The 72,089-nt window shown below is 46.4% G+C and overlaps 2 long non-coding RNA genes across 5 annotated transcripts; both read right to left on the bottom strand.

Moving 5' to 3' along the window:
- Positions 1 to 17,662: 17,662 nt before the first annotated feature.
- LOC108175657 (uncharacterized) lies at positions 17,663 to 45,512 on the bottom strand. Its single transcript, XR_011387510.2, has 4 exons — positions 45,389 to 45,512; positions 42,055 to 45,241; positions 26,695 to 26,770; positions 17,663 to 20,694 (listed from the first exon to the last, which is right to left on the bottom strand). It is a non-coding gene; the product is annotated as an uncharacterized LOC108175657 (long non-coding RNA).
- A 6,380-nt stretch (positions 45,513 to 51,892) lies between these two features.
- Positions 51,893 to 66,786, bottom strand: LOC149127631 (uncharacterized). 4 transcript variants are annotated; one of them, XR_016231823.1, is made up of 4 exons: positions 66,659 to 66,786; positions 54,793 to 54,998; positions 53,070 to 53,264; positions 51,893 to 52,576 (listed from the first exon to the last, which is right to left on the bottom strand). It is a non-coding gene; the product is annotated as an uncharacterized LOC149127631 (long non-coding RNA). The 4 variants fall into 4 exon arrangements; XR_016231824.1 differs by lacking the exon at positions 66,659 to 66,786 and adding an exon at positions 63,544 to 63,665; XR_016231821.1 differs by lacking the exon at positions 51,893 to 52,576 and having other exon boundaries at positions 52,772 to 53,264.
- Positions 66,787 to 72,089: the final 5,303 nt, after the last annotated feature.

Here is a 72,089-nt window from a genome sequence, read left to right as displayed (position 1 = left end):
ATAGGAAATGAATTTGCCTTGTCAGCTATTTTAAGACCCTCAAGGTCTTTTCTCAAACTCCAGAAAAACATAATTTTAATCCAAACTAGTGCATGAATATGAAAGTAAGCCCACTCGGGAACTGATATTTTGCCATATACTGGATTACTGCAGATCTGCAAGAAAGCTGTGTTTCAGAAAGAACCAAGAAGAAAACCTACAGTGTATAGGGAATCTGTGCCACAGGAACTGGATAGAAAATTGCCACTCCTGAAGATCTGGGGTTATTTAGGTGACACTATAGTCTGTTTCCTCAAACATTTGAATGGACACTGGGCATGGAGACAGACAAGTCAGATGTAAAGGAACAACAGAAGGAGCTTGAAGCTTTAACCATTTTGTCCCACTGGTACTGTGATGGTGTTAAGGATACAGGTCTGGTAGGATCAGAATAAGAATGAAATAGTTTCTAAGCCATGTTGTGCCTCATCCGATGGCACAATTTGCCCAGAATATAGTCTCCTTCTATGTGATTTTCTGCTGACCACAAAGAGGCATTGAGTTATCATGATAGGCTTGAGTTGTGGAGAATTTTTTTTGATACTCTGAAAAGTGGATATAAAGGAATTTCTGGGTTTGCTTTCTGTATTAAGGTAGGAATAAGCTGCCGAACTAGCTCACCCATCTGTGATGTGAGCAGCAAAATACAAACTGGAAGTGAGATTTTACCATAAGCTATGCATGTGTGCAGGAACCTCTGAGCTGACCAGGAGTGAAGCAGAACACGGAGCAGAGACAGGGACAGCAACAGATACTCAAAGTAGCAGCAAATGACGCAGATGTCTGCTTCCTAGCTGACCCAGCCATGCTCATACCCTCTTGCTAAGTGGAAAGCTGTGTGTCACATGGGAAGGAGGAGTGACCCTTGCCTGGTGAAGGCAAACAGGAAGGTAAAGCAGTAGGGATCTGGTGTTCTGCAAAGCCCCAGCTCTCGATCCAGAGGTCAACGTCTGGGACAGACAGATGCCCCGTTTGTGTTCCGGCCATGCATGGGTCCTGGGCTTCTTCACCATGTGCCCCTCTTTCTCCTCAGAGCAGGTGAGGCCTGGGCAGAAAGGAAATGTTGGACTTAGACTGTCTGGTCCTTAATTCTGTGTCTTTCATTCCATGGCAACGACATTTGTCTCTTTCTTAACTCTGCCTCTAAGTTCTTCCTTCTCTACAGGGAACAGAGGCCATCCAGAAGCCAAGATACAAGTTGACCAGATTGCTGTAAAATCGGTGACCCTGAGTTGTCCTCAGAATCTCAATCTGAATGCCATGTACTGCTATCAACAGAAGCTGAGCAGGGCTCCAAAGCTGCTGCTCTACTACCGCGATAAAGAATTTAAGCAATGAAACACATGCTTCTGAAACGTCCCAGCAGCCTAATCAGCACCCACTCCCCAGGTGTGGGAGACAGCTGTGCACCTGTGTGCAGCGGCAGTCACAGAGCTGGAGCGTGACTTCCCTTCTGTTTATAAACCTCTGTTTCCAGATCTAAGGGCTTTCTGGAGGACCCCTCAGTCCCTTCTTAGAACAATAGGCTGTCTGCCTCATTTATAGACAAGAGTTGGTCATAAATCTACAACACCCCTGAGAGTTATGCCACGAGTGAAGAAGTGGTTACATTTGCCTGATACTCCGTTTGTGGGATTTTCCCAGGATCACCTTAAAAACTCACTCTGTCCTTTTCAGTAGGACGCTTCTTTCTCTTTCTCTCTCTCTTTCCCTTCCATCTTCTCTTCCTCCCTCTCTCTTTCCCTACCCCTCCAACCTTTCTCTCTCTCTCTCTCTCTCTCTCTCTCATTATTTTCATTTAATTTAGAGGCTTAAAAACCACAGGGGATGTTATCCTAGGAAATGTGGAGACCCAACACACTCAAGACTAGCATTCAACAAACACACAGAATGAAATATCCCGGGAGAATTCACATGTTTCTGCCCAGACTTACCTCCCTTATGGAAGGATGGAAGTGCCCATGCCCCAAGATGAGTATCTCTCAAAAGAAAACCACTGGAGGGGAATCATTGTGGAGAGGTTTAAGTCAGGGCTTGCAACACCAATACCCCATATCAGAGCACCAGTTCAAATCCCAACTGCTCTACTTCTGATCCAGCTAACATACCTGGAAGGGAGCAGAGGATGACCCAAGTGCTTGAGTCCCATCACCTGTGCCAGATATCAGGATGGAGTTCCAGGCTCCTGGCCTTGGACCAACCGTGGCTTTTGTGGTCATTTGGGGAGTGAACCAGCAGGTGGAAGATATCTTTCTCTATCCCTCTCACTGTCACTCTGCCTTTCAAATAAATAAATCCTTTTAAAAAGAAGCATCATGGAAATATATATTAATCTGTGCATGTCTGGATTGGAGGTGTAAATGGCATAGAAAAACTAGATTAAAAATATTGATAAGAGTATATTTGAAGATGAACATCACGAAGTCATCACATAGAAGAAGGTAATGATGCCAGTAAGATACAAAAAGAAAAACTACAGCAATGAGGAAGATGAGAGGCTCAGCTTTCTATGAACAAAGTAAGTAAAAGTGCTAGCAAAAATATATTGCAATCCATTAAAAAAAGGAGGGGTAAGGGGAGCTGGCACTTTGGCTAAATGGGTTAAGCCAAGACCTCCAAGACTAGCTTTCCATATGAGTGCTGGTTTGAGTCCCAGCTGCTCCACTTCAAATCCAGCTCCCTGCTAATGAGCCTGGGAAAGCAGAGGAAGATGGTCCAGGTTCTGGGGCTCCTGCACCCATGTGGGAGACCCAGATGAAGCTCCTGTCTCCTGGCTTTTGGCTGGCCCAGCCCTGGTTGCTGTGACCATTTGTAGAGTGAATGGGCAGATGAAAGATCTCTCTCTTTATCCATGTCTCTCTCTGTAACTCTGCCTTTCAAATAAATAAATCATTAAAATGTTACAGGCTGTCCTAAATGGTCACATGGGAGTATAGAATTTTATACAATTTCATATCATGATGAGTACACCTGGATGAGATCGGTGCTCTGGAGGCAGAAATGTAGGAGTGAGCACGCTGTCTTAAAATGCACAATTCTGCACATTTGAGAAGGAAAAGCTAAGAAAACTAAGACAGTCCATCACAGAAGATATTGATGATAATTACTAACATTTACTAGAAACGTTTTATACACCAGACTAAGTTTTTTCTTTGACTTCTTTTATTCTATTTACACATCATAGTACCTGAGAAACAATGAAACTTTGTAATATCTCTTGTGCAACTCCTTATTTTTATTTTTTAAGATTTACTTATTTGTATATGTATTTATTTGAAAGGGAGAGAAAAAGAGAGATCTTCCAACCACTGATTCACTTCCCAAATGCCTGCAGTGGTCAGGGCTGGGCCAGACCAAGATCAGGAGTCAGGATCTCCAATGGGGTCTCCTCCTTGGCCTGCCCAAGTGCTTGGACCATCTTCCACTGCCTTCTCAGGTGCTTCTGCATTTGCTGTATGTCCTTAGGATAAATTTCAGAGACCTCAACGGGCTTTGAAAATTTTCCTGCGGTCATGGCTTTTCTCTGGGCAGAGCGTGTTCAGAGCTCCCCACACTGTCCTAGAAATGCTCTTCCTCCAATAAAACTGGTGACAGAAGCAGGTGGTCAGTCTGTGCACTGCCAATGCCAGCCCTTGCTGCTGCTGAACTTCACCCCACTGCTATAGCATGCCTGTTCTGTGGGCACCAGCGAGCCCTTTCTAGGATTTCTCTCTTATTATCATGAGAGAGAGAGAGAGAGAGAGAGAGAGAGAGAGTGCTACTGTCTACTGGTTCACTCCCCAAATGTCCATAAGGCTCAGGGCTGGCTCAAGGCTGGAGCCAGCATCTAGGACCACAACCCAGGTCTTCCATGTAGGTGGAAGGAACTCAGCCAAGGGTCTGAATTAGCAGGAAGACGGAGTCAGGAGCCGGAGACATGGATACAAACTGTGACAACATCTGGAATTCTTTGTGAGCTCTTTCCTCCCTGGTAGCTCCCTATGCAAATTCTAGCTGCCTCAGCTTCCTCTAGGCTTATTTATTTATTTATTTATTTGACAGGTAGAGTTATAGACAGTGAGAGAGAGAGAGACAGAGAGAAAGGTCTTCCTTCCGTTGGTTCAGCACCCAAATGGCCGCTATGGCCGGCGCACTGCGCCGATCCAAAGCCAGGAGCCAGGTGCTTCCTCCTGGTCTCCCATGTGGGTGCAGGGCCCAAGCACTTGGGCCATCTTCCACTGCCTTCCCGGGCCACATCAGAGAGCTGGACTGGAAGAGGAGCAACTGGGACAGAATCCAGTGCCCATGTGGGATCCCAGCACCGCAAGGTGGAGGATTAACCTAGTGAGCCAGGGCACTGGCCAGCCTCCTCTAGGCTTCAAGCCTCTGTCTCCTAACTCAGAATTTCCCATGCCTGCGTCTCCCCTTCACTGATGGTGGAAACTGTTCCATTTTATCTTGTTTTATTGGAATCAAAGTCCTGTGTTGCTTGCTTTGCAATGGTTTCACACAGTTGTTTCATAAATTCTATTTTTAATATTGATATCATTTATCTGAGAGAGAGGGAGAGGGAGAAGGAGGGGGAGAGGGAGGAGGAAAGGGAGAGGGAGGGGGAGAGGGAGAGGGAGGGGGAAAGGGAGAGGGAGGGGGAAAGGGAGAGGGAGGGGAAGAGGGAGAGGAAGGGGGAGAGGAAGGGAAGTGCAGAGCGGGAGAGGGAGAGGGGGAGGGGGAGGGGGAAGTGCAGAGGGGGAGAGGGAGAGGGGGAGAGGGAGAGGGAGAGAGATCTTTCCTTTGCAGGTTCATTCCCCAAATGGTCACAATAGCCAGAGCTGGGCCAGACCAAAGCCAGGATCCAGGAACACCATATGGGTCTCCCATATGGCAGCAGGGACTCATGTACTTGAGCCATCATCCATTGCCGCTCACTTGCATTAGCAGGGAGCTGTCATGGAAGTGGAGTAGCTAAACTCCAATCAGCACACTGATATAGGATGCAGGCAGTTTAACCTGCCGTGCCACAGCACCCGGTCCCCACAACTTCTATTTTTGTTCCTGTACAGAACAGGACATCAAAGACTACAGGATTCTAAGAAGTGATCATAGCACGGAGAAGCTGCTAATAGCGACAGGCAAAGCTTCAGAGAAAGCCACCTGCCTCCGCTCTTTCCCTAATTCTGCCATGTGCCCAACATTCCCCTGCTTTGTGGTCCTGTGTCTCCTTGTGGAAGGTAAGCCCCCTGCTCCAAGCCTTTCATCCGTGTTATCAGACCTCACTCACGGGCTCAGTCTCCAACTTCTGTGTGCTTTTTTACAGGCTCTTTCAATGGCGAAGTCATCCAGACTCCAGGGCATTTGGTTAAAAGGAAAGGACAGAAAGCAAAACTTATTGTCTCACAATCAAAGGACACAGTTTTGTGTTCTGGTATCAACAGATCCTGCACAAAGAGCTCAAGTTATTGATTTCCTTCTAAAATAAAAACGTCTTTGATGCAATAGATTTTCCCAAGGAGAGATTTTCAGCTGAGTGTCCCCAAGTAGCCTGGAGATCCAGCCTGCAGGGCTGCAGGAGTCAGCTCTGTATCTCTGTGCCAGCAGTCAATCCACAGTGCAAGACACTGGCTAATCTCAGTGCACAAACTCAGCCAGGCCCCCTCAGGAAGCAGGTGAAGTGTTAGGTTGGAAAGAAACAGCAGAAACAGGGCTAGCTTAAGTTGAAGGAGAATTTTTCAGGGATGGAGAACTTTTATCCTGCCAAAGGCAGTGTGGATATCTGCACCATCATTTGCGGGCCAAATAAAGTTATCAACTTGAAGGTTAGCCTGCTACAGATTTACTGAATTTTGAGCCCACCTACCATTGCCCTGGCAGGGCCAGGCCAAATGATTCTGCAGGTCTTCTACAGCCAGACATTCCTCACCCCTGCTCATCCCACAGAACTCCAAACAGAGAACACAAGACTTTCTCAGAAACAAACTGGAAGGAAGTCTTGGCAATGGGACATGGCTGATTTGACAACTCATTTCTTTTCCAATGGTTGGCCTCCTTATTTTCTCATCTTATTATCTTTTCTGCTTCTTTGACCTCACAGTAATTCAAAGATTATGCTTTGCATGTCAGCCCTCTTGGCGTGTTGAGACCAACGTGACTTTCATCATGCTAGATGACAACCCAGAACACATATACAAAGTCAACCCTGTTTTACTCAGAAACATACGCCTGGAAATATGGACATTATCCACGGAGGCTGGGTTATTTTGAACAACTTGGCAGCTGGAGACCTGCCCCTCTGGCCTTAAGGGGCATGATTCCATGGAGAGGAATCCCCTAATTAGGGTACAGGACGTCTAATAAGTCCAATCACAAGTGATGAGTGAGGGAGAATTAATAAGTGTGCTAGGGAAAGGGAAGGGATTGGAGAAGATACCAAAATCTTAGCTCTTAGAACACTATCAGACCGAATAAAGGCTCTGGGGAATCTCTTTTAAGGAATTAAATGCAGTGACACAAAAAGCATGTTCATTTTGCGTGTGATAACTTCAGGTCCCACAGATTCACTAAGAGACCTCTACGGAGCTGAATAAGCCAAGATTTGTGTATCCTCAGGAGGAAAAGCATGCCGGATGTGTACACAATTAAAAAAAATCTCAGGTATGTGATTGACATCCTAATGAAGAGAATGCATTCAGCGGCCGGTGCCGCGGCTCACTAGGCTAATCCTCCACCTGCGGTGCCGGCACACCGGGTTCTAGTCCCGGTCGGGGCACCGGATTCTGTCCCGGTTGCCCCTCTTCCAGGCCAGCTCTCTGCTGTGGCCAGGGAGTGCAGTGGAGGATGGCCCAGGTGCTTGGGTCCTGCACCCGCATGGGAGACCAGGATAAGTACCTGGCTCCTGCCATCGGATCAGCGCGGTGCACTGGCTGCAGCGCACCGGCTGCAGCGGCCATTGGAGGGTGAACCAACGGCAAAAGGAAGACCTTTCTCTCTGTCTCTCTCTCACTGTCCACTCTGCCTTTCAAAAAATAAAAAAATAAAAATAAAAAAAGAATGCATTCAGCATCAATGCAAGCCTAAGGAAGCATCAGGTACTGACCAAGCAGGTGGGAGACTGCAATGAGAGAAAGCAGATACAGAACTCAAATACTTCAAGTAACAAGTGATGATCCATTCTGTGAACAAAACTGGTTACCGCCTACCATTAATCGGATAAATTTATATATTCTCTCTAGCCTCACCTGCTCTAAAGAGAAGCTCATCTCAGTTGTCTTACTCCCAGAATCTCAAATTGACTTCTTTTCTGGGGGTGGGGAGAGGGTGGGGGAGCAAAGCTTCATTCTAACCCTTGAAACAGAAGCTCTTCCTGGCTTGTGTAGTATTACGCTTTCCCATTTCAGGTTCCTTTCTAGAAATGGAGTGTCCCTAGGGTTTCATCCTTGCTACCCGCCCTACCTCCACCCCATGCTAAGTTCAGTCTTGCCCTGCACCCATGCATTCTACCCTGAAGGCTGCTCTCGGTGGCTCACGCCTTTGCCTTCCTGGTACTGCCAGGAATGGAGCTCCTGGTTTCCTTTCCAAAAGGAAACAGCTCAGCTGAGTTGGGGAAGCCCAGAGAAATGATTCTCCTGAAAGACCTGCTGGGCACCCTCCACCCCACAGAGCCCGGGGACCCAGCTGTGCACCGAGCCCTCCCACCTCTGGAGGCCATCTCCAGCTTTTTCCTGGAGTGTTTCCATTCTTACAAAACCATTCTCCTAAAGACTGAAAGTGTGCACTTACCTAACAAAAGATCCGCTGTTTCTTTGCCTGCTTGATGTTTCTGAAGCATATGGCATACTGATCATGCCCTAAAGTCTAAAAATTTTTATTTTCATTCACAACATCCTCAATTGGATTTCTTATTTCCTCTCTATTCATTTTAGTTCAGTTATCAGAATCTAGTGATTAAATATTTGATTTTCCAGGATAATTCTTGTTTGATTTACATTTCAACACCCTGGTTTAGCCTTTTAAGAAAAATCTCTGCTAAAAAAAAAAAAAAAAAAAAAACAAAAAACACCTTTAGATGCAGTCTGAGACAACTCCCCTTGGTATCACCTGATGTGTAGATTAAGCAGAGTTAGAGTTCCAGAGTCAGGGTTTCCAGGGGTGAGTGATAGGAATTCGGATAATTTTACCAGGTCCCAAGTGTTCTCTGCTCATCTTAGTTTCTGGACAGGAGCCAGGAGGACGTCAGGAGGTTAATGACAATAGCAGAGCTCCTGCCCTGTTCTATCTATTACGTTGTTCTGCCTTTTCCCTTCAGTCTCACCCTCTCCTTTTCCCTTGTCGACTTCCACTGATGTTTTCTCTGATCTCCAACTTGCCTGAGCACCTGCAGGTGGATTTAGAGCCTCACTTAACATCAGCCGTGTTACAAAGCAAAGAGGAGATTAACACCTGGACCAGCGACTCCCCTCCTCTTACAGAAGGGGCCCTGAAGCCGGGAGTGTCGCTGGGGATTGTGTGGCATGGCCAGGCCCAACCTCACGGGACCAAGGGGTCCAGGAACATCCATTCCTCTTTGCTAGTGCACATCAGAAGCTGTTGCCGGCACCGCAGCTCACTAGGCTAATCCTCCGCCTTGTGGCGCCAGCACACCGTGTTCTAGTCCCAATTGGGGTGCCGGGTTCTGTCCCAGTTGCCCCTCTTCCAGTCCAGCTCTCTGCTGTGGCCAGGGAGTGCAGTGGAGGATGGCCCAAGTGCTTGGGCCCTGCACCCGCATGGGAGGCCAGGAGGAAGCACCTGGTTCCTAGCTTCGGATCGGTGCAGGGCACCAGCCACAATGCATCAGCCGTAGTGGTCACTTGGGGGGGTGAACCAACAGAAAAAGGAAGACCTTTGTCTCTCTCTCTCTCTCTCTCTCTCTCTCAATGTCTAACTCTACCTGTCAAAAAAAAAATATAAAAAAAGAAACTGTCACTAGCAAATCTTTGTCCTGTCCGATGCTGCTGTGGACACCCGGCTTCTCTGCTGGGTGACTGTCCCCTATGAACACGCAAGTTCAGGTGTGCACAAGAAACACTGCAGAGGATGCTTTCTTGTGGCTCCCTTTTTATCACTACAGCTTCTACCTCCTCCCACAAGATACACAGAACCTGGAGTCATCCAGAGGACCAGCCACAGCACCACAGAGGTGGTGCAGCAGGTGATTCTGAGGTATGATTCAATTTCTGCTCACATATTCACTTCCTGGTGCTGACGGAATCTGAGACCAGAAGTGCAGTTTCTGATTTTCTTCCAATACCAAAATACTACAGCTGAGTCAAGAATGCCCAAGAAATGATGCCCAGCTGAAAAACCTTCTGGAAAACCCTCCACTCAAAGACTCATCCCACAGAGCGGGGGACTCAACAGTGTCGTCCTGCGTCGACAGCTGTGGCACCCTTCTCTCGGGGGTACAGACCCTTTGGCTTCTCTCCTCCCTCTGACCTGAATACGACACCTGAAAAGGCCCTCTTCATCCTGTTGCCGCAGGAGAAAGAAGCACACCGACTATTGTGACTGCTGCTACCAGGAGCAAGCGAGACCATGAATGCTGTCTTCAGGGTGTGCTTTGGGACACAGGCTCCTGAAGCTAATAAACCGCACAGACACAGGCTTTCTGTGGATTGTATTTTAGAAATGAAGACCCCCAAAGCCAATATTTAATGTAGGGACCAGATTTCTGAGGTTGATATTATCAAAACACCAAAACATCTCTAGCGTAGCTCCCTTGCCAACCCTTCCTTCAAGTCACCTTGCAGATACAACAGGAAGGAGGAGGGAGGGGTAGACCGAGGGAGAGAGGGAAGGCGTGAGGGTAGGGTGGGAAGTGTCACTAGGGTCTTGAAAGTGTATATATGAAATTTGACCCCTTTATATAAATAAAGAATTCAAAAGGAACTTTACTTTTGAGTACTAGGCGTTTACTATCATCCTTTTATCACAGATCTGCCCTCGAGGGCACTGATCAACAGGAGCTGCAGCAAACAGCCCCTCTGCAGGGAAGCATACAGAGAAACACGGATGACAAACCCAGTCCAGGCTGTTCCAGGAAACTCAGTTCTTGGCACAACTGTGCAGGGGAGCGTGCAGCCTGACCGGTGTGAAACACTCCGCGGTTCCCTAACCGTTCTTGCAGCCCCAGATCCACAGACCGGGAATGGAAGTCACGAAACCTACTCCAAGTTCCGGCTTTCTAGAGCTTGTTTCTAGCCGGCAGACTGCTGCAAGGGCCCTCAGTTCCTGGGGAAGCAGCACTCTTATCTCCAAAACTGGAGACAAACCATTTGGTCTCTATGATCCGATGTGACTATCACTGTTATAAGTAATAAATATAGGCATATGCTTGTCATTCAACTATGCTCTTCTCATACGTGTGAACCACCACCACCTGACGATATCTGAACACAATCAAACATGTCAATGATACAGACCCAGAGGCCACCTGGTGGCAGGGGCATTGCAGGCCATCCCTGTATTCCACAACCCTGAGGCTGATGTGAAAGATGCTGCGTCAGAGAAACGTCACGCACGTCCTGCACTCACCCAGCTGCTGGTATAGGGGTGCACCTGTAAATCAGCTCTGGAGGCCACTCCTTCCCGCCCTCAGGCCAAGCAAAACAGAGCATGGCTTGGAGTAAACCAGTTCTCACCAGTGGCAAGACTTGGAGCCAAAACATGTGCGGAGTAAGATATTAAAATCCAAGCAAACTGTATTTCTGACTTTAAAGAGAGTAAATATGTAAGTCCTCTGGGTGAAAAAGAACACTCTTCAAGAGGAAACAAGTATGATGGACATGAGGCCTCCACTTGCGCACACACACACACACACACACGCGGGGGCTGCAGAGTTCATGAAAATTGTTCATCACCTTTTAATTCCAGTCATCCAATAACCTTTTGAAACCCTGTTAAATATACACATATTTTATTTTTTCACTTAAAATCTGTTTATATAAATCTGTTCAGAAATCAGAAAAGCACATATGCTATCAGGCTGTGGGTCTTGTCTCTTGGGTCGGGGTTAGGATTCGAATTAGCAGCAGGGCCAGGGCAAGCGTGGCTCCTGGATTCCAGGGTAAATGACAAGCTCCTGGGTGCGGACAGGCGGCAATGGGTCCAAGGTCGAGCCGGCCTGTCTCAGTCAGTTTCTGTTTTAGACAACGTAGCACCAGAGTCTGGGCCTCTTTAACAGGAGGCTGGCCTCAGATCTGTGGCCTGTCTCTGTCACAGTCACCAGCTTCCTCCGGCCTGTGGACTGGTCAGATCTGAAGACACATCACCGTGCCCTGTCTCTGTCATGGTCACCAGCTTCCTCTGGCCTGTGGACTCAAATCTGGGAGACACATCACCGTGGCCTGTCTCTGACACAGTCACCAGCTTCCTCCGGCCTGTGGACTGGTCAGATCTGGGAGAAACATCACCGTGGCCTGTCTCTGACACAGTCACCAGCTTCCTCCGGCCTGTGGACTCAGATCTGGGAGAAACATCACTATGGCCTGTCTCTGAAACAGTCACCCACTTCCTCCGCCTGTGGACTGGTGCCCCTGGGAGCAGCAGAGTCCTGGCCAGGTACGGCACACCCACGCCATTCTGGTCCTGACGCCAAGCTCTCCTCTGGCTCTGCTTACAGCTTCTGCTTATCACCTTGCAGGCTCCCTGGATGCTGGAGGCACACAGACCTTGGGCCAACCGATCATATGCCCAGGGGGTGCATGGCATGAAGCTCACAAAAAGCCCTTTGTAGGATCATAACAGCCTGCTCTAGTTCACATAAACATCAATGCTAGCAACTATCATTGCAAAATGGAGAGTGAATGGGGACTCTGCACCTCCATCTGTTTTGCAGTAGACTTCTCGGTTGCCCCTTGGTTTCACCTGTGTGCCAGCCCTATGAGCCTATGGACTCTGCTCTGTCGTATCTGTACAGGCCACATGGTCACAGTCCTACAGGTCCTCTTCACTTTGTGCAGATTTCCCAGCCTCACACATCGAATAGCGGAAGCGACTCCGCTGCCCATGGCCCAGATTTCTCACGCTGGGCCCTCCTCCCTCCGCATCTCCTAATGATGATTCCCTTTCCTCGCCAAACCACCTCCAGCACCACTTCCAAGAACAGGCACTGAGACACTGGGGAAGAGGCTCAGCCACCCGACAGAAGCTGCTCCAGAGGGCAGATCCCTACGAATTAGTCCTTGCGCTTGCCAGAGCTTTTCTGATGCCCGTCTCCGTTTGCTGGAGCCATGCAGCCCTCACATGCTATGCAGCTCTGCTTTGGGACTTGGGAAAGATCTTCCCCTCAGGCGGGAGCTATTTTGGGAGCTTGGTTTCAGCCCTCCATGGTGGAGTGTCGGGTCCTATTTGTCGACAGCTTTCCCTTTCTCTGCAGTAATCTAGTTCAGAAATTCGACTTCACATTGTCTTCTACCTGGAACTGAGTTTTCTTCTTATTCTCTGTCTCTGGAACTAGATCTTGGGTTTCTTCCCTGTATTTAACTCCCAGTTCTGACTGTGTGCCCAGAACCCCAACATCTCCAGCACCATCTTGCTTTCCAAGGACCCGCCTGCGTCCACGGTCTTGGGATGCATCCATAATGTTGCAGGAAGACATTCAACTGCCCATTGCCTGCCCAGGTCTCTAACTGGTACCTGCCATGAGTTGCTGGGGTAGTACAAGCTGAGAATTAAGTTTGTAGGCTCTATACAATTGCTGGTTGCCAATTTAGAAAGTTCTTTTTAAAGAACATAGGCTGTGGAGTTACAACATGTGGGCTCCAATTCTGGCTCCTCTACTCAGAAGTGATGTGAACAAGAGCAAGACTGAGGGCCTCTCTTTGCCGCCGTACCCTCATTGTGAAAAGAAGACACTAGCAGCCTGCTTGATGGTGTTGGGTTACACGAAATAATTAATGAAAGTCTCTAGCACAGTTTGTGGAAACAAATGACTAGTGCAGATAGGTTCCATAGTAGCGGCTATTATTATCTAGTACTGTCCAGCAGTGCTATGCCCTGGTTATTTGCTGGGATCCATGTCTTATTCCCTCCCGGGCCACTGATGGAAGCAGCTCTGTGACTGGTTATTCTGTCAGTCCCCGCAGGTGCTCAAACCAACTTGACTTCAAATCAGAAGTATTCACTTCCTTTGCTCACTCCCTCCAGGAGGGAAAGAATCCACCCAGTGATTTCATCCCGCCTCACCCAATTCACCAGTGCCTGGCAATATCCGCATAAATGTCAGAATTAAGATAGTCGGTGAGCATATGCTGATATTTTGACCATATGCTACATGGGACCAGTTCCCATGATTGGGACTAAGAGAGAATTACCAAGGTGGATATGATCCCCATTAATTGGATCAGAAAGGATAATTTACTCAAAGTCATGATAATTAATTATCTTTGCAACAGGCATGTAGTGTATCATCACAATGGTTATGTTAAGCCGGCTTGGCAATCTCCCAGGAAACATTATAATAAGCATTAGAGGGAGAATAAACTGGGGAGGGGGGAGTCTCTCAGTGAAGTCCTGAGCTTAGGCACTGCACAGATGGTATCTCATTTCATCCTCACCAGCAGCCCCCAAATATTTCACTGATTCCCATTTAACACACAGCAAAACTGAAGTTCACAGGGGATATGCACAAGGTAACACCAACTGGGTTGGAGAGCAGGCATTTGAAACAAGGAGGGCTTTTATTGGGTTCGATTTGCTCTGCTATGACCATGTTGAATTAAGCATGGGAAAGGAGTTAGAACAGCAGAGATGAAAAGCCCTGAGAGGCGGTAGGGCATCCTGATCTTGGGCTTTCCAGCGGTGGCTCAAAGCCCTTCCTTGATGGCTTCCTGACTGCTGGCTGAGAAGGCTGACTTGTGAGAAAGAAGTCACTTCCAAGGATTTGTTGTCAATGCACCTGACCGTCAAATGTTTACTCACAGTAAAAATAGCTGTCCAAAAAGATTCTGCAAGTCACTCCCACAACTTCAGCTACTCATAGGTACAGTCACCTGGTTGCAGTAGTAAGTTGTCCTGGCCTTGGGCTACGGAGTGGAATGGGAGTCGACATCGGTCTCAAAGTTCTGGAGAATGTTTCTCACCCCAGATCCATCAGAACTCGGAAACCCACACCACCATAGCATTCAGGCAACTTCTCAAGGAGAATGACAAAGTAAGAAAAAGAGAAAATAGTCTATACTTTCTTGAAGATAACCTACTTAGGAATTTCAGGCAACATAAATTCAACCTTGAGTAAGGAAAGTTTCATTAAAGAATTATTAAAACATAATTCCATATCATGTCACCATAATTCCACATCAGGTCCTATAATAAATGTTATTAAAATGCAAAGAATAATAAGACATATCCTTCTAGAAACTAATGACAAATTCTCTGTCTCTCTCTCTCTCTCAAACATAAGCAGTAGAGACTATGCCATAGATGATAGACATAAATAAAGTACTCTGTGTGCTCAGGTGGAATCCGAGAATAGTTATGGAAAGTAGTGTTTTAATATGACCCTAACTAATCCTTCAGTTTTGGATACTGGAACTGAAAAATGATGTTGTAGGCTGAGGGAAGAGCAATGGAATAACAAGGGTGGGAAAGTGCACATGGAAACATTAAAATTGAAATGCAATGTGAGTTTAAGTGGGGGTTATGCCAACAACAGAAGCTTAAAAATCAGACTTCAGAGAACAAAAAAATTATTTTGATTTCAAAAATAGCCCCTGAACTTTTTTAGCAAAAGCATGAGTCTGTCGTCTCTGCATACTGGATGAAATTACCAACAGCAAAAAGATGCACTGGATGTTGATATGGGAAAGACAAAGGCAGGACACTGCATCTATGGTTAGCAACACTGCTTTGTGCTCTTATAAACTTGTCAAAATGGAGGTGTCTACCCCAGCAGTTAAAATGCCAATTAAGATCACAGCATCTCACATCTAAGTGTCTGTCTGGCTCCTGACTCCAGCTTCCTTCCAGTTCAGACCCAGGGAGGCAGCAGTTATGGCTCCTGTAATTGGGTTACTGTCTCCCACATGGGGGACCGGGATTGAATTCCTGGACGTGCCCAGTTTTGGCCGTTGCTGGCATTGGGGAATGAACCAGTGGATAGGAGCTCTCTCTGTCTCTCTGCCTTTCAAATAAAATGAAAATAAATAAACATTTAAAAAACTGTCCAGAGGGTTAAACTCATGTCAAATGTTCTTACCATAAAAAAAGAAAAATAAATACCAAAATTATCAGCATAAATTTATTAAAGACAAAAGGAAATTAATGAAACAGTCTAGATGGAAATTATGAGAGTCTGAACTGTAGCAACAGCAGCAGAAGTAGAAAGACAGAAGTGGGTTCTTGAAGTATAGAATGAGCAGGATATCTAACATTTATCTGTTGTAAGAGTGAGGGAGATTAGAGAGATTAAGATGACCCTTAGATTTCAAGATTAACAATATAACCAACAAACGCAGATTAAATAAGGTACAACAAAAGAGAGTACAATTCAGTCCAGGTCGTTTTCGTATTGAGTTACGTTTGATACACACACATGTCTATCCTTGAAACGAAAAGAAACTGCCTGTCCTCTACTGCCCTGGCCAGTGGCCACAGCAGCTGCTGCCCCACACACATGCACACGCACACAGGGTCACCAGCAGAGGTGTGCGCCTCAGCAGTCCCTCCATGTCTCCAGCAGAGGGCAGAGGCAGATTAACAAAGCAGCCTAGTCGGTCAAAAAGGATTTTACTTTACTGCTGGCTGGTTACGTAAATCCCACGTTTAGAACCACACACACACACACACACACACAGAGATTTCAGAAAGCTCATGAAAGCGGAATCAAAAGATACGTTTTTTGGATGCAAAAAAAAAAAAATCCTGAAACCCATGCATAGATTGTTCATAATATGCGTTTTTATGACCCTTTGAAGACCATAGACCATATATATATATATAAGCACTTCTTATTCGGCTCCTTTCTAGTGCACCTGGAAAAGCAGCTGAATATGACACAGCAGACCCAGATGAAGCTCCTGGCTCCTGGCTCCTGGCTCCTGGCTCCTGGCTCCTGGCTCCTGGCTCCTGGCTCCTGGCTATGGCCTGGCAGAGCCCAGAACTTTGCATGGCATTTTGGGGGAGTGAATCAGTGGATGGAAGATTTCTCTCTCTCTGTCTCTCTCTCTCTCTGTCTCTCTGTCTCTCTCTCTCTCTCTCTCTCTCTCCTCATTCTCTCTATAGTTCTGCCTTTCAAATAAATAAATAAATCTTGTTTATTAAAAAAAAACTACCTCATCATGGTCATTAAGCTAAATGAGATATAAGCAAGGTGGATTTAATTTTGACCAGACTCAATAATATGATGTGCACAGGGATTTGTTAACCCAGGATACATAGGAATAAACACTGACTGACTACCATGCACAGGACTGAAAATATACGTATAATCTGATCCCATCCCAGTACCTATGATTGTCCTGTGGAAAATCAATACATAAATAGCTCAAAATAATTAAAGAGAAAATAGGCCACGCTGAATAAAGATCTAAAGACACTCATTTCATCAATTCTACCACCTGCCACTCAGCCAAATCAGAAGAAATGCTCTGCAAAGCTGTTAGAGGCAGAAGAAAAAGCACACATCTGCTCAGGGACAAAATCAAGGACCTGCCCTCCATCAGATCTCAAACCCCCAACCTTGGCATCCTGTCCCTTGATGTGATAAATAAAACCTGCACAGGAATCTCTGCGGAGCTCCGAAGTTCAGCACGTCTCACCATTCTCAGAGCTGGCACTTGGGGCTGCAGGTCTGCATTCCTACCCCCACCCGTTCACGGGTAGATGGGGAATCTGCCACGCAGCTTTTGTCTCTTGGGAGTAGGCAAGTCTAGGCACATTGGGAAAAATCTTGTCTGAAATACACAGTGGAAAAAAAAGAAGTAATCATTTTTTAAAACACTGTGAGGAAAGGCTTCCATAGCCTTGGCAGCTCATGACAAGAGCCTCGGGTGATTACTGACATCATAAATAAGAGTGTCAATTGTTGGATCAACAACAGGAGTCACTGTGCACATACTCCCCATGTAGGACCTCTGTCCTTAATGAGTTGTACTATGAGAATCAACGGTAAAACTTGTTCTCAAACAGCACGTTATACATTGTATGTGTGTGGGGGTGCAAACTGTTCAAATCTCTACTTAGTACAGAGTTGGTCTTCCGTATATAAAGTTAAACTAAAAAAGAATCTTACCAAAGAATGGGATGGGAGAGGGAGTAGGAGGTGAAACGGGAGTGGGGTGGGAGGGCAGGTATGGGGGAAGAACCACTACATTCCTAAAGTTGTACATATGAAATTTGCATTCATTGAATAAAAGCTTTAAAAAACTGTAAGAAAAAAAACTTACCTTATAACTCTAATCCCGATTAAAATGTCCCTCAAAACCAGAATTTAAATACATGGTCAGAAATCCAATAGGGACACCAATTTACCACTAACTCGGTTCTAGCCAGTTAAACAACAGACAAACAGAAACATCCAGGCTGGAAAGACAAACATAAATTACCTCTAATTACAAATGACACAATCTTATATCCAGGAAAATCCTAATGAATTCATGCACACACAACTCCACTAGTTCCAATAAGCAAGTTTATCCAGGAGCAAGACAAAAATTCAGATGTATTTCTATACAATAGCAGTATACAATACAAAAATAAAATTGAGTGCAAGTCCCATTACAGTTGCATCAAAATTGCAAAATTTCAGGGCCAGCATGTGGCGCAGCGGGTTAACACCCTGGCCTGAGCACCGGCATTCCATATGGGTGCTAGTTCGAGACCCGGCTGCTGTACTTCCTGTCCAGCTCTCTGCTGTGGCCTGGGAAAGCAGTAGAAGATGACCCAAGTCCTTGGGCCCCTGCATCCACATGGGAGACCCGGAAGAAGCTCCTGGATCCTGGCTTCTAATCAGTGCAGTTCTGGCTGTTGCAGCCAATTGGGGAGTGAACCATCGGATGGGAAGACCTCTCTCTCTCTCTCTGCCTCTCTTCTCTCTGTGTAACTCTGACTTGCAAATAAATAAATCTTTTAAAAATTAAAATAAAATAGTGCTGGGAAAGTTGGGTATCTACTATGCAAAAGGATAAAGTTACAACCCTACCTTGTATGTTACACAAAACTAATTCAAAATTGATCAAAGACCTAAGTGTAAGACAGTGCTATAAAATATTTAGAAGAAAACATAGATGTAGGTCTCTAGGACCTTGTGTATGCAAAGCAGATGCTCTGTGCACTGGCTGCTGGTCACAGAAAAGACCTCTAGATGCAGGGAGGATAGCAAAGTTGTCTCCATGCCAGTCACTAGGAATAGGAGACAGAACACTTCAGCCCACTGCATCTGAGGCTGCCATTTCTGCCACCTACATGGGTCCAGGAACAGGGAGCAGGCATACAAATGTAAGGCAACTCTATTCATCAGCAAGACAAGTAGAAACCCATTCGCGGACAGCTTTCCCCCAAGGCTAGGGAAAACCGTCCAGGGTGGGTGGAAGTCTGTCTGCATCTGTCTTAAGTTGCACTGCAGTTGGGGGTCTCTGAAAGTGCACCCAGCCTCTGGACCTAAATCCCAGGGCTGCTTTTTCTGGGGAAAGCATGTACAGAATATCCCGTTCCAGGAGAAATAAGAACAGAATCCAAGTGGTTCTGGCCAGTTGCTCCTTATCTCAAGATGTTGCATTCCCAGCACATCCTACCGTTATTCTTGAGAACTAAAAAGAGAAAGAGCAGACGAGCTGAGTCACAAGACCATCTGGGGACTTGTCTCACAGGGCAGACAATGATTTCTTAAACGTGAAACCCAAAACACAGGCAACCAAAGAAAAAAACTAGATAAGTTGGGCTTCATCAAATCTAAAAGCATTTGTGCTTCAAAGCACACTTTATTTTTTAAAAAGATGTATTTATTTATTTGAAAAGCAGAGATACAGAGAACAGAGAGAGGGAAAGAAGGAGAGAAAGATACACACACACACACACACAGAGAGAGAGAGAATTTTCTATCCCCTGATTCACTCCCTAAATGACGGAAATGGCCAGAGCTGGGCCAGGAACTTCGTCTGGGTCTCCCACGTGGGTGCAGGGGCCCAAGCCCTTGGTTATCCTCTGCTTCTTGTAGGGAACTGGATTGGAAGTGGGGCAGCCAGAACTTGAGCCAGTGCCCATTTGGGTTGCCAGCCTCATATACATTGGCTTTACCTCCTGCACTGCACCACAGGCCCCCAAGGGAAACTTCCAAGAAAGATAAAGATAACCTCTGACATTTTCAAGAAAGATAGAGATAGCCTCCAAGTGGAATATTTATTTCCAAATCATATATCTCACAGGGATTTGTATTCAGAAGAAACAAAGAAAACCCACAACTCAATAATATGAACACAAAAATGGGAAAGGGTATGAATAAACATGTTTCAAAAGAGGATCCAGAAATAGCACAAAGCACTGAAAAATGGCAGCATCATTGGTCATTAGGGAAATACAAACAAAAATCATAATGAGATGCCACTGAAGACACACTAGACTATAATAGAAGAGGCAGACAACAATACACGCTTGCACAAATGAGGAGACGCTGGGGTCCTCGTGCATTGCTGGTGTGAATGTAAAGTGGTATAGTCATTGTGTAGTTTGGTATTTACTGAAAAGTTGAACATAGCCCAGCCATTCTAGTCTGAGGTATGTATTCAAGACAACTGAAAACATGTGCCTACATAAAAGTTTATACACATGCTCAGATCAACATTGCTCATATTAGCCCAAAAGTGGAAATGTCCATCAATTTGGGAGTGGATTCACACAAATCAGTGTATCCATAAAATGGAATCAGTCGTGAGTAAGCTATAGAGCAGTGATACATGCTGCACTGTGGATAAAAATGTGCTTAACAATAGAAACCACACAAAAGGACATTTAATACATAAATACATGTATATGTGTGATTTCCAGAATATCTAAATAGTTAGGTACAGAAAGTAGATTCATGGTAGACATGGGCTGTGGGGAGGACTGAATGGGGAGTGACTTTCAGTGAGGCATGATTTCTTCCGGGGGGTGGTGAAAATGTTCTGGAATTAGATAGTGGCGATGACTGCATGGCTTTGTGAATACAAAAAACAGCAAGGAATTACACACTTTCAAAGGGTGAACTTTATGAGTTATACCTCAATTTTAAAGAAAAATCTGGCACCTCCACCTAAAAGGATTCAAACATCGAAAAAAAAGAGTATATTTTCCAAAATCAACCTTGTGAATAGGAACACGTGTTGCCTAATATTTATTGTGTAACAACCTTGTTGATAAATGAACCAATCTTATAAAAATATAACACACTTTACAATCTTCATAAATGTACTCTGAGCCCTGAGAGATGGGAGACAGGTAACCGGCAGCTGATGGAACCATGTTGCACTGTTGAGAGATGGGAGACAGGTAACTGGCAGCTGATAGAACCATGTCACACTGTTGAGAGATGGGAGACAGGTAACTGGCAGCTGATGGAACCATGTTGCACTGTTGAGAGATGGGAGACAGGTAACCGGCAGCTGATGGAACCATGTCGCACTGTTGAGAGATGGGAGACAGGTAACCGGCAGCTGATGGAACCATGTTGCACTGTTGAGAGATGGGAGACAGGTAACCGGCAGCTGATGAAACCATGTTGCACACAGGAAGAGCTGTAGTGGGCCCTGGGTGACACCTCAAAGGTGATGAGCAGACCATTCATCCTCCCCGCTCTGTATAAACCCCAACAATGCTCTAGGAGCCCGAGGACGAGCACACTGGAGTCACCCCACAAAACCCCTTCAGGACAGGCACAGGTGTTCAGGGAGGGACATTTCCATCAGTGGCTTTGGTGGATGATTTGAAATGTTCCCTGGGGGAAGGACGGTGATGACACCTGCGTTTTGATTGCAGAACCTAAGTGGAGGCCCACTGGGTCTCTGCAGAGTGATGGAGACCCTTTGAGAGAGGCCTCAGGGACCCCTGGGAATAAGATCTTGAACCACTGCTATGTGAGGACAAAAATTGAGCAAGACTTAGTCAAGCATGGAGTGTCCCAGACACACAATGCACACATTTACTTCTTCCAGGGAGCGTGTAGATTCTAGTGGCGTGGGACTGGATCTCGATCTTTGTATCTTTCTTTCACTATGTCTGGAATAAAGTAGACTTTCAAGTTATTTGTATGCAGTGCTACAGTGTAAGGAGGAAGAACAGAAAACGGAAAAGGGGAAAGATCTCCCAAACATAGGCATCCCATGCATGATTACAGAGAATAATGCAGATGAGATACTAGAGGGAGGGGACATGAGGTCTTAGGGTGAATTTATAGTTTGTATAATGTTCGTTCTTACATCAAAAATTCAAATGGAATAACAAAAGATGAGAAAAGTGAATGAAAATCTTAAAATGAAGTTCCTTCAAAATGCTTGAAACCATTGCAGAGCTGAGGTAGGGGAGAAAAGAAGGAAGCAGAGAGAATGTCAAATCACTTCCTGTCTCCATTCCCCCCTCAAGGTTGGTGCCCACTTTCCTGTCTCTTATCTGTATATCTTGATGTCTCCTCTGGTCAGAATCTTTATTCAGCAGAAGCAAAAAAAAAAAAAAAAAAAAAAAAAAAGATGATTTGAGTAAATGAAAGGAAGATAAATGAACAAAAGACAATAAAAACTGGAAAGGGAAAGGGACATATAAAACATGTTCAGCTATGTTTCACATATGAAAAAGGATTACTATTACTAATGAACGTGATTACCTCGAAACACTCCCTGCACTACACTACCCCCACAAATACACACCAAGCCAGGTTGTGGGAATAGCTAAGATTGCAAGATCAACCATTCAACTGACACATAAGGTCCATTCTAGAGAACAGAACCCGTTAGAAACGGTGAACACACAGAAGACTCGCCTTCGCAGGAAGCAGCTGTGAGGGCTGGCTCCCTGGTCTGCTCTGGAAAGCGCCCGACTCTGCGATGGGCACCAGACTCCTGTCCTGTGTGCTCATGTGGCTGCTGCGGACAGGTGAGTTTTGAACTAACGGATCAGCATCACGGGGCTTTGTCTCTGGCTTGATAACTGTGTCTCTCAAACACACTTAGAACTCTGTGTTCCCTAGAGCTTTTTGGAAAGGTATTGACATGTAGAAAGAAACAATTGTATTCTGTAGGAAAAGCGAAATCTCTGTGAAATTTTAAACAGATGTGGAAGACTTCAAAGACACTGGACCTCACTTTGGACTGCTTCACGGTAGGAACTCATTGTTTTGCCATTATGACCCTGCCTCATGCAATATTTTTTCCTCTAAGGTCTCATGAAAGCTGCCATTCAGAGCCCAAGACACCTGATCAGGGGACAAGGCGAGGAGGTAACCCTAACGTGTAATCCGACGAAAGGACACGCTCACGTTTTCTGGTATCGGCAGCACCTGGAGGAAGATCTAAAGTTCATGATTTACCTCCAGAAAGAAAGGGTCATAGATGATTCGGGAATGCCAGCCCAACGGTTTTCTGCTGAATTTCCCAAAGAGGGACCCAGCAGCCTACAAATCGAGCCAGCAGAGCCACAGGACTCAGCGCTGTATTTCTCTGCCAGCTCATCCTCCACATCAGTGCAGAGTCAGGTCCTCACCATGCAGGAACACCCCCAGCCCTGCCTGGGAAACAGCAGTGGCGGGGACAGCTGACCTGCTGCCTGGCTAAGCAGCTAATCAGCTTCAAGGCATTTTGCAGGTTGAGGGTGGAGAGTGGGGCAGCCTATAGAAATATTACCGGCCGGCGCCGCGGCTCACTAGGCTAATCCTCTGCCTGCAGCGCCGGCACACCGGGTTCTAGTCCCAGTCGGGGCGCCGGATTCTGTCCCGGTTGCCCCTCTTCCAGGCCAGCTCTCTGCTGTGGCCAGGGAGTGCAGTGGAGGATGGCCCAAGTGCTTGGGCCCTGCACCCCATGGGAGACCAGGAAAAGCACCTGGCTCCTGACTCCTGCCATCGGATCAGCGTGGTGCGCCGGCCGCAGCGCGCCGGCCGCGGCGGCCATTAGAGAGTGAACCAACGGCAAAGGAAGACCTTTCTCTCTGTCTCTCTCTCTCTCACTGTCCACTCTGCCTATAAAAAAAAAAGAAAAGAAAAGAAATATTATGGAACATCCCAGCCCCTGCTCAGAAGCTGAGACTCTGTCATCCAAAAACTAAAATGATACTTTTTAACAAGTGGACGTCACCTGTCAAGTCTAACACTAACGGAGCAATAGCAACTCTCTTGCTTGTACTCCGCGCTGTATATCAAGATTGACAAGACCATCAGCCAAGGAAATACTTCCCTCACTCTCACCCTGAGACAATATGGCTTATCCCTCGTGTTATCTCATTGCTTTTATTAACCTTTTGAAAGATAAAATGCAGGCATTTGGACTAGCACTTAGCACGCCAGTTAGGATGCCCAAATCCCATGTCAGAGTGTCTGGGTTTGAATACTGGCTCCAGCTCCTGATTCCAGCTTCCTGATACTGCAGACCCTTGGGAGGCAGCAGGTGAGGGCTCAAGTAGTTGGGTTCCTGCCACTTACCTGGGTGACCTAGAATGAGCACCAGGCTCTGGATTTTGGTCTGACCCAACCCAGCTATGGCAAACATTTGAGGAGTGCACCAGTATACGGGAGCTCTCTCTGCCTTTCCATAAATAACTGAAATTATTTTAAAAGATTTTTTTAGAAGAAAGAAGAAAAGGGAAAACAACAAGAGGCAACAGAGATAAGATTCACATCCAGGTTTGTCTCACTCACAGACTGTTTGCTTCTCACATCACACTGCCTGGTGTTCTTCCTGGCATAAACTTTGTTTTGCTCCTTGCCTCGTGCCTGTGCAGGTTTGTGTGGAAGCCAGGACTAAGAACTCCTGCTATAGGACCGTAGAATGCTTAAGAGGTGGTGAAAATGGAGTTGTACATTTTCTTCTGGCATTTAGGAGAAATGTCTTGTCCATAAATATTGTTTGTTGGGAACACACCCCCTCAATTTTTTATTATTTCCAATATTATCCTTTTATTATCACTGCTCAGTAAAGATTGGGCACCTACAGAAAGGATTACTAACATTTGATTTAGAAACTTAAGAAAAAAAATCAAAAGGCAGACACATGCAAAATCACTGGAAATACACAAGGAACAAGTTAAGCCCAGCATTACTGCACGGAGCATAAAACATGCTGTGCCGCTGCGTATTCCGCCTTTTGACTTTTCTGAAACTATTTCACTCATTCCCGTCCCTCCCTCACTCCACCTGGAAGGCAGAACCTCAGAAAATTGGCCAGAAGACGTGAGGTGGATAAAGGCAGGGAAGGTCCCAAGGAGAGCTGGAGAAAGCACCAGAAAAAAGACCAGGTCCATCTCACTTATAGCAGGAGGCACACGACTTACAGGAACAGTCTTCCGAAAGTATCATTTCTGAGGGAGAAAACAGCCAGAAAGGAAAGAAGTTCCCCCAGCAATTGGTTCAGAAGAGAATGGGGAAAACTTAGAGTCCTACAACATACAAGAAAATCGCAAACTAAGAAGACTCAACCACCCCCAGCATGAAAACACAACACTTACTAAGGCATCTGGACTTTGCCAGAATGATGGAAAAGAATGCTATCAAACAGTTTTGCTAAATGTTCCAAGGACATAAGAATGAACAAGAGGAAAGTAAAGCCTACATAACAGAGGTGCTCCCTCGGAAATCTGCCCTGACTCCCTCCACAGTCAAGAGTCAGAAGAAGTTATAAGCCTACACATCAAACTGATTTTTTTTATTTTTTTAAATTTTTATTTGACAGGTAGAGTTATAGACAGTGAGAGAGAGATACAGAGAGAAAGGTCTTCCTTCCGTTGGTTCACTCCCCAAATGGCTGCTACAACCAGTGCTGTGCTGATCCAAAGCCAGGAACCATGTGCTTCCTCCTGGTCTCCCATGGGGTGCAGGGCCCAAGCACTTGGGCCATCCTCCACTGCACTCCCTGGCCACAGCAGAGAGCTGGCCTGGAAGAGCTGGCCTGAAAGCTGACCGGGACTAGAACCTGGCACCCATATGGGATGCCGGTGCTGCAGGTGGAGGATTAACCAAGTGAGCCATGGTGCTGGCCCTCAAACTGATTTAAATACATTCAAGAGAGTAGCTGAGGATTGATGACCACCTAGAACCACGAGTCCAAAAACTAACAGCAGAAATGACAAGTGCTGGGAGACATGGAAAAAGAAGTTGACTGAAATCAGGAAAGAAATGAAAGAAAAAGACAAAATTATCCTAGCAATGAAGAATAAAGTAAAAGCTGAGCAAGGAGAATAAACTCAATTGAAAATCCAGGAACAGCATCAAAGGCAGGGCAACAAGCAGAAGAACCAAGATGGCAAGAACAAGTAGCACCAGCCAGCCAGCCAGTGATTGCAGGAGGTGAGGCTCAGCATGGATGCACAGAGGGTCTAGAACGGCTGCCACGCTCAGGTGTTCCCACAGCCTCCTCAGATACAGACCACCACGGTCACCCTTTCTCCAAGAGACCTGATGTCATTGAGGTGAATTCTGTGTTCTCCCACCACCAGGTATCTATTCTAGGATCAAAGCATTAGGGTTGGCTGGTGACACGGCTCAATAGGCTAATCCTCCGTCTTGTGGTGCCAGGACACCGGGTTCTAGTCCTGGTCGGGACGCTGGATTCTGTCCCGGGTGCCCCTCTTCCAGGCCAGCTCTCTGCTGTGGCCAGGGAGTGCAGTGGAGGATGGCCCAAGTGCTTGGGCCATGCACCCCATGGGAGACCAGGATAAGTACCTGGCTCCTGCCTTCGGATCAGCGCGGCACACCTGCCACGGCGGCCATTGGAGGGTGAACCAGTGGCAAAAGGAAGACCTTTCTATCTGTCTCTCTCTCTCACTGTCCACTCTGCCTGTAAAACAAAGAAGCATGAGGGCTGGGGTGGACATTCGGCCTAGTGGCTAGGATACCACTTGCGATGCTGTCATCCCATATCAGAATGCCTGGGTTCAAGTCCTGGCTCTGCTTCTGGTTCTAGCTTCTCGCTGGCATTGAGTTCCCAGCTCCTGGTTGGGTTGAGCTCTCAGCTCCTGTCTCCAGCCTTGGTCAGGCCTTGACCAGGCCTGTCCATTGTGGGCATTTTAGAGTGACCAGTGGGTGAGAGATCTGTCTGCCTCTCAATTAAATAAACTTTTAGATTTAAAAGCATTAAAGCAACTGGAAAGGTAAAACCAACAACAGTGGAAAGGAAACCCTTCTCAGCCCAGGTGCAATGCGATGTGATGTGTGAGTGACTCCGCGGTTCTCTAGCCCGTCTGCTCAACCACAGCATTAGGGAGCTTGCCTTGAATAACTCCAGTATCCTAACTGTTCATCTCACCTCCTGAATTAAGCCAGGGGGAGCCCCAGAGCTAAGTTGCCCTTGCTTCTCTTCCAACAAGTACTTAAGCGTTATAAGGAGATCCCCTTTGCACTATGAGCAACCAGGTGCTGTGTTGGGTGATTCTTTGTCTCCTTCAAAGAGGTGAGTCCTGAGTTCAGGGAGCAAATTCCTGCTCCAAGCATGCCAAGCCTCAGATCTTTACCCAAGGACAGAAGCATTGATTTCGTACCTGTGCTGCATTTACAGGTCTTGCTCTTTCTTCCTCAGGAACCACAGATGGTGGAATCAATCAGATCCCAAAGTACCTGATCAGAAAGGAAAAACAGGCTGTAACCTTGGAATGTGAACAGAATTTGAATCACGATGTCATGTATTGGTACCGACAGGACCCAGGGCAGGGACTGAAACTCATCTACTACTCACAAACTGTCAAAGATGTTCAAAAAGGAGACCTGGCTGAAGGCTACAGTGCCCTCCATGAGAGGAAGACATCCTTTACTCTTGCTGTGACATCGACCCACGAGAACCAGAGGGCTCTCTATCTCTGTGCCGCTAGTGTGAACACAGTGAAGCACAGCCCCCTCTTCTCCATGCATAAATGTGTCACAAGCCCTGTTTCCCCACCAGGTGGCTCTTCTCGCCCAACATGCCCATTCACAAACCATCAAGCATCCAAAGAAGCTGCTGCCATCATTACAATTGATTGACATGGAACTTTGTTGGGGTCTTGCGAAGCTTCATTCATTCACAAAGTCGGTTTAGAAATTATACACACCCTACACATATATACACTCATATTTATTTATCATATATACTTATATATCTCTATATAGCTATATCTGTCTCTCTATAATGTATATCTTGATATAAAGATATGTATCTAGGACCACTGTTGTGGTGCAGTGGGCTAAGTCACTGCTTGCAATGCCTGCATCCCATATCAGTGGGCCAGTTTGAGTCATGACCTCTCCACTTCCAATTCAGCTCCCTGTTAATGTGCCTGGGAAAGCAGAAGAGAGTGAGCCAGGTCCTTAAGACCCTGAAAATTGTGGAGGAGACCTGGATGGAGTTCCTGATCCAGACTAGACTAACCCTGGCTATTGTGGCCATTTGAGAAGTAAACCTGCAGATGGAAGATCTCTTTCTGTCTGTCCCTTCCTCTCTCTGTCAGTCTGCCTTACTTAAATAAATAATTTAAATGTATATATCTGTATTTTTATAAGAAATAATTATTTCTTTGAAAGATAGTGTGACAGAGAGAGAGAAGGAGAGAGGGAGAAGGAGAGAGATATCTTCCATTTACTGGAGCATTCCCCAAATGCCCACAACAGCCAGGATGGGGCCAGACTGAAGCCAGGAGACAGGAATTCCATCTGGGTCACTCACATGGGTGGCAGGGACCCAAGCAATTGGGCCATCATGTTCTGTCTCCCAGCTACACTAGCAGGAAGCTGGATCAGAAGTAGAGTAGCTGGGACTTGAACTGGCACTCTGATAGGCAATGTGGCTGTCCTAGCAGTGGTCCAAAGCACCACTCCACAATGCCCACACCTATTTATCTGTCTTTGTCTCTTCGTGTGGAGACAGAGACATAGATCAAGATAGATAAGTTGAAAATGAGATATAGATTGTGGGGAGCAATCCGGACTGGACTAAGTTACTGAAATTAAGACTTATTCTATGCATCTGCTCTCCCACAACATGGCATTGGGAGAGAAGTAAACAGCTTCCGCACAGCTGCCTCCAGTTCAACTAATAAACTGTAGGACTTGCTCCTGATTGGAGAGCAGCGTACTCGGCGTGTGGGCAGCCGAGTTGGGATTGGCGGAGGAGGACTATAAAGGAGGAGAGAGACGGCATGCACCAGGAACATCTATGGGGAACATCTAAGGGAACCCGTGCAGCCCCCGAGAAAGCCGGCCGGCGGTGTGCCGCTCCCCTGCGGAAGTGGGGAATGTGGCCAGGGGGAACTGCCCTTCCACGGAGGTGGAAGGGATAGTAGCCAACCCGGGAAGAACCAGCAGCAAACCCGGGAAGGGCCGAGCAGACGAAAGAACAGCGCAGGGTCCTGTGTTGCTCCTCCACGAAGACGGGGAGCGACAATAGATGAATGATAGATTTATAGAGGGAGAGAGCCACATACATACGGAGAGGTAGATAAGCAAAGACAGAAGGAAGAGTGAAGAGAGGTTAAGTTCACAATACAGAACCTATTTTTCTACTTTTCTGACCACTAGGAAAAATGAATGGAAAATTGTCCCTTCCTAAAAATTATAAAAACCTAGTGTGGAAGGAGATAGGTAGAAGACAAATACCGGAATCAAGTATCATAAAATGGGTGCTTTAATCAGAAGTGTTAGTAGCGTATAGGGAATAACACAACCAATTCTGTCTGATGACATCGAGAAGGGCTCCAACGCGACAGGGAATTTTGAGAGGAAACCGGAACGATGAGCAGGATATCACCAGATGGGCAAGCACCGAAAGGCTGAGTCAGGCTTAGGCACTATGAATGCAAAGAGTAATTTCAGAAGGAAAATATCAGCACTTTCCTCCACCAGAATATGGCCATGGGAGAAAATTTGGAAGACTGAATGAAATAAAGTTATGGAGAAAAACTGAATTGCAGTTCTAGTGGACCTCCGTTGGCTATCTGCACAGAAATACACTGGAAGCCGGTGTGGATATATTTAGGGCACTCAGGAGATGGTAGGGCTGGACGGAAACATGTGAGCAACTGATCAGCAGACAGGTGTCAGTAAAACTCTCCACATGATCTCCATGCCCTGTGTAGCTTTCGTCCTCATTACGCTCTGACTGAAGACAAGTAGTGTTATTTCTTGGGACTGTGTTTACAGTTGTTTCTCTGTAGCTATGGAAGATTGAGTCCAGAACTCCCCAAGGATATCCAAACGAATGCTCAAGACCCTTGTACGTCATGCTGTAATTTGCATATATATTATGCACAACTTTCTGCATACCTTGTCATATCTGGAGTTTATGATACCTACCACGATGTAATAGCTTTGTAAATAGTTATATCCTGTATTGTTTAGGGAATAATGAGAGAGTCTGTGCATATTCAGTACAGATGCAGTATTTTTCTGAATATTTTTGAACCATGATTGTTTACACACACAGGTGTTGAGCCCATGGGTACAAAAAGTCAGTTTTTTTGTTTGTTTGAACACATAATTCTGTATCTATAAACGGTAACAGTCTAAACCATCCACTGTATATAGGTAACACTTCTGGTTGAAGTACTTTTTAAAATTCTCAAAAGTATTGAAGAACCCTGGTGTGTTCTGCTGTGTGGCCCTTTGTCTCCCAGTACAAAGACTATCAGGAGTCCCTGTCCAAAGTCTTGGCTCTAAGCATCTCTTCATATTCCCTCCTGGAATTTAGATTTCCTCTCCTATGTATTCTGTGGGAACTTGACTTACACATAGTCATCCAGAGGCCAAAATAATAGAAAAGGGAAGAGACACTCATGTCTGAATGGGATCTAAAACATGCTGAGGACATGGCACAATGAGATTCCATGCTGTCATTGAAACTCATGTCCCTGACAGCAGCAAGGAAAGCCCAGAGACTGGGCTGAAGCCAAGTGCCTTACGGGGAACAAGCAGCCCGTGCTCACTGATACCTCTATGTCACTCTCTGAGACAGACGAGGTAGTGCCTTACTGTGACTACACAGCCTGTGCTCACTGATACCTCTATGTCAGTCACTGAGACAGACGAGGTAGTGCCTTACTGTGACTACACAGCCTGTGCTCACTGATACCTCTATGTCAGTCACTGAGACAGACGAGGTAGTGCCTTACTGTGACTACACAGCCTGTGCTCACTGATACCTCTATGTCAGTCACTGAGACAGACGAGGTAGTGCCTTACTGTGACTACACAGCCTGTGCTCACTGATACCTCTATGTCAGTCACTCTCTGAGACAGACGAGGTGGTGCCTTACTGTGACTACACAGCCTGTGCTCACTGATACCTCTGTGTCAGTCACTCTCTGAGACAGACGAGGTACTGCCTTACTGTGACTACACAGCCTGTGCTCACTGATACCTCTATGTCAGTCACTGAGACAGACGAGGTAGTGCCTTACTGTGACTACACAGCCTGTGCTCACTGATACCTCTATGTCAGTCACTCTCTGAGACAGACGAGGTGGTGCCTTACTGTGACTACACAGCCCACGCTCACTGATACCTCTATGTCAGTCACTCTCTGAGACAGACGAGGTAGTGCCTTACTGTGACTACACAGCCTGTGCTCACTGATACCTCTATGTCAGTCACTCTCTGAGACAGACGAGGTAGTGCCTTACTGTGACTACACAGCCTGTGCTCACTGATACCTCTATGTCAGTCACTGAGACAGACGAGGTAGTGCCTTACTGTGACTACACAGCCCACGCTCACTGATACCTCTATGTCAGTCACTCTCTGAGACAGACGAGGTAGTGCCTTACTGTGACTACACAGCCCACGCTCACTGATACCTCTATGTCAGTCACTCTCTGAGACAGACGAGGTAGTGCCTTACTGTGACTACACAGCCTGTGCTCACTGATACCTCTATGTCAGTCACTCTCTGAGACAGACGAGGTAGCCATGGACAGAGGTGATGTATAGCAAGTTTGCTTACCTTCTCATTCCAGAAAAAGTAGTTATGGTGTGAGTGGCACCCATCTAAAGAGGCCCAACACAAAAATAGGGAAAGATAATGCAGCCGCAGGAACATGCAAATGTGCTCCTACAGAAACACCGGCATTCATGTACTGCAATGGCTGTTCTATTATGACAGAAACTACTGCACCATAGTACAAATGTAATTTCATGGGCTAGATCTTAATCCCAACGTTTGCATTAAAGCTACACACCTTAGAGAAACAGAACTAACCATTAAGTGAAAGCACAACCATTAGGCTGTTAGAAAAATGAAAATACAAAGATTTTGCAAAAGATTTTTGGCTCTTTTTTATTATTATGTATTTCCAAGATTGGTCCATTGAAGTAATTATCCCAGCATGTTCAGAGCAGAAATGATTCTTTACTCCTACTAGAATGTTTCCATTTGCCAATACATCACCTGATCTTCATTACAGTAAAATAACTTTGATAACTTGAATTAAATTATCCTCAAAACCTTCCCAGTGACTTATATAGGAACATGTATGCTAAATAAATACATTTTTAGACTTTTTAAAAATATTTTTATTCATTTAAAAGGAAGAGCTACAGAGAGGCAGATGTAGAGGTAGAAAGAGAGGGGTCTTCCATCTGCTGGTTCACTCCCCAAATGGCTGCAATAGCCAGAGCTGGGCTGATCTGAAGCCAGGAGCCAGGAGCTTCTTCTGGGTCTCCCATGTGAGTACAGGGGCCCAAGAACCTGGGCCATCTTCTACTGCTTTTCTTGGCCATAGCAGAGAGCTGGATCGGCATGGAGCAGCCAGGACTAGAACTGGTGCCCATATGGGGTGCTGGCACTGCAGGCAGTGGCTTTATCCACTATTCCACAGTGCCAGCCCCCATTTTTAGAATTTTTGTAACTAAGTCCATCAACATACGAATGGGATTATCATGAGACCAACATCTCCTTGAGAACATGAGGAAACGTCTTCATCGTGACTATGGCCTGGCATTGCTGACATGTCTGGGGATGTCAACCTGTAAGTCTAGTGACTGACAGAGCTGAGTTGTCTTGTTGCGATTGCCTTGGACACTGCGCAGAAGCAAAAAACTGACGTGAATGTCATTCAGTCTCCAGAACAGGCCCTGCTGCACAGACGCTCCCACGTGTCATCTCCATGTTCTGGGTCTGAGCGCGTAAGCTGAATGGGGAAGACTCGGATCTTCTTCAGCAAGCGTGCCTCTGTCAGGGAGAGGAACACATCCCACATCAATGTCGAGGAGCACCAGCAGGGGGCAGATGAGGGCATCCTGCATGTTCTATGATCAGGTGCCCACTCCCGGGACTGGGAGAGGAAGGTGGAGTGCGCTGTCCTACCGGTGTGAGGCCGCCCCTGAAGATGCTAACGCTTCTGCTGCTTCTGGGGCCTGGTAGGAGCCCTGTTACACCGGGGAGCCCGTGTGTGTGTGTGTGTGTGTGTGTGTGCAGGAATGAAGGATTGGCTGGGCACTATAGATTGTTTACACTGATCACAGGACATGGAGTGCCCCTTCTTCCTAGGGGTACAGGGTAGGAGTCACCAGTCAGTGAAGATGGGGCTGAGGAACCCCTAGGGTGTGAGAGGAAGCATGCACTAAGCAGACGGAATTCTCCAGCAACCAGGAGGAAGGGGCAGGAGCGAGGCTGAGGCTGTGTCTGACCCTGCTCACGTTGTCCCCTTCCTGCTCTCTGACCTCTGTTTCTGCAGGCTCTGGGCTCGGTGCTCTGGTCCTGCAAAACCCCAGCAGGGCTGTCTGTCAGAGCGGAGCCTCTGTGAGGATCGAGTGCCGTTCTGTGGGTCTGCAGGCCGTAACCGTGTTTTGGTACCGTCAGCTGCCGAAACAGAGCTTCATGCTGATGGCAACTTCCAATCAGGCCTCCGACGCTGCCTATGAACAGGGTTTTACCAAAGCCAAGTTTCCCATCAACCATCCAAACGCAACCTATTCAAGTCTGGAGGTGACAAACACACAGCCTGAAGACATCGGCTTCTACTTCTGTGGCGCCAGTGACACGGCGCTGGGCTGAGATCTGAGACCTCGGCAAGAACCTGTGGTGGCCGCTCGGCTCCTCCCCACACACCAGTGCCCGGGAGCTGGGTGGAAGGAGCTGTGAGGATGGAAACCACAGCTTCTCAAATTGAAACATCTGAGTGTGGGTGGGGGGGAGGGGAGAAATAGGGAGAGAAGGGAGAGGAGAGGAAGGGAGGGGAGGGGAAGGGAGGGGAGAGGAGAGAATAGGAGGGGAGGGGAGGGGAGGGGAAAGGAGAGGAGGGGAGGGGGGGAAGGGAGAGAAGGGGAGGGGAGGAGAGAGGAGGAGAGGAGAGGGGAAGGGAGAGGAGAGGGGAAGGGAGAGAAGGGGAGGGGAGGGAAGGGGAGAGGAGGGGAGGGGAGGGGAAGGGAGAGGAGAGGAAGGGAGGGGAGGGGAGGGGAAAGGAGAGGAGAGGAAGGGAGGGGAGGGGAGGGGAGGGCAAGGGAGGGGAAGGGAAGGGGAGGGGAAGGGAGAGGAGGGGAGGGGAGGGGAGAGGAGAGGAGAGGAGAGGAAGGGAAGGGAGAGGAGAGGATGGGGGGAGGGAGAGGAGGGGAGGGAAGGGGAGGGGAAGGGAGGGGAGGGGAGAGGAGAGGAGAGGAGGAGAAGGGAAGGGAGAGGAGAGGATGGGGGGAGGGAGAGGAGGGGAGGGAAGGGGAGGGGAAGGGAGAGGAGGGGAGAGGAGGGGAGAGGAGAGGAGGGGAGAGGATAGGAGAGGAGAGGAGGGGAAGGTAGGGGAGGGGAAGGGAAGGGAAGGGAGAGGAGGGGAGAGGAGAGGAGGGGAGGGGAAGGGAAGGGAAGGGAGAGGAGGGGAGAGGAGAGGAGGGGAGGGGAAGGGAAGGGAGAGGAGAGGAGAGGAGGGGAGGGAGAGGAGGGGAGGGAAGGGGAGGGGAAGGGAGGGGAGAGGGAGGGGAAGGTAGGGGAGGGGAAGGGAAGGGAAGGGAGAGGAGGGGAGAGGAGAGGAGGGGAGGGGAGGGGAAGGGAGAGGAGAGGAGAGGAGGGGAGGGGAGAGGAGGGGAGAGGAGAGGAGGGGAGAGGAGAGGAGAGGAGAGATTCTGGCTGTGGGGTGTGGAGGAGGTACAGTGTATGCCTAGCAGAAGGGGAACAGAATTGGGCCTGAAAAGTGCCCACCTGCCGTCGGAAGATCCCTGACAGGGATAAATCCCGGCTGTCTGCCCTGACCCTGCCACGTGTTTGTCATATGTTCTTGGATAAAGCTACCCTTTATCTTCCAGGTAGCTCTGAAGACACTTCTGCGGATCACCACGTGTTCTGTGATCAGCCTTGGTGTGTGGCTCTGCAGAGCTATCCAGCATAATCTTGTCGCCATGCTATGCCCCTGAGATGAGAGGATGGTGACCAGCCAGGCAGAGAGCTACTCACAAAAGAGTTTGATGATGCCTTCCATGGAACTTTGACTGATGAACGTGCAGGTGAGAGTAGGGAACAGGACAGAAGAGCCCCTCTCCACACCTGAGACAAGAGCATCTGCAGAGGAGGTGGCTGTGAACGGTGCCACAGGAAGAGAAGACGGAGAACCTGTGCGGAAGGACTCAGACCGCAGGGCTAGTTGGCTGGACTAGAAACTTCTGCTGGAAGATACAAGGCAATTAGTGGTGCAAGGAAGGTAGGTCATTGAGAAAAAGCCCTTCACAGGAGACACCAAAGGACTACACTGAACACACGTCGGATTAACCCAGTAGAAAATGAGCACATAAACAAGTCTAGTACCTGCTAACACTAACCAATAGAATAAATAAAGGGGAGAGTGATCCAACATGGGAAGTGAGATACTCAGCAGACTCATAGAATGGCAGATGTCCTAAATAGCACTCTGGCCTCAGAATCAGCCCTAAAGCCATTCGGATCTGGCTGAAAAGCCCATGAGAGTATTTCAGGCATGGAAAGCCAAGACACTCTGGCAAAAGATCTCTGTGAGTGAGATCCCAGTGGAAAGAATGGGTCATCAAAGAAGGAGGTACCTTTCTCTGAAGGGAGGAGAGAACCTCCACTTTGACTATGACCTTGTCTAAACAAGATAAGAATCGGAGAACTCAGAGGGCTTCCATAGCCTTGGAAACTCATGCCTGGAGCATAGGGAGATTACTGATGCCATAGACAGGAGTGTCAATTGGTAAAGTCAACAACAGGAGTCACTGTGCACTTACTCCTCATGTAGGATCTCTGTCCTTAATGTGCTGTGTATTGAGATTTAATGCTATAACGAGTACTCAAACAATATATTTCACTTTGTGTTTCTATGGGGGTGCAAACTGTTGAAATCTTTACTTAATGCATACTAAACTGATCCTCTGTAAAAAAAAAAAAAAAGAAAGAAAGAAAGAAATTATCAACTCCCAACTTGACTCTCACTGGGATTAAACATGACAATAGGTCTGCTCTGATTTCATCATCATTTAAAAAAAATCATCCATTTTGCAACAAAATGGAGGAATCTGGAACACATCATGCTGAGTGAAATAAGCCAGTCCCAAAGGGACAAATACCATATGTTCTCCCTGATCGGTGACAACTGACTGAACACCAAGAGGGAAACCTGTTGGAGTGAGGTGGACACTATGGGAAATGGTGGCTTGATCAGCATAGCCCTGACTGTTAATGAACAACTTAATACATTATCCCTCTTAGTAGTTTTTTTATCTGTTCTACTTAATATGACTGGTTTAGATCTGTAATTGATGCACAGTTATTCTTAAGTGTTGAAAATTAACTGAAATGTGATCCCTGTTGAACATGGTGGTGGGAATGGGAGAGGGAAGAGATGTATAATTTGGGACATGCTCAGGCTGACTTGCCCCAAGTGGTGGAGTTGGAAGCATACCAGGGGATTCCAATTCAATCCCATTGAGGTGGCATGTACCAATGCCATCTCACTGTTCCAGGTGATCAGTTTCAGTTCACAGTTGGTCATGGTGAAGGGACTGGGAGTCAAAGGGAGCACATAGACAAGTCTAGTACCTGCTAACACTAACTGATGGAGTAAATAAAGGGGAGAGTGATCCAACATGGGAAGTGAGATACTCAGCAGACTCATAGAATGGCAGATGTCCTAAATAGCACTCTGGCCTCAGAATCAGCCCTAAAGGAATTCGGAGCTGGCTGAAAAGCTCATGAGAGTATTTCAGGCATGGAAAGCCAAGACACTCTGGCAAAAGATCTCTGCAAGTGAGATCCCAGTGGAAAGAACAGGTCATCAAAGAAGGAGGTACCTTTCTCTGAAGGGAGGAGAGAACCTCCACTTTGACTATGACCTTGTCTAAACAAGATAAGAATCGGAGAACTCAGAGGGCTTCCATAGCCTTGGAAACTCATGACTGGAGCATAGGGAGATTACTGATGCCATAGACAGGAGTGTCAATTGGTAAAGTCAACAACAGGAGTCACTGTGCACTTACTCCTCATGTAGGATCTCTATCCTTAATGTGCTGTACATTGAGATTTAATGCTATAACGAGTACTCAAACAATATATTTCACTTTGTGTTTCTATGGGGGTGCAAACTGTTGAAATCCTTACTTAATGCATACTAAACTGATCCTCTGTAAAAAAAAAAAAAAAAAATTATCAACTCCCAACTTGACTCTCACTGGGATTAAACATGACAATAGGTCTGATCTGATTTCATCATCATTTAAAAAAAATCATCTATTATTTTTCACTTTATGTTTCTGTGTGGGAGCAAACTGTTGAAATCCATACTTAATGTATACTAAGCTGATCTTCTGTATATTAAGATAATCGAAAATGAATCTTGATGTGAATGGAAGGGGAGAGGGAGTGGGAAAGGGGAGGGTTGTGGGTGGGAGGGACGGTATGGGGGGGAAGCCATTGTAATCCATAAATCGTACTTTGGAAATTTATATGCATTAAATAAAAGTTAAAAAAAAAAAAGAACCAGTGAACCAAAAAACAAAAAAAAAAAAAAAAAGAAAAAGAAAAATTAGTTCTCTAGAGGAATACAAGGGTACTTCAAAATGTAGAAAACCAAATTAAAAGATAGCTTTGGTACAAAAATTTTTGAAATCCATACTTAAAAGAGGTCTTCAAAAAGTTCATTAAAATGTGAGTTATGAAAATCTATGCATGGGTTTCAAAACTTTTTTGCAGCAAAACAAACAATTTTTTTTACAGATTTTTGAAGTTACCCTCATATATTTTTGTTTGATTTCCTATTGACTTTGATCAAGGTCCACACTCTGTAATACACCTGTTAACTTGTCAATTTTGTCTAGAAAGGACACAAAGGAAAAGAGCTTTGAAGATTAGAATTTACTTGCCCACTATACATCGCCATTTGAAAATTTTCTCCTACTTAGCACACTTATTTCAACATTTTTGAATCACCTGGTTGGTTTGCTCATTAATGTGTTAAATAAATCTTAGATATGTGTTTAAAAAAAATAAAAAATAAAAATAAAAAATAAAAAAAATAAAAAAAATCATCTATTATTTTTCACTTTATGTTTCTGTGTGGGAGCAAACTGTTGAAATCCTTACTTAATGTATACTAAGCTGATCTTCTGTATATTAAGATAATCGAAAATGAATCTTGATGTGAATGGAAGGGGAGAGGGAGTGGGAAAGGGGAGGGTTGTGGGTGGGAGGGACGGTATGGGGGGGAAGCCATTGTAATCCATAAATTGTACTTTGGAAATTTATATTCATTAAATAAAAGTTAAAAAAAAACCTTTAAAAAAAAGAAAATGAGCAAAAGAAAGTAAGATATCGTAATAAAGAAACATAGTGATCGACAAGCATCTGAAGAGCTACTTTGGCTTCACTTGTGATCAGGAAAATGTGAAGCAAGATACCATGACAGATCCTTTTCAATCCATTTTGTTGTTGAAATGGAAGTTCTGAAGTGTTAGTGTGAGTTCAGATCCACAGGAGCACTTATAAGTTCCTGGTGGGGGCAGAGTGACACAGTCTCGTTGAGCTGAAAAATGCACAGAGTTTACTAAGAGCTAGAGGAGGACTTAGCCCCAGGTACACAGTGTCAGTTATCCCCTGAACACACTGCTCCACCTGTTCTGTTGTTGTTGTAAGGACCTAGGTTTTATGCCTTTCTTCACTGAGCACATGCAGAAAATCAGGTCTATGAGACAAATTTAGTTAAGATTCACCTTGTTGTTCTGTAGTAAGAGGAGAGCGCATCTTGTGGCAAATGTCAAGTGAGGTCACAGATTACAAGGGGCTGCATCATGCACTCGCATCCCTGTGTGGCCCATACACAGGAGGAGACAGCCGCTGGGTGGTGACTTATCTTCCTATCACATGCCTGGGACATCAGGCTGACCTTTTCATCCAGTTTTGCTCTGTGTGGCTGGAGCCCGTGTGCCTTAACTGGGAGGGGAGAGGTGGCACTAACGTGACTGCCAGGCCTCCTCACAGCACAGCCGATGGCCCATCTCAGGGCCCTGCCGTCCCATTTCATTCTGGGCACTCCATTTAGTTCACAAAACCATTTGGAAATGGCTCTCCATTCTCCCACATAGCTGAGCAGTCCTGTATCCCATGACCCAGTGATTCAAACCCTAGGTTTATGTGAGGAGAAACTGTTGCCTGTGTATCAGAAGACGGGAAATGCATGGGATCTTATTAATCTTGTTCTGTGGCTCATAACACAGTCATTACTTGTCTATGTGTGGCTATTTATTTTATTCTATTTATTGTTTTAAAGATGTGTTTATTTATTTGAAGTCAGAATTACAGAGAGAGAGAGAGAGAGAGAGAGAGAGAGAGAGAATCTTCCATCCACTGGTTCATCCCCAGCAAAGGCTGAGCCAAGTCAAAGCCAGGAGCCAGGAGCTTCATCTGGGTCTCCCACGCGGTATCAGGGGCTCCAACACTTGGCCATCCTCCCCTGCTTTTCCCAGGCCATTATCACGGGCTGGATAGGAAGTAGATCAGCCAGGACACAAACCAGTACCTTCATGGGATTCGGCTTCCCAGGCAGCAGCTTTACCCCTTAGGTGTGAGTGCCTATTATCTGTAATCCACTTACTGGTACTATTTTTAAAAGATAGTTCAGATTCTTTGTTTTACCTAATAAAGATGAACTGTGACTAAATCCTTGACTGTCTGCAGCCCTGAAATCATATATTAATGCTTATTATCCTATTAAGAAATGTTAGGAGAAAAAAATGTTAAATATTATTCCTTGATACTGTACACCAAGATGAGCCAGAATTAATTAAGTGGGACTGGGGGTAAAGAAAGTAACAGAAGCACATTTAAGAAACAGGAAAGAACCAGTGCAAAATTTTGCGGTCAAGACAAAAGTTGGTGTGTTCTATGAATGGAAGGAAGTCAGCAGTATGGCAGGAGCAGAAATCGGGGGGTGGGATGAGACTGGGTAGGAAGATTTCACACCAGTCAAGACTTTATAAACCAAGGTGAATGAACCAGGGTTGAACATAAAGTTGAGTAGAAACCATTGAGGTTTTAAACGTCTTATTCCTGTAGTAATCAGATAAGCACATGTTACCGTGGCTGCAATGTGAATAATGGACTGAGCAGGGGAGGCAAAAACATACCTCTATTGCCTGAGTGTTCTCCTCGGGCCTTAGAATTAAACAGATTAGGGGCTGACATTGTGGCCCAATGAGTTAAGCCACCACTTACAAGCTGCCATCCCATGTTGGAGCATAGGTTAGAGTCCCCGGCTGCTCTGCTTCCAATCCAGTTCCCTCCCCTGCTAATGCCCCTGGGAGAGAGCCCTGCCAGCCATTTGAGAGACCAAGATCGAGTTCTTGGCTTCCAGCTTCAGCCTGGCTACACTGTGGCTATTGGGCTATTGTGGCCTTTTGGATCTGAACCAGCAGATGGAAGATTCTCTCTCTCTCTCTCTCTCTCTCTCCCTCCCTACCTCCCTCCCTCCCTCCCTCCCTTTCAAATAAATAAGATAATCTTCAAAAAAAATGGAATTAAGCAGAGTAACAGGAGATTCATAGGCAAATTTATTTAATAAAGATTTCACACAACACTGGGGCCCCAAAGGGAACAAAGACCCAATATGCAGTCAAAATTGAATATTTATATCCTGAATTGGACAAAGCAGTGACTTGAGAAACCATGACAAGACACAATTGGGTGGGACTAGGTAGTTGGTGGGATACAGAGAGACCTGGAGAATAAAGGTTATCTTAGCAAGGACTTTTTGTCCGATTTCATCCAACCACCATGTCTCGCCCTTGATATGAATGGTGCTTTCCTTCTGGTATAGGGAGGACGACTTCCATCTGCAAGACCATCTGTGTAGTCATGAAGACATTAATCAAAACCACAAAAGATAGGTTTCCATGAAATTTGACAAAAAATCTAAAATACAAATGGAAATGAAGTAAAAGAACAGGCAAGATAGAAGTGTAAAATGAGGTGAATTCTCCTGTCAATTGTCAAATTACTTCAATATTTAGGATAACGAAACAGGCAGAAATAAATAGCTCACTGGGAAGTAATGGTAGAAGAAAAACAAGCCCATGTATATATAGAAATTTGACAGAGGGTAGAGCTGTCATTGCTGATATATGAGGACAACTTGGTATCCAATAAGTTATCCTGGAACAAGCCATTACCCACACAAGGAAAGATAAATTTAAACCCTTCCTCACAGCCTAAGCCAAAATGGATTAAATGCTTAAATGCAGATTCAAAATGTTACAGATTTTGGTTAAAATGTGTATGTGCACACACACACACACACACACACAGAGGAGTGTTTCTCCATGAACTTGTGCTATGGGGGAGAACTTCATACAAATCATTTAAAAAGCACACTTGCAAGAAAAGAATGATACAGTTTACTAAATTAAGAAACTCAAGAGAAACATCACAAGGAAAGTGAAAACATAAACCACAAATTGCAAAGGTTTCAATAACACATATAGATGACCAAGGTGGGGTATCTAGAATACATAAAGAATAATTATAACTTTTCAAAAAGAAATGTTGGCAAAGGGAAGTTAACATGGGCACCCTATAAAGGTAAACCATGTCTTGGGAGGAGTGACAGTGTATGGGGCATATGGTGGCAGTGTATAGAAAGTGGAAGTAAACAATTAGTTTAGCACTACTAAATCTTGAAATTCATGCATTCTACAAACTGAGTTGAATGATTCATTATCTGAGATAGAAGGGGAGGGAAAAATAGCATTGTTAAAATCCAATAAATATATAACATTATTAAAAAGATTTTATTACAGAAAGACTTTATTAAAAATACTTCTTACAAAAAGAGTGAAAGAGTGAGTCTTAGAAGAAAATGAATGTGGGCTAAAATTCAAATCGGTTGTCTTCACTAGATACAGCACACCCTCCCCTCCCACAGCCTATGACATGTGTGTGGCCACGTGCAGGGCAAGGGTGAAGCCCATGGGAGTGAGGACGTCACAGGGAGGTGACTGCTGGGAGGAGAAAGCCTTGCAGGAAGAGCCCCCTGCCACTTCTCTCCTCCTGCACACACCATGCGCCTCAGTCTGCTCTGCTGGGGGGCCCTGTGTCTCTGGGGAGCAGGTGAGGCCCTGCTCTGCACCAGCGCATGCCAGTCCCACGGGCTGCTCAGCCTGCTGTGGCTGCTCTCCCAGGCTCCCTCAGGGGCTTCTCCTCCAGCTTCTGTCTCCTCCCTCCACAGGCTCCATGGACACAGAGGTCACCCAGACTCCCAGACATCTGCTCAAGGGAAAGGCACAGACAGCAAAGATGGACTGTGTCCCTGCAAAAGGACACAGTTATGTGTATTGGTATCGTAAGAAGCCAGAAGAGGAACTCAAGTTTTTGGTGTACTTCCTGGATGAAGAAATTAATGAGAAAACAGAAATGATCAATGAGCGATTTTCAGCTCAATGTCCCACAAACTCACCCTGCAGCGTGGAGATCCAGTCCACTGACCTGGGGGACTCGGCCCTGTATTTCTGTGCCAGCAGCCAATCCACAGTGCTCAAAGTTCACTTTCCTTTGAACACAAACTCAGCCCGCACCCAGCTCAGGAAATGAGAGGTGCATTCGGTTGGTAGAAAACACCAGAAACGAAATTGAAGAGCATAGGTCTGAAGGAAAAATGTAAATGACAGTTCTAGGTAGGAAGTTAGGAGTTTAAAATAGAGGACGGCAGCAGAAACCCAGAGAATGGGGAATAAGGCAACCAAGGGGTTCACAGTTCCCAGGGCACAGGATACCAGGCAAGTACACCAGGACACCTCTCTCTGTCTCTCTTACTCTTCTGTGACTCTAATAATGTTTAGAAAGTAGATCGTTCTGTGCTGTTCACCTGGGAAGTCTGTGCACTCAGCAGTAAGGATGATGAGCACATCAGCTGTGTCTTTCACGTGGACCCTGAACCTGTGATCCAGCCCATTTCCTTACTTGAGCTTGTCATACCTGCCTTCCACCTCGCAGAAGTTCTCAGCAACTCCTGTCTCAGGAACATGCCAATCATGTAATATGTAAAAGCAGCTTTACTGATTCATAAAATCGATGAAGTAAAATGCACCTACCTCAAGTGTACATTTCAATGAGATTTGAAAAAACTGTATACTCGTGATTACCATGACAGTTACAGATTATAGCAAAAGTTCCTCTGTGTGTCTTTTCTGAGGCCTTTGGATTTTGAAAAAAAGATTTGTTTATTTGTTTACTTATTTAGAAGATCAATTGAGAGAGAGAGAGCGTGCCATCTGCCAGGTCACTCCCCAGTTGGTCACAACAGCCAGAACTGGGCCACACTGGATATTTTTTTTTTTTGGACAGGCAGAGTGGACAGTGAGAGAGAGAGAGAGACAGAGAGAAAGGTCTTCCTTTGCCGTTGGATCACCCTCCAATGGCCGCCGCGGCCGGCGCACCGCGGCCGGCGCACCGCGCTGATCCGATGGCAGGAGCCAGGTACTTATCCTGGTCTCCCATGGGGTGCAGGGCCCGAGCACTCTGGCCATCCTCCACCGCACTCTCGGGCCATAGCAGAGAGCTGGACTGGAAGAGGGGCAACCGGGACAGAATCCGGTGCCCCGACCAGGACTGGAACCCGGGTGCCAGCGCCGCCAAGGCAGAGGATTAGCCTAGTGAGCCAAGGTGCTGGCCTAACACTGGATATTAAACATGGGTGGCAGAGTACTTGAGCCACATGCAGCTGTCTCCAAGGTGCATTGGTGTAGAGTTAATGGAAGTTAGTGTTCTTTGTTACTTTCCTTTCAATATTGCTTCATAGTTTTATGATTGTGTGCTGCATATACATTGCTATTTTTGCCTACTTTTTCCCAAGTGTGTTTGAATAAAATTATCATGAATGTACTTTTTAAACAATCATGAGGAATTTGCTTACTAACATACATTGTTCTAAGTTTTCACCTCAGTTTCAGATTCAGTCTTTAAATGTCTTGGTGTTACTCAGAAGTCAGTGATGGTCAGCAACCTCACGAGAACTCACAATGTCAGTCCCATTTCCCTCCTGAACCCCCTATGTGCTAGTACGCTTGTGCTCAACAGTAAAATATGTGCATCCAAGCATTTCTGATATGCTGTGAAACCCCTGCTAGGTGGACATTAAGATGAGACATGCTTTGTTTCTAAAAACAAAACTATGGATTAAAAATTAAAGTACGTGTTCTGCATTTCAAATATGTGACACAGAGTGAAGAATCTGGGCGCACCTGCTCTTCTGGCCCAGTCCGTGCAGTCTCTACTTCTCCTGTGACCCACATCCATCAGGTCTGCTGTCTGACAACACTGGAGTCCAGCTGGGAGAGGCTATGCTTTGGGTAGCACAGGGAATTTGGGGACTCTGCCATTTCTGCTCAATTTTGCTGTAAACATAAAATGTACTAAAAAATCAGTTCATTTAAGAAGATGGTTAGCTAGTAGTTAAGCATACCTGCATCCCTTATCAGAGTTTCTGGATTCAGTAGAAATGGCACCTGTATCGGATGCCAGCACCACGGAAAACAGCTTTACCTGCTACACCACAGCAACAGCCACCAATACTTAAATCTTAATGTAAAGTAGCTGATATGTAATTTTTGTAAATGTAGCAGACTCTATGGCTGGTGCATCATAATTACAATACTTAATAGAAAATGGGCATCAAAGATATTTATTTAAGGGGCCAGCTTTGAGGTATAGCACATCAAGCTTCTACCTGTGACACCTGCATCCCATATGAGTGCTGGTTTGAGTGCCAACTGCTCCACTTCTGATCCAGCTCTCTTTCAATGACCTCTGAAAAGCAGCAGAAGATGGCCCAAGTGCAGGGACCCCTGCCACCCATGTGCGAGAACAGATGAAGCTCTGGACTCCTCGCTTCGGCCTGGCCCAGTCCTGGCTATTGAGCATTTGGGAGTGAACCCATGAATGGAAGATCTCTCTTGGTCTCTCCCTCTCTATCTGTAACTCTGACTTTCAAATCAATAAATAAGTTTTTAAAAAGGAAAAGATGTTTACCACAACACAAAGAGATTTTGAAAGCTATGTATACTCTGCCTACAACAGTATAACTGATGACATCAGATGGAAAGAAGGAAACAAAATAGCAATATTGCAAAGCTAAGAAATAAATGACATGAAAATGGCTTTAATGCAAAAAAGTGAAAGATTTCATCACATGAAGGAGGAAATGGGCTAGAATCACACCAGTTGTGCTCATCAGCTAACACACACCCTCCCCTCCCACAGCCTATGACATGTGTGTGGCCCACGTGCAGGGCAAGGGTGAAGCCCATGGGCAGTGAGGACGTCACAGGGAGGTGACTGCTGGGAGGAGAAAGCCTTGCAGGAAGAGCCCCCTGCCACTTCTCTCCTCCTGCACACACCATGCGCCTCAGTCTGCTCTGCTGGGGGGCCCTGTGTCTCTGGGGAGCAGGTGAGGCCCTGCTCTGCACCAGCGCATGCCAGTCCCACGGGCTGCTCAGCCTGCTGTGGCTGCTCTCCCAGGCTCCCTCAGGGGCTTCTCCTCCAGCTTCTGTCTCCTCCCTCCACAGGCTCCATGGACACACAGGTCACCCAGACTCCCAGACATCTGCTCAAGGGAAAGGCACAGACAGCAAAGATGGACTGTGTCCCTGCAAAAGGACATATTAATGTCTATTGGTATCGTAAGAAGCCAGAAGAGGAACTCAAGTTTTTGGTGTACCTCCAGAATGAAGCAATTATTGAGAAAACAGAAGTGATCAATGAGCGATTTTCAGCTCAATGTCCCACAAACTCACCCTGCAGCGTGGAGATCCAGTCCACTGACCTGGGGGACTCGGCCCTGTATTTCTGTGCCAGCAGCCAATCCACAGTGCTCAAAGTTCACTTTCCTTTGAACACAAACTCAGCCTGCACCAGCTCAGGAAATGAGAGGTGCATTCGGTTGGCAGAAAACACCAGAAACGCTACTTGTAAGAGCATTTGTCTGAAGGAAAAAAAGTTGTAAATGACAGCCCTATGTGAGACGTAAGGAGTGTTTACAACAGAGGATGGGAACAGAAATTCAAGGAAAGCAAATGCAGGCAAAAAAGAGGGTGATGTCGCCGGTATAGAAAAGTACACAAGGTATACCAGTACAGCTCTGTTTTCTGTTTCTGGATTGTAACAATCCTTGTAACATACATCATTCTATGCTTCTCACCTGGGAAACCCAGGTGTTCAAAGTAAGGATGATGAGCCCGTGGGCCCTGACCTGGCATCCAGCACATACTGACCTGGACCCAAGCCTTCTTAGAGGGTTTCATGACCGCTTCTCACAGCTGTCCAATGCCCTGGAAACTTAGCGGAAGCTCTCAGCAACTCCTGTCCCCTGGAATACTCCCATCAAGCAATTTTGTTTACCTTTTATTTAATGAATATAAATTTCCAAAGTACAGCTTATGGATTACAATGGCTTCCCCCCCATAACTTCCCTCCCACCCGCAACACTCCCCTTTCCCTCTCCCTCCCCCTTCCATTCACCTCAAGATTCATTTTCAATTCTCTTTATACACAGAAGATCAGTTTAGCATATATTAAGTAAAGATTTCAACAGTTTGTACCCACATAAACACAAAGTGAAAAATACTGTTTGAGTACTAGTTATAACAATAAATCACAATGTACAGCACATTAAGGACAGAGATCCTACATGAGGAGTAAGTACACAGTGACTCCTATTGTTGACTTAACAAATTGACACTCTTGTTTATGGCATCAGTAATCACCCTAGGCTCTTGTCATGAACTGCCAAGGCTATGGAAGCCCCCTGAGTTCACCAACAATGATCATATTTAGACAAGGCCATGGTCAAAGTGGAAGTTCTCTCCTCCCTTCAGAGAAAGGTACCTCCTTCTTTGATGACCTGTTCTTTTCACTGGGATCTCACTCGGGGAGATCTTAAATTTATTTATTTATTTATTTTTGCCAGAGTGTTTTGGCTTTCCATGCCGGAAATACTCTCATGGGCTTTTCAGCCAGATTGGAATGCCTTAAGGGCTGATTCTGAGGCCAGAGTGCTGTTTAGGACATCTGCCATTCTATGGATCTGCTGTGTATCTCACTTCCCATGTTGGATCGTTCTCTCCCTTTTTGATTCTATCAGCTAGTATTTGCAGACACAAGTCTTGTTTATGTGCTCCCTTTGGCTCTTAGTCCTATCATTGCGATCAATTGTGAACAGAAATTGATCACCGGGACTAGTGAGATGGCATTGGTACATGCCACCTTGATGGGATTGAATTGGAATCCCCTGCTAAGCAATTTTTAAAGCAACGTCATTGAGTCATATGATAAATATGATAAAATGTGTGTATTGTAACTGTCCATTTCACTGAATTTTAAACGCATGTGACTGCCATGGCAATCAATCACAGATTTCCCCAATAGCTCCTCTGTGCGTTTTTACTGAGGTGTTGGGTTTTTGAAAAAGGTTTTGTTTATTTATTTATCTGATTTATTATTTCAAAGACTAAATGAGGGAAAGAGAAATAGAATGTGTGTGAGAAAGAGAGAGGGAGAGCACGAGCGACAGTAATTTTCATCTGCTGGGTCACTCCCTAAATGGCCACAACAGCTAGGTCTGGGCCCTGCTGACATCAGGAGCCACGATTCTCAGGTTCAAGTACTTGAGCCACCATCTACCACCTCCCAGCACGTGATCATGGAGGTGGATTGGAATTGAAGGTCTTCCTAAACACTCACGAGGGATGTCCTTGCTAAAATCTATTTTCCACCTTTGCACATCGGTTTCCAATGCCTCACTCGTTGAGGCTGTCTCAGCATATTCCACCTAAGGCCGTAGCCGCAGCACCACGTGGGAGCCTACAATGTCAGTCCCTCGTCCCAGGAGACCCACCTGAGTGCTAGTACCCTTGTGCTCTAAATACGCACATTCACACACTTCTGAAACATTGGGTAACACTGCAATGTGCACAATAACATGAAGCATTCTTGTTTCTAAAAAGAACCCTGTGACGGGCCAACTCGATTCAATAGGCTAATCCTCTGGTACACCAGGTTCTAGTCCCGGTCGGGGCTCCAGATTCTGTCCCAGTTGCCCCTCTTCCAGTCCAACTCTCTGCTGTGGCCAGGGAGTGCAGTGAAAGATGGCACAAGTGCTTGGCCCTGCACTCCATGGGAGACCAGGAGAAGCACCTGGCTCCTGCCTTCAGATCCGCGTGGTTCACCGGCCACAGCGCGCTGGACGCAGCAGCCACCAGAGGGTGAACCAATGGAAAAAAGAAGACCTTTTTCTCTGTCTCTCTCTCTCACTGTCCACTCTGCCTTTTAAAAATAAATGAATAAATAAACCTGTGACAAAAAATTAAAGGGTGTAGTCCACATTTCAACACGAGACCTAGAACACAGAACTGGATGCATCAGCTCTGCTTGCCCCGTCTTCATTCTGCACTCGCTACCCTGCAGGCTGCCTCCAGCACTCTGCAGACTGATAACACTGGAGGTCAATGCAGGAGAGCAACAGAGATACGAGGGCCCTTTGCCACTGATGCTCACGTTCAAAATGGGATGTGAAAACTAGAGTTTATTGCAATAAAGATGCATGCATCCCCACCAGAGGATCAGGATTCAGGATCTGCCTCCTGACTCCAGCTTCCTGCTACACAGACCCTGGGAGGCATCAGTGATGGCTCAAGTGCGTGGATCCCTGCAACCCACATGGGAGGCCTGGAATTCGTCCCAAACTTTGATCTGGTCCAGAACCATGGATAACTTTTGTATTGACTCTCTGTCTCTCGCAAATGAAAAAGAACGACAAAATTTATCACTTGCTTATGATTACCTGGACATGATGAAGTAAGAAAAATGGCATCTCTAAGTATAACACAGACTACAAAACCAATGTGACAATTTCTCCTTTAATCCACAGAGACATCAATTTCATTATTTCTTTTATGCACAACATGTTTTCTGGTAGTCCAATATTTAATTCCTAAAGGTAAAGTACTGCTCTGTGATTATGATTGGTACAGTGTGCTTCAAATTGTTAACAGAAAATGTACATACAAGGTGTTTATTCTAGTACAAAGAAAGTGAGCAATCTTGCATACCATACACTTAAGCGTATGATTCATGGCCAGGGAGAGAAAGAAAGAGACAAACTAGCAATGTTAACCAGCAAATAAATGAACAACATGAAAACGATTTTAATTACAAATAGAGTGAGAATAAGTCAAAAAAGAAAATCAAAGTAGGCTACAATTGTCACCAGTTGTGCTCATCAGCTAACACACCCTCCCCTCCCACAGCCTAGGACATGTGTGTGGCCCACTCAGGGCAAGGCTGAAGCCCATGGGAGTGAGGACGTCACAGGGAGGTGACTGCTGGGAGGAGAAAGCCTTCCAGGAAGAGCCCCCTGCCACTCCTCTCCTCCTGCACACACCATGCGCCTCAGTCTGCTCTGCTGGGGGGCCCTGTGTCTCTGGGGAGCAGGTGAGGCCCTGCTCTGCACCAGTGCATGCCAGTCCCACGGGCTGCTCAGCCTCCTGTGGCTGCTCTCCCAGGCTCCCTCAGGGGCTTCTCCTCCAGCTTCTGTCTCCTCCCTCCACAGGCTCCATGGACACAGAGGTCACCCAGACTCCCAGACATCTGCTCAAGGGAAAGGCACAGACAGCAAAGATGGACTGTGTCCCTGCAAAAGGACACCGTTATGTTTATTGGTATCGTCAGAAGCCAGAAGAGGAACTCAAGTTTTTGGTGTACTTCCTGGATGAAGAAATTAATGAGAAAACAGAAATGATCAATGAGCGATTTTCAGCGCAATGTCCCACAAACTCACCCTGCAGCGTGGAGATCCAGTCCACTGACCTGGGGGACTCGGCCCTGTATTTCTGTGCCAGCAGCCAATCCACAGTGCTCAAAGTTCACTTTCCTTTGAACACAAACTCAGCCTGCACCAGCTCAGGAAATGAGTGGTGCATTCGGCTATTATAAAACACCAGAAACACAACAACTCTCATAAATCTGAAGAGAACAAACTGTAGATGACAACTCTAGGTGAGCAGAATGTGGTATGAATGGGGAAGGAAGACTACAAAGGTGCTCACAGTTCCCAGGGTACAGAACACCAGACAAGGTATTCCAGGATCTCTCTCTCTCTCTCTCTCTCTCCTAACAGTCTTTATTAGAATGTATAATTCTGTTCTTTTCTCCTAGGAAAACCGTGCATTCAGGAGTAAGGCTGATGACCACAACAGCCCTATCGTTTACACTGACCATGGACCTGTGACCCAGTACAGTTCCTTCACCTGGATGCAGTCCCACATTCAGGGGTAGCGACTGCTTCATAGAGATGTACCTGCCCTGAGACTCAGCAGAATCTCTCAGCAGTGCCTGCCCCGTGGAAACTCCCACCATGCAGTTATTAAAGCAACTGTTTGAGCCATACGATCCATGAAGTTAGATGCATCTACTTTCAGTGGAAACATCAATGATGCAGTTTGACAAATTTTATACTCATGTGGCTGCTCTGACAATCAGTTAGATACTCTCCATGCGTTCTCATGTGTCTCTTCTCTGAGATCTTTGGGTTTCTTAATTAGATTTATTGATGGATTACTTAATTGATTTGAAAGGCAGAGACAAAGAGATCTTCCATCTGCTGATTCACTACTCAAATGGCTCCAACAGCCAGAGTTCAGCAGAGCTGGAGCCAAGAGCCAGGGACTCCATCTGATCTCCTACAATGGTGAGAGGGACTCAGACACGTGAGGTACCACCTGCTACATCTCACACATTAGCTAGGAGTTGCATCGCAATTGGAGGTTTTTATTAATTTTCTTCAGTACTACCTCAGTTTTTACCATTAAAAATTTGGGTACGTTTGTCCCGTTTGTTTCAATAGAATTATCATGAATGTACTTGTTAAACTCTCATCAAGAATTGTCTTACTAAAATATATTCTTACAAGGTTTCACTTCAGTTCCAATTTCCTCTTGATGTCTCCGTTGAATTCTCTGCCTCAGCCTGTTGCACCAGGAAGCAGTGACCACCAGCAACCAAACTGAAGCTCAACGTGTCAGCCTCATTTCCCACAGAAACTCCTAAGTGTCAGTGCTCTTCTGCTCTAAAGTGAGACACGCTCACTCACACATTTCACACACCTTGGGAATCAGAGGGGGTACACATCGAGATGAGGCTCATTTTGCTTCTGAAAATAAACCTGTGAGCTGCAGAATTAAGGGGTGTGTTCTAACCCAAGCACAGGACTTGGAGTGAGCCAGCTACTGTTCTGGCTCCCCTTGTAGCCACACCCACCAGGTCTGCAGTCTTAATGGAAGGTCAGTATCAGGGAGGCAGGGAAGGGGGCAGAGAGGGGGTGTGAGAACTCACTCCGCTTAATTTTGTTGTGAACTTCAAAATGTTATTTAAAATAGAGTTCACTAAGAGGGGCAGTTGGCGTATCCATTAAAGACACACGCATCCCATATCATAATACCAGTTCAATACCTGGCTCCTAGGCTGGTGTTGTGGCAGAGCAGCTTAAGCCACCGGCTGTGATGCCTGCAACCTGTAGGCAGATGGTTCCTGTCTCAGCTGCTCCACTTCTGATCCAGCTGCCTGCTAATGGCCTGGGAAAAGCAGCAAAGGTGGGCCCAAGTGCTTGGCCCCTGTCTTACTCATGAGGGACCCAGATGAAGCTCTTGGCTCCTGGCTTAACCTAGCCCACACCAGCCAATGTGGCCATGTGGAGAGTGAACCAGCAGATAAAATCTCTCTCTCTCTATCTCTGTTTCTCTCTGTTTCCACCTCTGTCTCTGTAACTCTGACTTTTAAATATAAACACGTCTTAAATATATCTAGCTGGCTCCCAACTCCAGCTTCCTGACAATGCAGAACCTAGGAGGCATCAGTGGTGGCTGGAGCAGTTGGGTCCCTGCCAACCACATGGATAGCTTAGACTGTGCTACCACCTCTCAGGGTTGGTCTGATCCAGACCAAATATGTTACAGGCATTTCATGAGTGAACAGGTGGACAGGGACCCTTCTCTCTATGTAATACAAGAGCAAGAACAAGATTTTTGGCTCTTTTTTATTATTATGTATTTCCAAGATTGGTCCATTGATGTAATTATCCCAGCATGTTCAGAGCAGAAATGATTCTTTACTCCTACTAGAATGTTTCCATTTGCCAATACATCACCTGATCTTCATTACAGTAAAATAACTTTGATAAATTGAATTAAATTTTCCTCAAAACCTTCCCATGACTTATATAGGAACATGTATGCTAAATAAATACATTTTTATATTTTTTTAAAAATATTTTTTATTCATTTAAAAGGAAGAGCTACAGAGAGGCAGATGTAGAGGTAGAAGGAGAGGGGTCTTCCATCTGCTGGTTCACTCCCCAAATGGCTGCAATAGCCAGAGCTGGGCTGATCTGAAGCCAGGAGCCAGGAGCTTCTTCTGGGTCTCCCATGTGAGTACAGGGGCCCAAGAACCTGGGCCATCTTCTACTGCTTTTCTTGGCCATAGCAGAGAGCTGGATCGGAGTGGAGCAGCCAGGACTAGAACTGGTGCCCATATGGGGTGCTGGCACTGCAGGCAGTGGCTTTATCCACTATTCCACAGTGCCAGCCCCCATTTTTAGAATTTTTGTAACTAAGTCCATCAACATACAAATGGGATTATCATGAGACCAACATCTCCTTGAGAACATGAGGAAACGTCTTCATCGTGACTATGGCCTGGCATGGCTGACATGTCTGGGGATGTCAACCTGTAAGTCTAGTGATTGACAGAGCTGAGTTGTCTTGTTGCGATTGCCTTGGACACTGCGCAGAAGCAAAAAACTGACGTGAATGTCATTCAGTCTCCAGAACAGGCCCTGCTGCACAGATGCTCCCACGTGTCATCTCCATGTTCTGGGTCTGAGCGCGTAAGCTGGATGGGGAAGACTCAGATCTTCTTCAGCAAGCGTGCCTCTGTCAGGGAGAGGAACACATCCCACATCAATGGCGAGGAGCACCAGCAGGGGGCAGATGAGGGCATCCTGCATGTTCTATGATCAGGTGCCCCACTCCCGGGACTGGAAGAGGAAGGTGGAGTGCGCTGTCCTACCGGTGTGAGGCCGCCCCTGAAGATGCTAACGCTTCTGCTGCTTCTGGGGCCTGGTAGGAGCCCTGTTAACCGGGGAGCCCGTGTGTGTGTGTGTGTGTGTGTGTGTGTGCAGGAATGAAGGATTGGCTGGGCACTGTAGATTGTTTATGTTGATCACAGGACATGGAGTGCCCCTTCTTCCTAGGGGTACAGGGTGGGAGTCACCAGTCAGTGAAGATGGGGCTGAGGAACCCCTAGGGTGTGAGAGGAAGCATGCACTAAGCAGACGGAATTCTCCAGCAACCAGGAGGAAGGGGCGGGAGCGAGGCTGAGGCTGTGTCTGACCCTGCTCACGTTGTCCCCTTCCTGCTCTCTGACCTCTGTTTCTGCAGGCTCTGGGCTCGGTGCTCTGGTCCTGCAAAACCCCAGCAGGGCTGTCTGTCAGAGCGGTGCCTCTGTGAGGATCGAGTGCCGTTCTGTGGGTCTGCAGGCCGTAACCGTGTTTTGGTACCGTCAGCTGCCGAAACAGAGCTTCATGCTGATGGCAACTTCCAATCAGGCCTCCGACGCTGCCTATGAACAGGGTTTTACCAAAGCCAAGTTTCCCATCAACCATCCAAACGCAACCTATTCAAGTCTGGAGGTGACAAACACACAGCCTGAAGACATCGGCTTCTACTTCTGTGGAGCCAGTGACACGGCGCTGGGCTGAGATCTGAGACCTCGGCAAGAACCTGTGGTGGCCGCTCGGCTCCTCCCCACACACCAGTGCCCGGGAGCTGGGTGGAAGGAGCTGTGAGGATGGAAACCACAGCTTCTCAAATTGAAACATCTGAGTGTGGGGGGGGGGAGAAATAGGGAGAGAAGGGAGAGGAGAGGAAGGGAGGGGAGGGGAAGGGAGGGGAGAGGAGAGAATAGGAGGGGAGGGGAGGGGAGGGGAAAGGAGAGGAGAGGAGGGGAGGGGGGAAGGGAGAGAAGGGGAGGGGAGGAGAGAGGAGGAGAGGAGAGGGGAAGGGAGAGGAGAGGGGAAGGGAGAGAAGGGGAGGGGAGGGAAGGGGAGAGGAGGGGAGGGGAGGGGAAGGGAGAGGAGAGGAAGGGAGGGGAGGGGAGGGGAAAGGAAGGAGAGGAAGGGAGGGGAGGGGAGGGCAAGGGAGGGGAAGGGAAGGGGAGGGGAAGGGAGAGGAGGGGAGGGGAGAGTAGAGGAGGGGAAGGGAGAGGAGAGGATAGGAGGGGAGGGGAGGGAAGAGGAGAGGAAGGGAGGGGAGGGGAGGGGAAAGGAGTGGAGAGGAAGGGAGGGGGGGAGGGGAGGGCAAGGGAGGGGAAGGGAGAGGAGGGGAGGGGAGGGGAGGGGAGAGGAGGGGAGGGGAGGGGAAGGGAGAGGAGAGGAAAGGAGGGGAGGGGAAGGGAGGGGAGGGGAAGGGAGAGGAGGGGAGGGGAGGGGAGATGAGAGGAGAGGAGAGGAGAGGAGAGGAGGAGAAGGGAAGGGAGAGGAGAGGATAGGAGGGGAGGGAGAGGAGGGGAGGGAAGGGGAGGGGAAGGGAGAGGAGAGGAGGAGAAGGGAAGGGAGAGGAGAGGATAGGAGGGGAGGGAGAGGAGAGGAGGGGAGGGGAGGGGAAGGGAGAGGAGAGGAGAGGAGAGGAGGGGAGAGGAGGGGAGAGGAGGGGAGAGGAGAGGAGAGGAGGGGAGGGGAGGGGAAGGGAGAGGAGAGGAGAGGAGAGGAGGGGAGAGGAGGGGAGAGGAGGGGAGAGGAGAAGAGAGGAGAGGAGAGATTCTGGCTGTGGGGTGTGGAGGAGGTCCAGTGTATGCCTAGCAGAAGGGGAACAGAATTGGGCCTGAAAAGTGCCCACCTGCCATTGGAAGATCCCTGACAGGGATAAATCCCGGCTGTCTGCCCTGACCCTGCCACGTGTTCGTCATATGTTCTTGGATAAAGCTACCCTTTATCTTCCAGGTAGCTCTGAAGACACTTCTGAGGATCACCATGTGTTTTCTGTGATCAGCCTTGGTGTGTGGCTCTGCAGAGCTATCCAGCATAATCTTGTCGCCATGCTATGCCCCTGAGATGAGAGGATGGTGACCAGCCAGGCAGAGAGCTACTCACAAAAGAGTTTGATGATGCCTTCCATGGAACTTTGACTGATGAACGGGCAGGTGAGAGTAGGGAACAGGACAGAAGAGCCCCTCTCCACACCTGAGACAAGAGCATCTGCAGAGGAGGTGGCTGTGAACGGTGCCACAGGAAGAGAAGACGGAGAACCTGTGCGGAAGGACTCAGACAGCAGGGCTGGTCGGCTGGCCTAGAAACTTCTGCTGGAAGATACAAGGCAATTAGTGGCGCAAGGAAGGTAGGCCATTGAGAAAAAGCCCTTCACAGGAGACACGAAAGGACTACGCTGACCACACGTCGGATTAACCCAGTAGAAAATGAGCACATAAACAAGTCTAGTACCTGCTAACACTAACCAATAGAATAAATAAAGGGGAGAGTGATCCAACATGGGAAGTGAGATACTCAGCAGACTCATAGAATGGCAGATGTCCTAAATAGCACTCTGGCCTCAGAATCAGCCCTAAAGCCATTCGGATCTGGCTGAAAAGCCCATGAGAGTATTTCAGGCATGGAAAGCCAAGACACTCTGGCAAAAGATCTCTGTGAGTGAGATCCCAGTGGAAAGAATGGGTCATCAAAGAAGGAGGTACCTTTCTCTGAAGGGAGGAGAGAACCTCCACTTTGACTATGACCTTGTCTAAACAAGATAAGAATCGGAGAACTCAGAGGGCTTCCATAGCCTTGGAAACTCATGACTGGAGCATAGGGAGATTACTGATGCCATAGACAGGAGTGTCAGTTGGTAAAGTCAACAACAGGAGTCACTGTGCACTTACTCCTCATGTAGGATCTCTGTCCTTAATGTGCTGTGCATTGAGATTTAATGCTATAACGAGTACTCAAACAATATATTTCACTTTGTGTTTCTATGGGGGTGCAAACTGTTGAAATCTTTACTTAATGCATACTAAACTGATCCTCTGTAAAAAAAAAAAAAAAAAAAAGAAATTATCAACTCCCAACTTGACTCTCACTGGGATTAAACATGACAGTAGGTCTGATCTGATTTCATCATCATTTAAAAAAAATCATCTATTATTTTTCACTTTATGTTTCTGTGTGAGAGCAAACTGTTGAAATCCTTACTTAATGTATACTAAGCTGATCTTCTGTATATTAAGATAATCGAAAATGAATCTTGATGTGAATGGAAGGGGAGAGGGAGTGGGAAAGGGGAGGGTTGTGGGTGGGAGGGACGGTATTGGGGGGAAGCCATTGTAATCCATAAATCGTACTTTGGAAATTTATATTCATTAAATAAAAGTTTAAAAAAAACCTTTTAAAAAAAAGAAAATGAGCAAAAGAAAATAAGATATCGTAATAAAGAAACATAGTGATCGACAAGCATCTGAAGAGCTATTTTGGCTTCACTTGTGATCAGGAAAATGTGAAGCAAGATACCATGACAGATCATTTTCAATCCATTTTGTTGTTGAAATCGAAGTTCTGAAGTGTTAGTGTGAGTTCAGATCCACAGGAGTACTTATAAGTTCCTGGTGGGGGCAGAGTGACACAGTCTCGTTGAGCTGAAAAATGCACAGAGTTTACTAAGAGCTGGAGGAGGACTTAGCCCCACGTACACAGTGTCAGTTATCCCCTGAACACACTGCTCCACCTGTTTTGTTGTTGTTGTAAGGACCTAGATTTTATGCCTTTCTTCACTGAGTACATGTAGAAAATCAGGTCTATGAGACAAATTTAGTTAAGATTCATCTTGTTGTTCTGTAGTAAGAGGAGCGCGCATCTTGTGGCAAATGTCAAGTGAGGTCACAGATTACAAGGGGCTGCATCATGTACTCGCATCCCTGTGTGGCCCATACACAGGAGGAGACAGCCGCTGGGTGGTGACTTATCTTCCTATCACATGCCTGGGACATCAGGCTGACCTTTTCATCCAGTTTTGCTCTGTGTGGCTGGAGCCCGTGTGCCTCAACTGGGAGGGGAGAGGTGGCACTAACGTAACTGCCAGGCCCCCTCACAGCACAGCCGATGGCCCATCTCAGGGCCCTGCCGTCCCATTTCATTCTGGGCATTCCATTTAGTTCACAAAACCATTTGGAAATGGCTCTCCATTCTCCCACATAGCTGAGCAGTCCTTATCCCATGACCCAGTGATTCAAACCCCAGGTTTATGTGAGGAGAAACTGTTGCCTGTGTATCAAAGACGGGAAATGCATGAGATCTTATTAATCTTGTTCTGTGGCTCATAACACAGTCATTACTTGTCTATGTGTGGCTATTTATTTTATTCTATTTATTGTTTTAAAGATGTGTTTATTTATTTGAAGTCAGAATTACAGAGAGAGAGAGAGAGAGAGAGAGAGAGAATCTTCCATCCACTGGTTCATCCCCAGCAAAGGCTGAGCCCAGTCAAAGGCAGGAGCCAGGAGCTTCATCTGGGTCTCCCACGTGGTATCAGGGGCCCCAACACTTGGCCATCCTCCCCTGCTTTTCCCAGGCCATTATCACGGGCTGGATAGGAAGTAGATCAGCCAGGACACAAACCAGTACCTTCATGGGATTCGGCTTCCCAGGCAGCAGCTTTACCCCTTACATTTGAGTGCCTATTATCTGTAATCCACTTACTGGTACTATTTTTAAAAGATAGTTCAGATTCTTTGTTTTACCTAATAAAGATGAACTGTGACTAAATCCTTGACTGTCTGCAGCCCTGAAATCATATATTCATGCTTATTATCCTATTAAGAAATGTTAGGAGAAAAAAATGTTAAATATTTTTCCTTGATACTGTACACCAAGATGAGCCAGAATTAATTAAGTGGGACTGGGGATAAAGAAACTAACAGAAGCACATTTAAGAAACAGGAAAGAACCAGGGTGTGTTCTATGAATGGAAGGAAGTCAGCAGTATGGCAGGAACAGAAATCGGAGGGGGGGCGATGAGACTGGGGTAGGAAGATTTCACACCAGTCAAGACTTTATAAACCAAGGTGAATGAACCAGGGTTGAACATAAAGTTGAGTAGAAACCATTGAGGTTTTAAACGTCTTATTCCTGTAGTAATCAGATAAGCACATGTCACCTTGGCTGCAGTGTGAATAATGGACTGAGCAGGGGAGGCAAAAACATGCCTCTATTTCCTGAGTGTTCTCCTCTGGGCCTTAGAATTAAACAGATTAGGGGCTGACATTGTGGCCCAATGAATTAAGCCACCACTTACAAGCTGCCATCCCATGTTGGAGCACAGGTTAGAGTCCCCGGCTGCTCTGCTTCCAATCCAGTTCCCTCCCCTGCTATTGCCCCTGGGAGAGAGCCCTGCCAGCCATCTGAGAGACCAAGATAGAGTTCTTGGCTTCCAGCTTCAGCCTGGCTATGCTGTGGCTATTGGGCTATTGTGGCCTTTTGGATCTGAACCAGCAGATGGAAGATTCTCTCTCTCTCTCTCTCTCTCTCTCTCTCTCTCCCCCTCCCTCCCTCCATTTCAAATAAATAAGTTAATCTTCAAAAAAAGGGAATTAAGTAGAGTAACAGGAGATTCATAGGCAAATTTATTTAATAAAGATTTCACACAACACTGGGGCCCCCAAAGGGAACAAAGACCCAATATGCAGTCAAAATTGAATATTTATATCCTGAATTGGACAAAGCAGTGACTTGAGAAACCATGACAAGACACAATTGGGTTGGACTAGGTAGTTGGTGGGATACAGAGAGACCTGGAGAATAAAGGTTAGCTTAACAAGGACTTTTTGTCCAATTTCATCCAACCACCATGTCTCGCCCTTGATATGAATGGTGCTTTCCTTCTGGTATAGGGAGGACGACTTCCATCTGCAAGACCATCTGTGTAGTCATGAAGACATTAATCAAAACCACAAAAGATAGGTTCCCATGAAATTTGACAAAAAATCTAAAATACAAATGGAAACAAAGTAAAAGAACAGGCAAGATAGAAGTGTAAAATGAGGTGAATTCTCCTGTCAATTGTCAAATTACTTCAATATTTAGGATAACGAAACAGGCAGAAATAAATAGCTCACTGGGAAGTAATGGTAGAAGAAAAACAAGCCCATGTATATATAGAAATTTGACAGAGGGTAGAGCTGTCATTGCTGATATATGAGGATGACTTGGTATCCAATAAGTTATCCTGGAACAAGCCATTACCCACACAAGGAAAGATAAATTTAAACCCTTCCTCACAGCCTAAGCCAAAATGGATTAAATGCTTAAATGCAGATTCAAAATGTTACAGATTTTGGTTAAAATGTGTATGTGCACACACACATACACAGAGGAGTGTTTCTCCATGAACTTGTGCTATGGGGGAGAACTTCATACAAATCATTTAAAAAGCACACTTGCAAGAAAAGAATGATGAAGTTTACTAAATTAAGAAACTCAAGAGAAACATCACAAGGAAAGTGAAAACATAAACTACAAATTGCAAAGGTTTCAATAACACATATAGATGACCAAGGTGGGGTATCTAGAATACATAAAGAATAATTATAACTTTTCAAAAAGAAATGTTGGCAAAGGGCAGTTAACACTGGGACCCTATAAAGGTAAACCATGTCTTGGGAGGAGTGACAGTGTATGGTGCATATGGTGGCAGTGTATAGAAAGTGGAAGTAAACAATTAGTTTAGCACTACCAAATCTTGAAATTCATGCATTCTACAAACTGAGTTGAATGATTCATTATCTGAGATAGAAGGGGAGGGACAAAATAACATTGTTAAAAGCCAATAAATATATAACATTATAAAAGGATGTTATTACAGAAAGACTTTATTAAAATACTTCTTACAAAAAGAGTGAAAGAGTGAGTCTTAGAAGAAAATGAATGTGGGCTAAAATTCAAATCGGTTGTCTTCACTAGATACAGCACAGCCTACCCACTCAACAGCCTATGACACGTGTGTGGCCCACGTGCAGGGCAAGGGTGAAGCCCATGGGAGTGAGGACGTCACAGGGAGGTGACTGCTGGGAGGAGAAAGCCTTGCAGGAAGAGCCCCCTGCCACTCCTCTCCTCCTGCACACACCATGCGCCTCAGTCTGCTCTGCTGGGGGGCCCTGTGTCTCTGGGGAGCAGGTGAGGCCCTGCTCTGCACCAGCGCATGCCAGTCCCACGGGCTGCTCAGCCTCCTGTGGCTGCTCTCCCAGGCTCCCTCAGGGGCTTCTCTTCCAGCTTCTGTCTCCTCCCTCCACAGGCTCCACGGACACAGAGGTCACCCAGACTCCCAGACATCTGCTCAAGGGAAAGGCACAGACAGCAAAGATGGAGTGTGTCCCTGCAAAAGGACACCGTTATGTTTATTGGTATCGTCAGAAGCCAGAAGAGGAACTCAAGTTTTTGGTGTACTTCCAGGATAAAGAAATTCTGGACAAAACAGAAATGATCAATGAGCGATTTTCAGCTCAATGTCCCACAAACTCGCCCTGCAGCGTGGAGATCCAGTCCACTGACCTGGGGGACTCAGCCCTGTATTTCTGTGCCAGCAGCCAATCCACAGTGCTCAAAGTTCACTTTCCTTTGAACACAAACTCAGCCTGCACCAGCTCAGGAAATGAGAGGTGCATTCGGTTGGTAGAAAACACCAGAAACGAAATTGAAGAGCATAGGTCTGAAGGAAAAATGTAAATGACAGTTCTAGGTAGGAAGTTAGGATTGTTTAAAATAGAGGACGGCAGGAGAAACCCAGAGAATTGGGGAATAAGGTAACCAAGGGGATCACAGTTCCCAGGGCACAGGATACCAGGCAAGTACACCAGGACACCTCTCTCTGTCTCTCTTACTCTTCTGTGATTCTAATAATGTTTAGAAAGTATATTGTTCTGTGCTGTTCACCTGGGGAGTCTGTGCACTCAGGAGTAAGGATGATGAGCACATCAGCTGTGTCTTTCACGTGGACCCTGAACCTGTGATGCAGCCCATTTCCTTACATGAGCTTGTCATGCCTGCCTTCCACCTCGCGGAAGTTCTCAGCAACGCCTGTCTCAGGAACATGCCAATCATGTAATATGTAAAAGCAGCTTTACTGATTCATAAAATCAATGAAGTAAAATGCACCTACTTCAAGTGTACATTTCAATGAGATTTGAAAAAACTGTATACTCGTGATTACCATGACAGTTACAGATTTTAGCAAAAGTTCCTCTGTGTGTCTTTTCTGAGGCCTTTGGATTTTGAAAAAAAGATTTGTTTATTTGTTTACTTATTTCGAAGATCAATTGAGAGAGAGAGAGCGCGCGCCATCTGCTAGGTCACTCCCCAGTTGGTCACAACAGCCAGAACTGGGCCACAGTGGATATATATATATATATTTTTTTTTGTTTTTTTTGGACAGGCAGAGTGGACAGTGAGAGAGACAGAGAGAAAGGTCTTCCTTTGCCGTTGGATCACCCTCCAATGGCCGCCGCGGCCGGTGCACTGCGGCCGGCGCACCGCGCTGATCCGATGGCAGGAGCCAGGTACTTATCTTGGTCTCCCATGGGGTGCAGGGCCCAAGCACTTGGGCCATCCTCCACTGCACTCCTGGGCCATAGCAGAGAGATGGCCTGGAAGAGGGGCAACCGGGACAGAATCCGGTGCCCCGACTGGGACTAGAACCCGGGTGCCGGTGCTGCAAGGTCAAGGATTAGCCTAGTGAGCCGCGGCGCCGGCCTAACACTGGGTATTAAGCATGGGTGGCAGAGTACTTGAGCCACATGCAGCTGTCTCCAAGGTGCATTGGTGTAGAGTTAATGGAAGTTAGTGTTCTTTGAAACTTTCCTTTCAATATTGCTTCATAGTTTTATTATTGTGTGCTGCATATACATTGCTATTTTTGCCTACTTTTTCCCAAGTATGTTTGAATAAAATTATCATGAATGTACTTTTTAAACAATCATGAGGAATTTGCTTACTAACATATATTGTTCTAAGTTTTCACCTCAGTTTCAGATTCAGTCTTTAAATGTCTTGGTGTTACTCAGAAGTCAGTGATGGTCAGCAACCTCACGAGAACTCACAATGTCAGTCCCATTTCCCTCCTGAACCCCCTATGTGCTAGTACGCTTGTGCTCAACAGTAAAATATGTGCATCCAAGCATTTCTGATATGCTGTGAAACCCCTGCTAGGTGGACATTAAGATGAGACATGCTTTGTTTCTAAAAACAAAACTATGGATTAAAAATTAAAGTACGTGTTATGCATTTCAAATATGTGACACAGAGTGAAGAGTCTGGGCGCACCTGCTCTTCTGGCCCAGTCCGTGCAGTCTCTACTTCTCCTGTGGCCCACATCCATCAGGTCTGCTGTCTGACAACACTGGAGAGGCTATGCTTGGGGTAGCACAGGGAATTTGGGGACTCTGCCATTTCTGCTCAATTTTGCTGTAAACATAAAACGTACTAAAAAATACAGTTCATTTAAGAAGGTGGTTAGCTAGTAGTTAAGCATACCTGCATCCCTTATCAGAGTTTCTGGGTTCAGTAGAAATGGCACCTGTATCGGATGCCAGCACCACGGAAAACAGCTTTACCTGCTACACCACAGCAACAGCCACCAATACTTAAATCTTAATGTAAAATAGCTGATATGTAACTTTTGTAAATGTAGCAGACTCTATGGCTGGTGCATCATACTTACAATACTTAATAGAAAATGGGCATCAAAGATATTTATTTAAGGGGCCAGCTTTGAGGTATAGCACATCAAGCTTCTACCTGTGACTCCTGCATCCCATATGAGTGCTGGTTTGTGTGCCAACTGCTCCACTTCTGATCCAGCTCTCTTTCAATGACCTGTGAAAAGCAGCAGAAGATGGCCCAAGTGCAGGGACCCCTGCCACCCATGTGGGAGAACAGATGAAGCTCCGGACTCCTCGCTTCGGCCTGGCCCAGTCCTGGCTATTGAGCATTTGGGAGTGAACCCATGAATGGAAGATCTCTCTTGGTCTCTCCCTCTCTATCTGTAACTCTGACTTTCAAATCAATAAATAAGTCTTTAAAAAGGAAAAGATGTTTACCACAACACAAAGAGATTTTGAAAGCTATGTATACTCTGCCTACAACTGTATAACTGATGACATCAGATGGAAAGAAGGAAACAAAATAGCAATATTGCAAATCTAAGAAATAAATGACATGAAAATGGCTTTAATGCAAAAACAGTGAAAGATTTCATCACATGAAGGAGGTGGAAATGGGCTAGAATCACACCAGTTGTGCTCATCAGCTAACACACACCCTCCCCTCCCACAGCCTAGGACATGTGTGTGGCCCAGGTGCAGGGCAAGGGTGAAGCCCATGGGCAGTGAGGACGTCACAGGGAGGTGACTGCTGGGAGGAGAAAGCCTTGCAGGAAGAGCCCCCTGCCACTCCTCTCCTCCTGCACACACCATGCGCCTCAGTCTGCTCTGCTGGGGGGCCCTGTGTCTCTGGGGAGCAGGTGAGGCCCTGCTCTGCACCAGTGCATGCCAGTCCCACGGGCTGCTCAGCCTCCTGTGGCTGCTCCCCCAGGCTCCCTCAGGGGCTTCTCCTCCAGCTTCTGTCTCCTCCCTCCACAGGCTCCATGGACACAGAGGTCACCCAGACTCCCAGACATCTGCTCAAGGGAAAGGCACAGACAGCAAAGATGGACTGTGTCCCTGCAAAAGGACATATTCATGTCTATTGGTATCGTAAGAAGCCAGAAGAAGAGCTCAAGTTTTTGGTGTACTTCCAGGATAAAGAAATTATTGAGAAAACAGAAGTGATCAATGAGCGATTTTCAGCTCAGTGTCCCGCAAACACCCTGCAGCGTGGAGATCCAGTCCACTGACCTGGGGGACTCGGCCCTGTATTTCTGTGCCAGCAGCCAATCCACAGTGCTCAAAGTTCACTTTCCTTCAAACACAAACTCAACCTGCACCAGCTCAGGAAATGAGTGGTGCATTCGGTTGGCAGAAAACACCAGACGCTACTTGTAAGAGCATTTGTCTGAAGGAAAAAAAGTTGTAAATAACAGCCCTATGTGAGACGTAAGGAGTGTTTACAACAGAGGATGGGAACAGAAATTCAAGAAAAGCGAAATAAGGCAAAAAAGAGGGTGATGTCGCCGGGTACAGAAAAGTAAAAGAGGTATACCAGCAAACGCTGTCTTCTGTTTCTAGATTGCAACAATCCCTGTAACATACATCATTCTATGCTTCTCACCTGGGAAACCCAGGTGTTCACAGTAAGGATGATGAGCCCGTGGGCCCTGACCTGGCATCCAGCACATACTGACCTGGACCCAAGCCTTCTTAAAGGGTTTCATGACTGCTTCTCACAGCTGTCCAATGCCCTGGAACCTTAGCGGAAGATCTCAGCAACTCCTGTCCCCTGGAATACTCCCATCAAGCAATTCTAAAGCAACGTCATTGAGTCATAGGATAAATATGATAAAATGTGTGTATTGTAACTGTCCATTTCACTGAATTTTAAACGCATGTGATTGCCATGGAAATCAATTACAGATTTCCCCAACATCTCCTCTGTGCGTTTACTGAGGTGCTGGGTTTTTGAACAAGGTTTTGTTTATTTATTTATCTAATTTATTATTTCAAAGGCTAAATGAGGGAAAGAGAAATAGAATGTGTGTGAGAAAGAGAGAGGGAGAGCACGAGCGACAGTAATTTTGCATCTGCTGGGTCACTCCCTAAATGGCCACAACAGCTAGGTCTGGGCCCTGCTGACATCAGGAGCCACGATTCTCAGGTTCAAGTACTTGAGCCACCATCTACCACCTCCCAGCACATGATCATGGAGGTGGATTGGAACTGAAGGTCTTCCTAAACACTCACGAAGGATGTCCTTGCTAAATTCTATTTTCCACCTTTGCACATCGGTTCCCAATGCCTCACTCGCTGAGGCTGTCTCAGCATATTCCACCTAAGGCCGTAGCCGCAGCACCACCTGGGAGCTCACAATGTCAGTCCCTCGTCCCAGGAGACCCACCTGAGTGCTAGTACCCTTGTGCTCTAAATATGCACATTCAAACACTTCTGAAACATTGGGTAACCCTGCAATGTGCACAGTAACACGCAGCATACTTGTTTCTAAACATAAACCTGTGACGGGCCGCCGCGGCTCACTAGGCTAATCCTCCGGCACACCAGGTTCTAGTCCCAGTCGGGGCGCCGGATTCTGTCCCAGTTGCCCCTCTTCCAATGCAGCTCTCTGCTCTGGCCAGGGAGTGCAGTGGAGGATGGCCCAAGTGCTTGGGTCCTGCATCCCATGGGAGACCAGGAGAAGTACCTGGCTCCTGCCATCGGATCAGCGCAGTGCCCCAGCCACAGCGCACTGGCCGCAGCAGCCAAGAGAGAGTGAACCAACAGTAAAGGAAGACCTTTCTCTCTGTCTCTTTCCCTCTCACTGTCCACTCCGCTTGTCAAAAAAGTAAATAAATAAACCTGTGACAAAAAAATTAAAGGGTGTATTCAACATTTAAACATCAGATAGAGCGAAGAACTGGATGCATCAGCTCTGCTTGCCCCGTCTTCATTCTGCACTCGCTACCCCTGCAGGCTGCCTCCAGCACTCTGCAGACTGATAACACTGGAGGTCAATACAGGAGAGCAACAGAGATACGAGGGCACTTTGCCACTGATGCTCAAGTTCAAAATGGGATGTGAAAACTACAGTTTATTGCAATAAAGATGCATGCATCCCCACCAGAGGATCAGGATTCAGGATCTGCCTCCTGACTCCTGCTTCCTGCTACACAGACCCTGGGAGGCATCAGTGATGGCTCAAGTGCGTGGATGGGAGTCCTGGAATTCGTCCCAAACTTTGATCTGGTCCAGAACCATGCATAACTTTTGTATTGACTCTCTGTCTCTCTCAACTGAAAAAGAACGACAAAAATTATCACTGGATTATGATTACCTGGACAAGATGAAGGACGAAAAATGGCATCTCTAAGTATAACACAGACTACAAAACCAATGTGATATTTACTCTTTTAATCCACAGAGACATCAATTTCATTATTTCTTTTATGCACAGCATGTTTTCTGGTAGTCCAATATTTAATTCCTGAATGTAAAGTACTGCTCTGTGATTATGATTGGTACAGTGTGCTTCAAATTGTTAACAGAAAATGTACATAAAGGTGTTTTTTTTTGTACAAAAAAAGTGAGCAATCTTTGCATACCATACACTTCAGCGTATGATTCATGGCCAGGGAGAGAAAGAAAGAGACAAACTAGCAATGTTAACCAGCAAATAAATGAACAACATGAAAACGATTTTCATTACAAATAGAGTGAGAATAAGTCAAAAAAGAAAATCAAAGTAGGCTACAACTGTCACCAGTTGTGCTCATCAGCTAACACACACCCTCCCCTCCCACAGCCTATGACATGTGTGTGGCCCACGTGCAGGGCAAGGGTGAAGCCCATGGGAGTGAGGACGTCACAGGGAGGTGACTGCTGGGAGGAGAAAGCCTTGCAGGAAGAGCCCCCTGCCACTCCTCTCCTCCTGCACACACCATGCGCCTCAGTCTGCTCTGCTGGGGGGCCCTGTGTCTCTGGGGAGCAGGTGAGGCCCTGCTCTGCACCAGCGCATGCCAGTCCCACGGGCTGCTCAGCCTGCTGTGGCTGCTCTCCCAGGCTCCCTCAGGGGCTTCTCCTCCAGCTTCTGTCTCCTCCCTCCACAGGCTCCATGGACACAGAGGTCACCCAGACTCCCAGACATCTGCTCAAGGGAAAGGCACAGACAGCAAAGATGGACTGTGTCCCTGCAAAAGGACACCGTTATGTCTATTGGTATCGTAAGAAGCCAGAAGAGGAACTCAAGTTTTTGGTGTACCTCCAGAATGAAGCAATTATTGAGAAAGCAGAAATGATCAATGAGCGATTTTCAGTTCAATGTCCCACAAACTCACCCTGCAGCGTGGAGATCCAGTCCACTGAACTAGAGGACTCGGCCCTGTATTTCTGTGCCAGCAGCCAATCCACAGTGCTCGAAATTTGCTTTCCTTTGAACACAAACTCAGCCTGCACCAGCTCAGGAAATGAGAGGTGCATTCGGTTGGTAGAAAACACCAGAAACGCTACTTGTAAGAGCATTTGTCTGAAGGAAAAAAAGTTGTAAATGACAGCCCTATGTGAGATGTAAGGAGTGTTTACAACAGAGGATGGGAACAGAAATTCAAGGAAAGCGAAAGCAGGCAAAAAAGAGGGTGATGTCGCCGGTACAGAAAAGTACACAAGGTATACCAGCACAGCGCTGTCTTCTGTTTCTGGATTGCAACAATCCCTGTAACATACATCATTCTATGCTTCTCACCTGGGAAACCCAGGTGTTCACAGTAAGGATGATGAGCCCGTGGGCCCTGACCTGGCATCCAGCACATACTGACCTGGACCCAAGCCTTCTTAGAGGGTTTCATGACCGCTTCTCACAGCTGTCCAATGCCCTGGAACCTTAGCGGAAGCTCTCAGCAACTCCTGTCCCCTGGAATACTCCCATCAAGCAATTCTAAAGCAACATCATTGAGTCATATGATAAATATGATAAAATGTGTGTATTGTAACTGTCCATTTCACTGAATTTTAAACGCATGTGACTGCCATGGAAATCAATTACAGATTTCCCCAACAGCTCCTCTGTGCGTTTACTGAGGTGTTGGGTTTTTGAAAAAGGTTTTGTTTATTTATTTATCTAATTTATTATTAAAAAGGTTAAATGAGGGAAAGAGAAATAGAGTGTGTGTGAGAAAGAGAGAGAGAGAGAGCACACGTGAGAGAAATTTTGCATCTGCTGGGTCACTCCCTAAATGGCCACAACAGCTAGGTCTGGGCCCTGCTGACATCAGGAGCCACGATTCTCAGGTTCAAGTACTTGAGCCACCATCTACCACCTCCCAGCACATGATCATGGAGGTGGATTGGAATTGAAGGTCTTCCTAAACACTCACGAGGAATGTCCTTGCTAAAATCTATTTTCCACCTTTGCACATCGGTTCCCAATGCCTCACTCGTTGAGGCTGTCTCAGCATATTCCACCTAAGGCCATAACCGCAGCACCACGTGGGAGCTCACAATGTCAGTCCCTCGTCCCAGGAGACCCACCTGAGTGCTAGTACCCTTGTGCTCTAAATATGCACATTCACACACTTCTGAAACATTGGGTAACCCTGCAATGTGCACAGTAACATGCAGCATACTTGTTTCTAAACATAAACCTGTGACGGGCCGCCGCGGCTCACTAGGCTAATCCTCCGGCACACCGGGTTCTATTCCCTGTCGAGCGCCGAATTCTGTCCCAGTTGCCCCTCTTCCAATGCAGCTCTCTGCTCTGGACAGGGAGTGCAGTGGAGGATGGCCCAAGTGCTTGGGTCCTGCATCCCATGGGAGACCAGGAGAAGTACCTGGCTCCTGCCATTGGATCAGCGCAGTGCCCAAGCCACAGCGCACTGGCCACAGCACCCAAGAGAGAGTGAACCAACGGTAAAGGAAGACCTTTCTCTCTCTCCCTTTCTCTCTCACTGTCCACTCCGCTTGTCAAAAAAGTAAATAAATAAACCTGTGACAAAAAAATTAAAGGGTGTAGTCAACATTTCAACATCAGATAGAGCGAAGAACTGGATGCATCAGCTCTGCTTGCCCAGTCTTCATTCTGCACTCGCTACCCCTGCAGGCTGCCTCCAGCACTCTGCAGACTGATAACACTGGAGGTCAATACAGGAGAGCAACAGAGATACGAGGGCACTTTGCCACTGATGCTCAAGTTCAAAATGGGATGTGAAAACTACAGTTTATTGCAATAAAGATGCATGCATCCCACACCAGAGGATCTGGATTCAGGATCTGCCTCCTGACTCCAGCTTCCTGCTACACAGACCCTGGGAGGCATCAGTGATGGCTCAAGTGCGTGGATCCCTGCAACCCACATGGGAGGCCTGGAATTCGTCCCAAACTTTGATCTGGTCCAGAACCATGGATAACTTTTGTATTGACTCTCTGTCTCTCTCAAATGAAAAAGAACGACAAAAATTATCACTTGCTTTTGATTACCTGGACAAGATGATGTAAGAAAAATGGCATCTCTAAGTGCAACACAGACTACAAAACCAATGTGACAATTTCTCCTTTAATCCACAGAGACATCAATTTCATTATTTCTTTTACGCACAACATATTTTCTGGATGTCCAGTATTTAATTCCTAAAGGTAAAGTACTGCTCTGTGATTATGATTGGTACAGTGTGCTTCAAATTGTTAACAGATTATGTACATAAAGGTGTTCATTTTAGTACAAAAAAAGTGAGCAATCTTTGCATACCATACACTTAAGCGTATGATTCATGGCCAGGGAGAGAAAGAAAGAGACAAACTAGCAATGTTAACAAGCAAATAAATGAACAACATGAAAACGATTTTCATTACAAATAGAGTGAGAATAAGTCAAAAAAGAAAATCAAAGTAGGTTACAATTGTCACCAGTCGTGCTCATCAGCTAACACACACCCTCCCCTCCCACAGCCTATGACATGTGTGTGGCCCACGTGCAGGGCAAGGGTGAAGCCCATGGGAGTGAGGACGTCACAGGGAGGTGACTGCTGGGAGGAGAAAGCCTTACAGGAAGAGCCCCCTGCCACTCCTCTCCTCCTGCACACACCATGCGCCTCAGTCTGCTCTGCTGGGGGGCCCTGTGTCTCTGGGGAGCAGGTGAGGCCCTGCTCTGCACCAGCGCATGCCAGTCCCACGGGCTGCTCAGCCTCCTGTGGCTGCTCTCCCAGGCTCCCTCAGGGGCTTCTCCTCCAGCTTCTGTCTCCTCCCTCCACAGGCTCCACGGACACAGAGGTCACCCAGACTCCCAGACATCTGCTCAAGGGAAAGGCACAGACAGCAAAGATGGACTGTGTCCCTGCAAAAGGACACCGTTATGTTTATTGGTATCGTAAGAAGCCAGAAGAAGAGATAAAATTTGTGGTGTACTTTCGGGATGAAGAAATTCTGGACAAAACCGAAGTGATCAATGAGCGATTTTCAGCTCAATGTCCCACAAACTCACCCTGCAGCGTGGAGATCCAGTCCACTGACCTGGGGGACTCGGCCCTGTATTTCTGTGCCAGCAGCCAATCCACAGTGCTCAAAGTTCACTTTCCTTTGAACACAAACTCAGCCCGCACCCAGCTCAGGAAATATGTGGTGCGTTCGGCTGTTATAAAACACCAGAAACCCAACGTGTAAGAGCATAAATCCAAAGGATAAAATGTAGATGACAGCTCAAAGTGAGAAGAATGTGGTTTTTAGCATGTACATGGGTACAGAAATCCACAGGCTGGAGAAGGAAGGCAAAAAAATTGCCAGGGTATGTGATAGCAGCAAAGTATATCAGAGTGCACCATTCTCTCTCTCTCTCTCTCTCTCTCTCTCTCTCTCATTTCTAAGTCTTTATTGACATGTATAATTCTGACTTTTCACCTGGGAAAACAGACACATTTAGGGGTACAGATGATGAGCACATCAGCTCATCACATGGATCCTGACCCTGCAATCCAATGCATGTCCTTCACCCAGACTCAGCCTCTCCTTGAGGGTTGAATGGCTGCCCCGCACAGCTGTGTGTGCACTGGAGATTTAGCAGAAACTCCCAACAACTCCTGCTCCTGAAATAATCCCTGAAATAAATAAATAATGCTGAAATAAAATCTAAGAGATTTTTTAAAATCAACTTTATGAATATGATACATGAGACAAATACAACTACTTAAATGTAAATTTCATTAGAATTTGACAAATTGTATACTCGTGACTACCATGACAATCAATTATAGATATTCTCCTTATGTTCTCCTATATATCTGCACTGAGGTCTTCGGGTTAGAAAAAATGACCATCGATGATATGAAAGGCAGAGTGACATAGACAGACAGAGAGATGCTTCATCTACTGTTTCTCTCCCAAAATAGCCACAGAGCCAGGACTGGGCGTGGATGAAGTCAGGAGCCAAAAACTCCATCCTATCTCCCACATTGGTAGCAGGGACTCAAAAACTTGGGCAAACAATTGCTATGTCTCAGGCACATTAGCAAGGAATTGGACCTATTGGAGGTTTTCGTTAAAGTTTCTTTCAGTACAACTTCACAGTTTTTACCATTAAAATTTTGCATGCTTTTTTCCTAAGTTGATTTTAACAAAATCATCATGAATGTACTTTTTAAACATTCCTAAGGAATTTAATTACTAAAACATATTCTCACAGGGCTGGCGCCGTGGCTCACTTGGTTAATCCTCCACCTGCAGTGCCAGCATCCCATATGGGTGCCAGGTTCTAGTCCTGGTTGCTCCTCTTCCAGGCCAGCTCTCTGCTGTGGCCCGGAAATGCAGTGGAGGATGGCCCAAGTGCTTGGGCCCTGCACCCCATGGGAGACCAGGAGGAGGCACCTGGCTCCTGGCTTCAGATCAGCGCACCGCCAGCTGTAGCGGCCATTTGGGGAGTGAACCAACAGAAGGAAGACCTTTCTCTCTGTCTCTCTCTCTCTCTCTCACTGTCTATAACTCTACCTGTCAAATAAATTTAAAAAAATTTAAAATGTCTCAGTTGAAGTCTCCACCTCTGAAGGCATGATCACCAGCGACCACACTGACGCTCACAGCGTCGGCCTCAAGTGTTAGTGCTCCTCTGCTCTATGGCAAGCTTTGCTCATTCAAACATTTCATAAAACTTGGAAATCCTGCAAGGTACACATCAAGATGAGGTTAAGGTTTATTTTGTTTCTGAAAATAAACCTGTGACTTTTAAAACTAAAGGGCGTATTCCACATTCAAGCACATGACTTAGAGTGAAGCATTTGGGTGCATCGCCCTGCTGGCCCAGTCTACGTTCTGTTCTCCCTCCACCTGCAGTCCACACGCATCAGATCTGCAGCCGTACAGCACTGGAGGTCAATATGCAGGTGGCTACCCATGGGGCTACAGTGGGCATGGAGAACGGTCAGTATGCTCAACTTTGCAGAGAGCAGCAAAGTGTTCTAAAATATACAACTTATTTAAGTAGGTGGTTAGTCTGGCAGATTCAGATGCCTGCCTCCCATATCAGAGAACCTGGGTTCAACACCTGGCTCCTGACTCCTGACTCCTGACTCCAGCTTCCTGGAGGCATCACTGATGGCTCAGTAGGTCCCGGCCATTGCAGTGATGGGTCCCTGCCAACCACATGGGAGGCTCAGACTGTGTTCCCACCTCCTGGCTTTTGTCTGATTCACGCACATGTGTTGGACGCATTTGAGGTGTGATTGGTGGATCTCTGTCTCACTCTAATAAAAAAAAACACAAATAATAATTCAGGCTTAGTTACATGAACAT

The sequence above is a fragment of the Oryctolagus cuniculus genome, chromosome 3 (genome assembly GCF_051225735.1).
Source record: "Oryctolagus cuniculus isolate XC-2025 breed Fujian yellow rabbit chromosome 3, ASM5122573v1, whole genome shotgun sequence".
In the NCBI taxonomy this organism is placed as follows: Eukaryota; Metazoa; Chordata; class Mammalia; order Lagomorpha; family Leporidae; genus Oryctolagus; species Oryctolagus cuniculus.
The sequence above is the reverse complement of the archived record's forward strand: the minus strand, read 5'-3'. Positions and strand labels throughout refer to the sequence as shown.